The 72,089-nt window shown below is 27.2% G+C and overlaps 1 protein-coding gene and 1 non-coding gene across 2 annotated transcripts; one reads left to right on the top strand and one right to left on the bottom strand.

Annotated features, from left to right (window-relative positions):
- The first annotated feature begins 15,374 nt into the window (after nucleotides 1–15,374).
- Nucleotides 15,375–15,456, top strand: Trnas-aga. The gene has a single exon. It is a non-coding gene; the product is annotated as a tRNA-Ser (tRNA).
- Nucleotides 15,457–49,105: 33,649 nt separating this feature from the next.
- Nucleotides 49,106–50,111, bottom strand: LOC111034060 (zinc finger BED domain-containing protein 4-like). Its single transcript, XM_022315087.1, has 2 exons — nucleotides 50,023–50,111; nucleotides 49,106–49,916 (listed from the first exon to the last, which is right to left on the bottom strand). The coding sequence occupies exons 1-2, from the start codon at nucleotides 50,109–50,111 to the stop codon at nucleotides 49,106–49,108; spliced, it is 900 nt and encodes a 299-aa protein (XP_022170779.1).
- Nucleotides 50,112–72,089: the final 21,978 nt, after the last annotated feature.

The raw sequence follows: 72,089 nt of genomic DNA, 5'->3' as shown, positions 1-72,089 counted from the left end.
ATTTTTTAAGTATTATAGGTACCTACTACATAGTAGATAGGTTATACTATATGTGTTATTATTTTCAAATACCTGTAATGAGTTTATTTTCAAACGAAAAAGTTTATTTATTGTATGGTTATCTAGCAGTTAAGTCAAGTCTTCTGTGGACACATAATCGAATTTTAAATGTGTACTCAAAAGTGAAACAAAGGAATTTGTAGGAATAACGAATTAATGTCTGCAGTTTGGCTTGAATTCAATTCGGGTGGACACTTCAAGGCTCCCGTCATGTTATTTAAGATAACAACTCATCAAGTCGTCGGACGGAGATAACGAGTATTTTATTGTAGATGGTTTGTATGAATATAAGCATGGGTGTGCTTTGTTTATTTGTCGGGAATATTTTGAATCATATCACGTAAATGTACTTGAACGAGATAAATGAATATTGCCACTATGGAACAAATCCACACGTCTGGAAACATGAAACCGAATTAAGGTAGGTATATATATATTATATTATTATACACATGTATATATATATATGTTTTACGTAAACTGGGAGAGCCGTGCGTGGATTGAAACCAATACATCGGAGAAAAGCCGGAATGACATTATCATAATATCAATATCTTCAAAACGCTGCAGAGGCGTGAATCGTTTACGCTCCAAAGAATAATGATATTATATAAAATATAAAGAAAAAACATACCTAGTATAAGAAATATACAAGAACGCATACGCTAGCTACACATAATATGTATATTCTATTTAATATAATATATTGTAAGGCATACATGTATTGCGGTTATTGACAGGAATATAAAATTATGTTTAAAAATAAGTACGTTTGTTTTTTTTTAGTTTATAAACTAGAATGCGACAATTTTATTCAGAACACATAATGTATACTATTGTATATTATTATATACTGTAATATTATACAAGGGTGGATGAAGAGACTTAACGGTATGTGCTGCCGATACATTCCATATAAACTATAATGACGAGGTATAAAGAATTCCGAATGTAGGTATTGAATTTACACGTGTGAACGGAAAATTCAAAATAGTCTGTTGAAAAGCGAATATTTCACGAATTCAATCAATTTTTTAAGTTAATATTACGGCTTTTTAAAGAAAATAGTTATCGAAGATAATGTGAAACTTGAACGTTTTAAAAAAGTGATCAATAAAATAATTCTATAAATATAATTGGCAATGCATAAATACAGTGTAATAACTCAAAAATACGATGGACATCAATGAGGCTCCTGCCTATAGTTATATTAAAATCTGATGTTAACTTTAAGTATCTGTATGATTCTCTACTCTTATAACTTGTAAGTGCTGGAGAATAATACCAGATGCAAATATTAAAATTGCACTATTACCTTCCTCCAGATGTTCGGAGGGCTCTCGAGATCGCGTATTCGAGAATTTGATCAAGCACACCTTACAATATAATTATACATATGTGATATGTGCAAATAATGTAATATACTGAAGGCAATATAATATATTTTGTATTGAATGCCTTTACCTGACTCGCAGCTTCATCTGCCTTATGTTGTAAAAGTTTTAGGCAACACGGATTGGTTACTAAAAATAAACGAATAAAAATAATGACAAACACACTGATTTCGCTCGCTGCAAGGAATCCTGTTGTCTCTCGTAGTATTCGGTATTCGGAGGTTGTTGCTGTTAAGGCTGGTGCTCATGCACTGTTTAAAGGACGATACGGTTATGCTGATCAGAGAGTGGTAGGTGGCTTTATCAAAGGACTGTATTGCTCATCCGAGAGGTAGATTTCTCTTCGGCGACATGGACCTTTCTTTACCATACCATTTTCTCTGGTGGTATGTAAGAAAGCAGCACGCCCTACGCTTTACCGTTGACTGTGACAATTATTGTTTTATTGGGGTCTGGATATTTTCAATTCCTGACAGTCTTATCGTTATTTATTAGTATGTTACATTTGATTTAATTTCTATAATGATGTGTGAACATATCAATAAAATAGTTTGTATAGATATTATATTTAAACAGTTTTGTACAATACTTTTTATTTTAAGTTGAAAAAAAACTGATTAAGTTTCATACACCTTCATTTTATTTTATTATTTTTTTTTATTAACCATCGAATATATTTGTATCTATAGTTGATATTTCAAGGAAGACATTTCTTGATTTTCTGATTAATTTTCCTCTGTGGTTACTCAATACGCTTATTAATATATTAATCATTAACTAGTTGATACACACATTCTCATCAATTATATTTGTAAAGAACTTAAAATATTTAATTCCAGTAAATACTATAGTACTTCACCAAGTGTAATATTTTTTTTTGGATGTGAAAATGTATCGTTGTATATGTAAATCGTAAATGTACCACAACAATGTCCCACGGTATAGCCCGTATTCTTGTAAGTATCTTGTTCAGATTTTGTTTTCCAGCATAGTTGTATTGCTTATTCTATTATTGTTTATTTTTATAGGTTATGAGCTTATGACATTGCATCTAAAATATATAATATGCAATTTTATTAGATACATCTAAACAAATTGGCAGTATAAAATATATGTCTGAAAAAATAAAACAATAACGATAACATTTCTCTGACAATAACAATATAGCAGTCAAATTTGTTAGCCGATAGTGTTATACCATATGAAAGCATTACACAAAAGTTATCATCTGAATAGTTTAGTGAAAATATTTACCAAAATTTTATGACTTTAGGTAATAGTAAATATCATTGTGTCAAAATAAATGGTTGTTAATAACGTATTATATTTTGTGATAAAAATATTATATGATTAATATAGTGAATACATTTGGGAAATATTTGTAAAGTATAAATCGACATCTAAAAAATATTTTATTTAGGTACGTGGTATTTATTTTACAACTATTGAACTACTTGTTCTATAGTCTGTTTAATTATATACAGAGTGATCCAACAAGTATGCTCACCCAGTCACCCCCCCCCTTTTTTCTTTAATAATGAAGTTTATCAAAATATGATTTTTGGAATCTTTAAATATACTCAAAGACCATATTTTCATATTCTTGAGATTTTTTGTACCACTTAAGGAGTGTCATGTGGCGTTCCGAATCTTTGTTTTGTTAAAGAAAACCCCAATTTTTTTCTTTAAATTATTTAGCAGATAATTTTTTTGAGAATTTTGATGTATCATGATCAAAATTCTAACGAGTGGTTTCCTAGTTATTGGACGATTTTTACTAAGGATAATAGTCCATAATATGGATATTCTTATATAGTTCTACACATGGAATAAGAAAAATAACTAAATAAATTAAGAATGATTTTACTTGCTATTTACCTAAGTTTTTGACTAAATGAATATAAAATGACGTATTATTTTATATTATGTTTTTAGACTATAAGACTATAGATAACGACGTATACTGTGTAAGCATAATATCCTTCTTTCCTATTATAAACTATATTATCCTTAGCACAAAATGTGTAACAACTAGAAAACTACTCGTTTGAATTTTGATTTCAATACATCAAAATTCTCAAAAAAATTATTCACTAAATAATTTACAGTAAAAAAGTGGGGTGTCTATTTGGTAATAAAAGTTCGTATCACCGCAGGGCACTCCTTAAGTGGTACAAAAAGTCTCAATAATCTGAAAATATGGTATTTGAGTATATTTAAAGATTCCAAAAATCATATTTTGATTAACTTCATTATTAAAGAAAAAAGGGGGTGAGTATACTTGTTGGATCGCCCTGTATATATATTTAAATATAAATACAAAATTAGCAACAAGTTTATGTGTGATGTATGTTGTATGTACAAGTGTACAAGTATAATGTAGACGTTTTAATATCGAAATAGGTACCTATATCATTTTATCTAATAAGTTATTTGCCAAAATAATTATATGAAATAACTTATTTATTTTCAATAATTATTGTATTTCATAAATGTGATGATATTATACATTATAAAATATGTAGATATATATTAACTATCATCTAAGTGCTAACAAAATTATCTAGACAAATTATGGCCATAAACAATTAAATGTAAGACCTTAAGTACACATTACACACGGAAATAGGAAAAAAATTAGTAATTTTTTAGAATATGCTTCTATATTACTACTATTTCACCAAAAATGAACGTACATTACAAATTATAAAACAGGTACCTCTATAGAAATTTACCATGTCCTCGTCTAGTTGCACTACACCTCATAGAAATATACTAGATTTTAGTTGTGATTCATGAAGTGAAATTGGAATTAAGTAAATATGTTGTACCTACGTCTTCTAAGTGTGTATTAAACACATTAGTTGTAGATACGTTGTATTAAGTTAAGCTTAATATTAAGAGATAGCCGATAGGTATGTTGTAACTTTGTAAGACGTCAACAATGTTAAATTATAAGATCTGGATAAGAAAACATTTTGTTATATTTATGTAAAAATATATATAGTTGATGTTCTTAGTCACTAGTCATTAAATATTAGTGATATTATTAGTCAAAACGATGTACAACTGTGTTAAATTATGATATAATACAAGAGATACAAGAAGTCAGAGAGGGGTGTGAAGTGATCACTATATAGAACAAAATAGTAATAAGGTGTTAACATTTTAATAGTGTGTGTTTTGTTTTATAAGTATACGTTGCAAATAATGTGTGCATTATACAGCAGTATCTAAGTACTACGAAATAATTAATCATATTATATAAAATTTATATTATAATGTTAAAACAATCGTGAAGCACTACCAACGACATAATGTGGATGGACTTTATAATGTCAGGTTGTACAAATGTATTTACAAACTGGAATTATTCAAATTATTTTTTTACAAATTCGTATGGTTAAGAGCTGAGAATTTGAGAAGTTTTTTTTGTTATTGGATCAGGGGAATATTCTCACGTATTATGAAACGTTAAAATATATATATATAGGCACCGCTTTTAATAACGGAACCTATGACTTTTAGAAAGACATTTTTCTTTTTAATAAAACTTCCCTATTGCAGTCGACATATTTTTCCAACCTTATTAAAAACGTTTTAAAGGATGTATTCTCGCATTCAAGAATACAGATCTTAATGTAGTATAAACTTAATTACATTATCATATTTTTGTAAATATATTCTTTATGATGAAACTTTGACATTATCAAATATATCTGAATTATTAATAGCTCTATTTTTATATATTTTTTCAATTACTTATCGTTATATTCAACTTAATATAAACCACTGTGTGGATAAAGTCGTTTTCTCATTATTTTTGATAAATATCTGAATAAAACAAAGAACTAATAAAAGTGTCTATGTACAATGTACATATTATAAATTATTGTTGTTCCTAGCTAGGATATACTGCAATTTATTAAATGCTTAATAAACTGCTGAGAATTGCCTGTTTATGACCGAAAGCACGGATATTTGAATTCACACTCGTATTATTACTATTTTTTTTTATATATAAACGTTTTCATCCTTTGGAATGTTTTTCACTTGGAAAATGTTTGTCCATGAATTGTTTTTTAACCAATACTACTTGACATTGTAAAAGGTTTAAAACTTTAAAATGAAAACCTTGTTGGTCTGGCCCAGTTGTTCCGGTTAAATTCACTTTAGACAATCTCCCAAAGGTCACTCGGTTGAAACTAATACAAAGACCAAAATCTGTTCAAATTATATTGGACATCAGTGTATTAAAATGCAGCCCACTGTTATTTGTTACCTACCATATGTTGTAGCTTTGTAGGTATCTTGTAGCTATTCTGATAAAGTGATTAAAAGTCAGAATCACTTTTTACCTTTTGTTTAATCGGTGTTTAAATAACATTAATTATCAACAATTTATTGCATTATAGTTTACAAAAAAATATATTATTAGGTATATAATTTTATTTAACACATTTCTTTAAATTATCATATTATTGGTACCGTCTATATTCAATTTGTTTTTAACAAAATATTATGAGAACCCACAACTTTTTATAGTTATTGTAATTTATTTATTTGATTTCAAACTTAATAATTGCATTATATACAAATCAATTTCATAACAGCTTGTCTAAGAATTTGAAAATATTTAAGATAAATTATGTTTAAAAGTTTTTTCATCAAACTTTTATTTGAAATAATTTTTTGTCCTTTTGGCTGAAAAGTATATTTTTAATTTTGACTTAAAATAAGCATAATATCCGGCTATAGCATATTTAGTTATCTCAAAGTAGTACAATTTCAATCATAATATGAAATATTATATATATTGCATGGAATGTTTTCAGTGTAGAAATATGTTAGAGAAATGGAATCATGATATTTATTTGAAGGTGAATGCAATCATTTTATATAATATAAATTGTACATATAGTCATATTATATTAACAGTGGTTTAATACCAATTTGTACATTTGCAATTGACACATTCAGTACCCCTCAAGATTCATATTGACTTGTTACATTGTTCACGCAGTATAGTATATATGAAATTTTAAAATGTATTGGTCCAAGTTTTGAGAATTGAAGAATTCCCAAATAAATATTTAAAACCTATTGATATACTAATATTTATTATAATATTATGTTTATTTTATTTAATAAGAAGTAACTAGTATAATGTTACACATTTAATTAAAGCTTTCAATGTACCAATAAAACAGCATGTATTATGTACCTATCTTATGTACACTTTTGAAACAGCTGTTAATATCGTACTTAGTATAACAAAAAATAGTAAAACGGTGTAAATGTTAACAGTGTTATATATTCTAAATTTAAATTTATATTTTAAATAATTTAAGGATCTCAAATGACTAACTTTTAGAGATATATTCACTAATGATGGCGGTGAGAAATCGGCTTGTAGTTATTCGACGTTGTTTTATCGTTACAAGGTTTTTTCTAAAGAATTACAGTTTCTTGCTTAATAGCCAGTGGAAAATAATCAAGAACCTGTGATCAAAAGTAGAGTATAACTAACAATAAGTAGTACGCTTTATTGATACATTTTGTGAAACGAACGATTTGACTATATGTACACTTTTTAAGCATTTTTTGTTATTAAGTATAAACAATTAATTGGTTTTTTAACTGAAAAGTCAAGAATCAAATCTTCCTTTTAAATCACTGTAGGTAAAAATTATAATTTGAAGGTTTGATGAAAAATTCGTTTTAAATATCAATTCCAAAAATTGTTAAACATTCTACACCTGAAATCATCGTTTACGTAGTTTTCAGAATCATATTTTATGCCAAAATTTGGTTAAAACTTCATTAAAAGGTTTTATAAGCTCAAATTACTAAAATAAATGTCTTCAAATATATTATTTCAAAACTATATGGCGAGGATAGTCCGTAGAGCCATTTTCACTTATTTAATCTTTTGCCTTTCGAATTGCATTGTCTGCTAAGTAGGTACGTCTATAGTTTTTTTTTTTATAAAAGCCGCTAGTATAAACTATGATAGCTACGTCTATAGTTATTATTATTGTTTTTTACATATATGATATTTTCAGTTGATCACACATTGAATTATTAAATCTTCATCAATGCAATATATAGGTACTTCTTTACTACTGATAATTTGAAAGCATTTTATACGAATTACCAACGAGTCTCAAATGAAAACATACGAGCTCTTATATAGCTAAATGTATTTTAATTTATAATTAACTATTTAGTGACTATAATAATGAATATAAAAAATATATTTTGTTGTAATATTTTTAAGATGTGGGGTAGGAATTTAGAAAAATCTAATAACCTCCATTTAATTTTTTGGTTGGTAGTGCTCCTTCATCCTCAACAAAAATATAAAATAACAAATTTCATTGACTAGGTAATAACATGATACATCGTGATAATAATCGTAAGAATAAAACTATAACCATGCCACTACCCTGTACTATGTCTGGCTTTTTTCATTTTTTATTTGAATTGATGGAATATATTACTGTTTGACTCGTATTTTGTGAAATGTTAAAATATTAAAAAATAAACAAATTTATGATGAACATTATTTTTGTTTTAAAAATATTGACATTATAGTAAAGTATAATATTTTAAAATTTTATCTTTCGAGAATAGTACAAACCTTATGGTAATGCAGATTATAGATAGTGCGTTACATTATAAAAAAATATTCTGTACGTTCTGCAGTTAGCATTTATTAAAACAAAAACAGTAACACAATATTATATTGTCAGTGAATCTTGAAAAATATTATGAACCATTATATTATGGTTGAAGTAGACATAAACATAATTAGGTAGGTACTTTAATAATAACTACTAACAATAAATTATTGAAACAATTTTTTAATAAAAGTTTTCAACATAGTATATTTAAATTAAATACTCTTATTATCCAACAAATGTTTTAACTTTTTAATTTTAAATGGGATATGAGAAATGTGTTTTCTTATCAATCATCATATATGTTGGGAGAGTTTTTTTAAGCAGATTATTTTTTATCTCAGTAAAAATTTGTGGTTTCAATAAATTATAATTTACTATTTATAAATGTTTATGAATTGAAACAAATTTGGAAAAAAGAAATATAATAAATTTATTTTCCTTCAAAAAAATGTCATTATTATTATTGCGTTGTTATTAGATTTTTACTTTTTTAAATTAGAACACAAAATATGTCTTACTAATGAGTGATAAGTATTTCAAAGCAGAATATGACATTATTTATTATGATAACCTATTCAATGTAATAAAAAGAAATTATAAAAAATGCTTATGTTCTTTCACACATAGGTAATGATTCCAAATTTTATAATAAATCTTTATAAATGTTAAGACTATAGTTTTATGATATTTTTATCTATGGATTTAATATAATTTTTAAATACCTACTTAGTATATATAATTACTTGATGAAAATATAGGTAGGTAATCAATAGGTATAGCTGGTATAGTCATATAATCCGTAATCTGTATGGATATTATATAAACTATGTGGGTATGGTTTCTAAATATTATGATCAGAAATATTTACTTACTGAAGATTGCTTTCTTTTTTGTTGAATACATATCACGTTGTTTTAAAGAAGCAAGACAACGCATATCTATATTTATTTTAGTGATCAACGTCCCCGGGGCACACTAGTTCATATACAATAGCTAAACATTCTTGAAATCTATTTCTCGTGTCCGGAAATACATATTTTTAAGTTGAATTATGTTTCAAAAATGTTATATTTTCCCCAACTACGACTTACACAAATTGTTACGGGGTATTATGATCATTTTTTGGAATTGTGGGATGCTCTTCAATCAGATACACATTCAGAGTAGGTAACTATGGAGCCTTGATCATACCAATACAAACATTCTAAACTTAACTATGTGTTATACGTATATACCTACTATACATAAATATATACATTTTTGAAGTAGAGTACTGATATATATGAAAACAACATAGGTATTATATCAAACTAATATAACATAACGTGAACATATAATAATTAATAATGTAATAAATGCAAAATTAGTTCAATCTAAGGCATAACTAATAGAAAAATAAATTACAAGTATGGCAGTATAAATAGGTATATAATAACATATCCTTAGAAATATTGGATTATATGTACGAGTACACTGTAAATCTATGCTCACAATTGCATTTTTATGCAATGATTTATCATTTAATTAAAATGTAACAATTTCATTGTAGTCACCTACTCAATAACAAGATATATAGTAGGTACACTCCACGTAAGCAAACAGCAGAATTACTTCCAGTTATTTTTTATCATTGTGCTATTATAGGATTTTTGCTTTTTAAATGGAAACCCAAATTCATATATAATAAGAATTTAAAATCAGGATATGACATTTTTCAATTTTTATTGTGTTATTATAAATTATAACTATAAAATGTTTACAATAATATTATTTATTTTAAGAAATTAATCTTATAAGGAATATTAAATAAATACAATTTATAGTCATATAAATTATAAACACTTTAATACAGAATATATATATGTATATTAAAGTATGCGTAACCTAACCAGTAACCATAGTCCGTTATAAGATATTAAGTTCGTGACACGGATTTTTAACCCATCCAAACCATAAATTATGAAAAAAACTTGGAAATACTATATATAATGTAGTTTTTCGCTGTTGGCTGTGTTATTGCGATTCAAAATGTATAGAACAGTGCATTTATAAAATCATTTTAATCGATACTATAACACATAAACACGCCACTACCCTAATTCCCAATAACCACCTATATAAACACGGTGAAGTGATTTTCTGGCCACGGCCGATTGTCGGAAATGAAAACTGACGATGAAAACCGATTTATCGAGGGGTGTGGTCTTACTAAAACTAACAAACATCGATTGCTAAACAAAGTATAATATTATAGTTAATAATATGACAAACGCAGTCCATTAGCATAGATATATAACTATTTTATATCAAAGGATTTTGGTAGTATAGTGTAGCCAAATATATACAATAATGCGTGTACAAGCTACCTAGTCACATATAGGGATAGCCAGATAGGTATGAGTTATGAACATCGTGATTACATTTATTGCGACGATTGTGTACATTCTACATATAATATTATGTCCGTCAGTGACAAAGTAATTTCAATTATCAATGTTTACGAATAAAACGAAATTAACAATAATAATAAGTATTACATATTTGAGCAGGTCATATGTAGTCATAGTATTTATTATAATACACGATACAACGACCGTGTCAATAAGTCGTCTTGTAAATGGTGCTTACGCCCTCAAGAGTGTGGACACAAAAGATGATTCATAAATCAAAGTTAATGACAGTTAGCGTTGTGCAAATAATTGTGAAATAATTAAATTTTTCCCTCTAATGGAAAAGCTCGTTAACGTTAAGTACCAGATACACAATGTTTTACGTCCAATCAACATTGGGGGAAGCGCAAACAAACTTTATTCAAAAGAAATAGTCATTACTTTTTACTAAAACCTAACGTCGAACATGGTTCTTCGGGTTTGGCTGTACAACATAAAAATATAATTAATCGTTTATGTAGGTTAGAATGTGAATTGTTGTGAGTATAGCAACGATTGTCAAAGTAAATACAGTCATTGATGGACAATGTCAAAAAGTTAAAGAAATTATAATATATTAAGTTTTAAGTCACCTATAATTTTAAAAGTCGACGAACGAATAACAATATTGATACAAATACAAAATTCAAAATGCTCATAATTTCCTTAAAATTAAAACATCATTATAAAAAGGTAAGCTGGGCCCTGGGTACAATAATATTTACCATTAAATCGTACCATAGATAAGTTCATTCTCATATTAAGAACACTAAAGTAAAATCTATTCTGAACCTAAAATGTGTTATGTTATGCACATTAGTAAGTTGCATAAAACAAATGTAGGTACGACGAATGCTAAACAATTACAAGTAAACCAACTTAAATTAGTAAAAATCTAAGTATTTTAAACATTATGATTCTTCAATTACACTTAAAAAGTTTAAAAAAATCAGAAATTGGATGATTTTACATATTTGTTAAAGAAATATGGTAAGATGCATGATTGGGCGCTTGGTGAATTATTCTTCTGTACCTATCGTACCTAATATAAACATAATATTATCCAACTTTATTTAATTTTGTTCACAATATATTGATAAAATTAATTTTTGTTTTTTTAAATATATTATTCGTCATTCATGAAATAGTTTTACAATATAAATATGTGATTACAATAAAGTAAATTTATGTAGTGCTAATGACCAAGTCATCAATGAGGAATTAAGATCGATAAAAAAAAATTTTTTTTTAAGTTCTCCATTTATAAATTAATGACTAAAAAGTTTTCAGACGCAACTGTCTTAGGTTTTTTCTTTAAACATTATATCCATTATCAGCCAATGAATAGAGGGTTTAATAATGAATATAATATATGTTAGCAAAAAATATTTAATTTATAATTATGCAGCGGTCAAACAGTAAAATTAAATTTAAGTTTAAAATTGAACGTTTAACTCACTTCAATCGGGTATAGCGTATCTATCCGGTATTAAAGAATAGAATAAAATATTTTATGAAAATAAATGAAAAAACTCAATTTCTTGATTGAAATTTATACTAGAAAATTTTAGAATAAAAGTTTTATGAAGGAATATTATTTTAAAATCTATAAGAAAGTAATTTATGTCATCCAAGTTTATATAAACTTACTGTACCCCTCAAATTATGTTATTGCAAATAATCTAAAAATTACTGCCTTTCATGTGCGTGTTTCTCATTCATTATATGACTTCTTAGGAAAATAAAATATTACATAGTAGTCTAAAACGTTGTTTTTAAAAATTATAAAGTATGACATATAATAAGCTTATAGTCACTATCTTCTTGTATTCCAAATAATACAATTGCAGAATAAAAATGGTTATTATTTAAAAAATTCATAAATAAATATGAATAATTATAATATTATAATATTTATAAAATATACTAAAATTCATAATTATTTATAATTCAAAATACATTCCTATTAAGTACAACATAATATAGAAGGAAGTGTTGATATTTAAATGTATCAAACTCTTATACATTTTATGTGCATTATTAAGTACGTACTAATTAATAATGTATCATATAATATATTAATATCTTGAACATATCTATATTTTGATCTTCTTTAATAAAATAGTAGGTACAACTATGTTCATTTATGGACTCAAAAAATTTAAGATTTATCTATTAAGGAATTTACCACATAATTTCGCCAAATGTTTTATATTGTTTTGTACTTTTTATAATTTTTTTGAACTATATAAGATTTGAATTTTAAATATTCAACACATAGGTAAAAGATGTTATTGTATTTTTACAACGTTATTTTTGGAATATGCTTATGCCAATCATTTTATTATGTAGGTACTAATAGGTTTTATAATTTTATTAAATATTGTAATAAATATATGTATATATAATCATTTTAAAAGTGTATCTACACATCGGATTTTTAGGTACTTACAGTAAAAATATAAAATAGTAGGTAAATATTATAATACATAGATAATATAAGGTCTTAAACCTAATTATTTTAGTTATTAATCTTTTTTTGAGGTAGTTTAATTATAAGTGTTTTATTTTTGTATTATTTTTATTGATCTAAAGCTGGTAACTATGACTATTAAGATTAGCTGTTTGTAGGGGCAAACGATTGATTTGAAACACGTATTTGTATGTGTGGCAAGGATGTGTTTCTAAAAAGTCGGGCGGCCACCCATCTGAGTGATGGATGGCTGGTACGTACGCTCAGAGCGTAGCCGCAGATTGTGCGTACGACATCGCCTGACCAAGCAACAGGATTTATTTTGTAAGCACCAATAAAAAGCTATAAATAATGACCACAAATTTTAAATATACAGTAGGCTGGCTGAACTGTACACAACACCTAAGCAAAAACAACATCATGTACTACAGTTCAAAGGAATTAAAAAATAAGCTGTCCAATTTAATAGACTTCGAAATTGCTTTATCCAGGTGCATAGATGGAATTCGGTAGAAAGAGGATAGAGTCTTCCTCACACAAAATTCTTTCAAGCCCGCATAAAAACAAATCAAAAAGTAATTGTAATATTTGCCTTTATGGACATTGTTAAAATGTCCATAGAAAATATGATAAAAAAATATTTCATATAGAGTACTATATTATGGTATATTTTTTTTAGTAAAAGTGGCATAATATCTGCTTTTTAAATGAAATATTTTCTTAGTGAAAGTGGAAAATAATGTGACTAAAAAAACAATTCTTCATTTTCTACGAGCTGCTTGCCTGAACAGCAGCCATCTGTCATTATTTTAAAAAATAATTATAAAATAAATGTACAGCTATTGCTTTTGATGCATACTACCTAAGTCTAATTAAATCAATTCAATAAACTCAATAAATTATTATGTATTGTATACGAAAAATGATTCCAAGCGAAGTAGCTACACAAATAATAGATTAGGTAGCTAGTGTCTTTATAAATACTCTTAAAAAAAAAAAGATAGATAACTTTTTTAATATTGTAATAATTACTATTTACTATATTATCTACACGATTAGTATATTATACTGCTATGATTTTTTTTAATCTCTTAGAAAATAAAATTCAATGAAATTGTAAATGTTTCTTAACAAAATGTACTACATATTGATATGCTGTTGTTTATGCTGTTAGTAAAGTCTTACTATTTATAAATAAAGATATCATAATCTTAGTTTAAACATCTAATATTCTAATGACTTTGATAGTCAAGAGACTTAATAAATATTGTGTTGATTAATAAATTACCCTTATTAAATAATGTCGTATTCTGAACTACAAAAGAAGCCATAGCAAACACAAGCCAAAACGACATTTGAGCTCCAAGGTTAATATATTATTGTAAGGTATAAAAAAAAACTACCTACCCCGCTTAGAGCCTACAGCCAGATTCATCTAGACCTAGTCTACACACCCAATACCTCCCCTCCCCCCACAGTATTTATCAATTGACATAATCTTAACCTGTGACTGTAAGTATTTAATTTAATTAATTGATATATTTACTAGATACTATATCAGCAGGCAAGTATACATGGGAGGGTTCAAACCCCTCCCGAAAATTAATATAGTTGTGTAATTTATATACCTATATTAATCATCGATAACTACAATAACTGGTCGGTGATAATTTGCTTATGACCCCCCCCCCCGGGAAATTTTTTTTGTGTACGTTCCAGTACTATATGGTAAGAAATTATTAAAACGTAGACGCATTAAATATTTATTAATCGATATACATTCCAAGTTATATTACAGAATTATACATTTTGAATAAACCAACTAGGTAAATGCTAAAGATTATTGTGCTTTAGATTTATACCTAACCTAACGTTCACTAAAAAATTGAAATCGTTCACGTTCAGTACTTAAAAAAGGAACTCGTTCGCGTTCACGTTCCTGTTTTTTCAAACGGACGTGTTCACGTTCACGTTCATTCAAAAAATGAACGCATTTATTGGGCGTTCGTTTAATTTTTTTTTCTCAGTAATTACTAATTAAATTTAAATTCGATATCATAGGAACTATAATGGAAAATATTATTATAATATGATTGATTAAAATATTTTAAAAATATATTTATTAAATGGTAATAAATTAAACTTCTTAATAATCGATTAAGTTCATTAAAAATATAAACGTCGTTTACGTTCACGTTCTATTTTAAAAATACGAGTGACGTTCACGTATCGTTCACTATTTATGAACGTGAACGCGTGAACGTGCGTTCATGAATGACGTTCTTTTCAAACACTGCTTAGATAATGGTATTTTTCCCATCTCACCCATCGGGCAGTCGTGGCCGAGCGGTTAAGGCGTCTGACTAGAAATCAGATTCCCTCTGGGAGCGTAGGTTCGAATCCTACCGACTGCGAATATCTTTTTGTAAAAAAACCTTTCACTTATTTATTCCACTTGTATTTAATTTAAGTATTAATTTTAATTAATTATTATAAACTTCCCTACTGTTCCAGATTAAGAATTAAAATAAATTTAACTAATACCTTGAATTATATAAGATTCATAAGAAGCATTCTTCGGTATTATATTTTATATTTTGGTTACATTATGATTATATTATCATGTATTTCAATTTTCAGATATAAATAATCATAGAAAAAAATATAAATCTGAATATTGTTTGGACTACTTATTAGTGAAAAACGACAAGCATTATTTGTTTGTGATTATTAAAATATTTGTAGGTATGTAAATATATTTGTCTTAATATAATTATTTGTATTATTATTTTATGATCATTATAAATATATGATCAATGCCGGAGGCCTGTGATATTATTTACGAGGCACTGTGAATTTTATAAAATCGAAGTCCGAAGCCCAATAAAAAAGTGCGAGGCCCTTTGTCGTCACACATGCCCTGTGTGGCCACACTTCCTGCACCCCTCTCGTCCTGGCTATTTAAATGATGCTTTAATTTTAAATCAAGAAATAATAAATTTACTGTAAGCTGATAGTATTTGAATAATGTATTTGTTTATATATTTGAAAAGTGTATGTAAATAAAAATGAATTGTAAACATTATTCAAAACTTTGAAGAATCTGAAAACCATAAGCCTTCATATAGGTATTATAATGTATGCGTAAAATGTTTTTATTATTTTATGTCAACAGTCAACACAAAACTTGTTTGAAAAGTTGTCCGGTTATCTGATTGAGTTTCAAAAAAAAAAAAATTTGTATTGAAGTTAAATTCCATTGATTTATGTGTACGCATATTTGTATATTACATAATATAAATGAATATAATACAACCATTTACCTATAAATCGTATGATAATATCATTATACAATAAATATTTAAAATTTCAATCATGCAATAATGAACAAAAGACACGGACGCACGCTGTAGTTAATTATTATGGTTAAATATCTAGATATAATACAAATTCGAATAGACTGCATAGGATGCTTTCCTGTAATATCACAAGTGCATTGACTGATACACATAGTAAATTACGATAGCCGCCACTGATAATTAATTGTAGACAATTGATGATTTTTTGTGATTACCTACCTATGGAATATTATTATATTATATTTCAATAGGATGTACTCTGTACAGTCATCATAAAATGTACATTTATAAATAGTTTTCAAATAAATTACGTCTCATTCTTTAAAGTATAGGTGCCTTTATAATGTTTTAATGTTTATTTATTCGTAATACAAATAATATAGAAGAATTCTTTCGATCAAACTTTAAAAACAAAATTCGTTAGTCATGGTACCAATAAATATTGTACCTACATAGGTACTTCCCTTAAAATGAATGATATTATATTAAAAACCTATTTATGTGTACACCAAATAAAAGGGGTTATATTTTTTCCTTGCAACATTAAATTATAATAATATGTTTAAACATTTTTTTTTTAAATAAAGATACCCTTTCATAAAAAAAAAGTCATGGAAACTCGAATGACAAGCAATAATCCCTCTTCCATTATTTACTGCTATGTATTATAGATAACCAATCCAATAAACTGAATATATATAGGTACCAGCGCGCAATGCACGTGGTGAGTAAATCAACAGATTTCTCTGTAGCTGCCAAATCCATTCTTTCTCAAGAGTTTGTTAGACGAGCAGATAGTTAAGTTGATTGTACAATTTTTGGCACCCATTGTGGTTCGCGCTTTCCCAGGAATCGATTTGCTTGCTCGATCAATAGTTATTTTTTGAATATATTTTGTACATAATACTGTTATAGGCGGTGGCCATCAATTTTGTTTTAACCTTCAATTTAATGTTTTTAAGTCGAAATAGTATACTGAGCAATCTTAGTATACATGTTGTACATTTGATTTTACTCCGTAACTGGTATATATTAAGCCTGTTTATAATTTGATAATTATAAATTATTTAAAATATTGGCCCTGCAGAACCTACAATCACGCATAGAAACACTAAATATTTTATTTAATCATAGTAAGTCCTTATCCAAGTGGTTTAAGCAAAAACAAAAACTAATATTGACAGATGATCAACTCAGATATAAAATGATAACATATCAAAACCTCAATACAGGTATGTGTCTGATAATAGAAGTAAAATGGCTAAACTATCTACTGCAAATTGATAATTAATTCTTAATGTTAAGCCCTTAATACTCGTGTTCATTTGAATAATATAAAAATTCGAACATAATAGTTACTAAAAATAAAACATTTGTTACAAGTTTGTTGTTGTAGAATTTTTATTTTTCCTGAATGTCATTGATAGACTCAATAAACCGTCAAATTATAGTTGAAATGGCGACAGTTCAACCCTCAAATATTTGTGATAGTATTGCAATTATTCATTAATTATTTTATTGTAATAATAGTTTTATATATATTTGTGCCATGGTGTGGCCCGGCCCTTGAAGGTCTTTAGTAACCACCCGGGTCTTTACTTTTTTAGCGATGAAACATGGTACACATGCACAATTGAACGTGTTACAACGCTACCAACTCAAAAGCCTACAAAAATAACCCCCTTCCGTACCACCCCACATTCAATGGCACGTGTTGTCGCGGGTTCCCTCTAATAAAAAAAAGTTACATAATTTATAATTAAAGTAAGTATATTCATTATTGTATACGTTATAATTTTTTTTATATATGTGTCGAAATTGTCTTTTTAGTTTAATTGTCCCTAAAGCCTCTTTAGATACATTTTCCTTATGTGCAATTTAGAACGAGACTATGTGAGAGCTGGAGTCCGAGAGGATAATATAAATTGATATAATAGGCTAATAAGTGGTCTCAAAATTGCACCATGATATAATTCGATTGATGTAATCATTGTTATTATTTTTTGTTACAAACTACTTTCAACAATGAACTTTTAGTTCACATATGACGTGTAAAACATATTTTTCGTGTACATTTTGAAAATAAAGTTTTATTTCTTCTATAACGTGAATGTCATTATACAATGATTTAATTAAAATAGTTTTTTTTGCATTTATATAAAATATAATAAGAAATAAAGAATATACGTATAAATATTAAGTGTATGCTAAAGAATGTATTTTATAGAAGGCTAAAAAAGTATTGTAAATATATTGAAATTAGTTTTAAGTTTTTATTTACCTCTTTTGCAGAAATGATATAATACTGATTTAATACTTAATAATTATCATTTCAAATTCAAACATTTCTCTACGTTGGGTTGAAAAATAATTAAAATTGTATCTTAATTATGTGCGCCTTCGTCCTTTCTGCATACGATTGGGCTACATTTGAATTCAAAATGTACACAACTGATTCATGCACATATAACATATACATATACATGTTCGTTTTCCGTTAATTCCTTTATCTTTCTACATGTTGGTCTCTAAAATTTAAAATCTATTTAATGTTTTAATTTATAAGTTATTGTACATAATTTTATTTTACTTTTTGAATGTATAATACCTAGTTCACAATTTGAATGAACAACCTAAACTTGATTGTATCAAATCTTAACAAATATACTGAATTTGAAAAAACTTAATAGGTAGCTTATATTTTACATAGAAATATAACCTGAATAATACATAGGTAGTAGTTACCTGTATAAGAATATTATACTAAACGAATAAGTCGGAATAACAATTAATTAGATCTTTTAATTAAATATTTTAATAATATTTAGCTTGAACAGAGAACAAAAGTACGATGCACAAAGTAGTTGTTTATGTAGGTAGATTACAACAGAACAAAATATAGAAATCTTATCAGAAAGTTGTCCCATTTCTTTATCACAATAAAATAAAAATATATAAAGTACTAGTAATTTTAATTATAATTACAATTACTACAAATTGTATGACTCGGTATAAATAAAATGAATAAAATTCTAAAATGTGGGTGTTATTATGAGACTAAATATAGCCTTCATATATCATTATAATATGTTGATGGTTGACTACATGAAATATTTTAAACAATTTTAAAATTTCATTAAATGTATTTTGTAAAAAGTACAAATTAAAAATTTGCATTAAGGATTTACATAATTATTATTATTCAGCTGTACCAGTTCCAATAGGTATACACGATTGATGTTTTTAGTAAATATTTTAACGTTGTAAGACTGCGTATAACATATTCATATAAAAAGTAATAGTATTTTTCATACAGCCAACCATATCAATTTTTTATAATTAAAAATAAATAAGTTACAAAAAAAAAGTGTAAGCAGGTATATTCGAGTTAGTGGAAATTCTTACATTTATTTCTTAAAATACTTAATTACAAAATGTATAATCATTTTATTAAATAATAAAAAAACGTTTAAAGAAAACACTAAATAGTATGCCAATGTAGGTAGGTATTATAAATTGTGTTGAAGTTTTTGCTAAAATATCACTTGGAAAATAAGATTTGCTTATCTTAAGTGTTTTATTATACATGTTTTAAACATAATCTTTATATTTTGTCGTTGTATTTGTTGTTTATTGATGATGAATAATATTGAATATTTGAATTTAAAAATGGGTAAAAGTAGTTACTAGTTGTAGCCTCTCCGGTATGTAGTTGAAGTCTTGAGTACCTCTTCATTGAGTATAAACACTGTAACGTGTTAAATTAAAATCCAATAATAAATCATTGTACACAACAAAAAATTATTCTAAGCGAAGACGGTTTAACTTTATAGTAATCAAGGCTACCAAGTATACAAAACAATTATTATATTAATAATGATACAAACATTTTAACAAATAATGGTATTTTTTTTGTGTATTTTCCGGTTGATTGAAAAAACACTGGAAAAAGTTGAATGTTGACCTCCTTAGTACCAACTATATCCAATTTTCTACCAGAAACTCAAACTAGCGCTTTTTGTCTACAAGAAAAAGTGTTTCTAGAGACGAAAGGAAACACAAATCCTTGTAAAATGATCTCTGCCCGCTACGCTCAAAATCTAGAAAATGAAACTTAATAAGACATGTTTCTTTATTTTTAAACGACAATTTGTTTTATAATAAATTAAAGATTTTTAAGCTGGTAGTTGTCATACAACATCGAAATAATCGCTATTTTTTTTCGATAGTAGCTATTATTTTATGCACAATAGATTTTGGTTTTGATTTTTTGAATGACAATGTTATGGTCAAACAAAGAGTTTTTATCCAGTTCTTCTTTAAGTGAACTAACCTCTTCCTATTAATATTTTTGTTCAAAATAATTATAAAGTAATTAAATATATTTAATTTATTAGTCTTTTATTTTGAAGATTTATTTTTCTTTATTTTCTTTTTTTTAGTTTATTTATTATTTATCTTTTAATAAAATATCATACATTTTTATTTTCTTAAACTAAAAATCTAATGAAGGACAAAAAATGTATTTTATTCATTTTTTGAATAGATAGGTACTAAAAAAAAATAGTGGGTGAATATAGTTAGTCATTCTTAATTGTATGATAAAATAATGAAATAATTACTTAGTTTGAAATTGTAATTAATTTATCTGCAGTAACTTTACTTACGTACTGCTTAAGTACTAAAATAGCTGCAATTTTAATACTTAATTAGGTAGGATATTCAATTTGGCTGTTGTAAATATAACTGAAATATTCAATTATTGTTCAATAACATACGATCGTAAGAAACACGTTTTATATAAACATACGTGAACCATTTGGTACTGTAAATATAGTTGAATGAAATTCATAAATACAAAAAAATAACGATTGAGTAAGTTTTAACGATAACACATTATAACAATAACAAAAAGCATCTCAGTCATATTACGAAACCGGAAAAAGAAGGTTAGCAGAAAACTCGATCGGATGTGAACGATGACCAATTATATTTGATCTTTTCAGGGGACTATATGCAGGTGACAGCTACCTTCAGAGGGGTTTCCGCTGACTTTTGAGTGGCTATGATGACTAGGTTAGGATGTCCACCGCTTAGAGTCCGTCGAAGTACCAGTGGTTATCACCGAGACAGCGATCCATCTCACGGACAGTGCGGTTCCAACTACAGTACTCGTCGCCAAACTGCTCTGACTTTTGTTGCACTTCGGCATTGGCCGTCATCGTCAGCAATGGACCGGAGAAAGCGGATCTGTAGACAACATATTGGCAGTCCAGTGACCGGATACGACAGCGAATTATTCTTTTACTCTGGTCACAACCGTCTGCCGGCCACTGTTTGGTATGGTGGAGTACGATTGCGCGAGGTTTACCTCTTTGGTTTCAGGATTAATGATTACTCGCAATACTGGAATGACGAAGGACAAGATTTTTACTCCCCAAAGGTGTACGACCGGCGTATTATTATAATTCAAAGCGACGTTGGCCATTTTTAAAAAAAAAATTACAGTTATTTTACAACTATTTTTGATTCTTAAATACATTTACGAGTATACATCCATCTAGAAAGTAACTAAACAAATCACTCAAATAATTGAAATTTTACAAGAACTTAAAAACCGACTTGTATTGACTTAAAAAAATATTATTGTACCCAACTTAATAATTCACTTACCACAGAAGGAAACCGTGAACAATTAAAAATGAATAGGTACTAAAAAATGTTAAATCCTCTGCAAGTTTGCATATGTTACTCGTACTACATGTGATGCTGCAGTTATTATTGATACTCTGTACTACATATTTTGGATCCGATGAATCTATTAATACACCATCCGAGAATATGAACAACGATTAATGTAAATCAGCTGCAACATTTTTGCTATGTTTTATTTGTGATGCGTTAAAATTATAACTATACAAAATTACAGGCTATACTTTTTTGGTAATGTTTTATTCTTGTATTTATGTCCTATAAAATACTCATTTGATGATGGTTAGAACAAACCTAACAAACCTTGAACTGCATTGGGTAAGCTAGAAAGTTTACGGCATCGGTATAAGTTACTTTAATGCCAATAAAAAGTCGAGAACGTTAGTCTTAACTATGAAAGGAATAGAAAATCGTTTTTAAAGCGACATTTATGTTACTTAGATTCTAAAGGAAAGGAGCGTATTTTGATGTCCAAAACTATGCATTATAATTCATGTAGATAGCAATCTATAGGTACGTTGATGAAAAAAATATTATAAATTGTTGAATTTTTTCGAACTTTGGTGTTTGTAATAATTATTGATGGGCATGTTAATACATATTTTATTTGTTTTTGAATTTTGCGGTGGAAGTATTTTCTAGGGAATTTCAAAACTGAGCTAAAAATTGTAATGCACTAGGTAGGTAGTCCTGTTTCACCACCAATAGTGGTATATCCATATAAAAAAATGTCAATTTTATTAAATCTAACGTTTTCCAATAATAAGTTGATTGGAAGGTCGGATTTTAAATGGATGGCCAATTGTCCATTTTAGATTTTGAGCGTAGAGATAAATTTATTAGTATTATACAATGCCTTTTTTTTTTATTCCTTTTGTTATCAACTTTTGGGATTGTAGGTGCCAGAGTGGGTTAATATAAAAACATATTTTATGAGTATGTGTATTGACTAAAAAAACTAAAACTATTTTTTAAATACACCTTACTAGATATGCATATAAATAATATGTAGTTCAAATATATAAAGTGAGTATTCAAAAAAGAGACATTTCATTTTTAAAACCAGTTTTTAATTTGAAGGAAATTTAACTAAACTAAACTAAAACGATTCTTAAGGATACTAAAATGTTATTCTAATTGCTTCTATAATGACGAAAACAAACATAAATCATGATAACCCTTATTATCACCAAATACAAAATATTGTTTGTTATGACTTCTTCAAAAAATTAAATTAAATGGTAAAAGCATTATTAAATTTAAGAAGACTTACTTTTAAAGTAACAGTAAAAATATAAGAACAAGTAACAATATTCTAAACTATATAAATCATAACTACATAAAAAACTTTAAATTTTAAAAAGCTCATTAAATAAAAATGTACCTATCTACATACATTTTAAAACTCTATTGTTAGTATTTATGAATTTCACTTAAGGAGACCAGAAATACAAACACAATATACGATGTATTATAACTATTTATAAGCTATAACTTGCAATGGTTACAAATTCTTGTTTTATATTATAAACATTAATATAAATAATACTAAAGTGACTTAAGTAAGTTGTATTTATAGTCAATTGTTGTAGCTCGAGTATTATATAAGTAGGTACCATCATTAAGTTGTACAAATTATAACAAGTTAGAACGCCATAACTTCAGTGTATTTACCTATGGCTAAAATATGATTGTTATAGTCAATATGGGCGTTGGTATATAAGTTAATAGTAAAACAAACATAACAATTGTTTTGGCAGTTTGAAGTTTTGAACTAAATATTCATGTGAATTCAAACTATATGGAACAATAAAAATGTACTTGTACCAACATTTTAAAATAATATTTATATATATACATATATATATATAATATATATATTATATAACTTGTGTATACCTACAATTCACTTCAATATCATTATAAATAAAATGCATTCAGTTAAAAAATACACACCAAATACTGAGGAATCATAATATAACGGATTTGTGTGAGGTGCATTTATTGCAGAAACTTAAAATATCATAAACTCAATGTGTATAGTTTTTAATTTATTAATATTGCAATAAATTATGTAATTTTAACTGAATAAATGAAATATAAAATATTGTATACGATTTGTATGTTTAAAACATTAAAATGACAAGTTTAGTACTATATTAATGGGGAAAAAATAGCTCATAAAAGTAATAATAATGTTTTTAAGCTTAAATCAAAGTTACGACATTTATGTATTATTTTTTTAAATCTTAGATTAAAAAAAAATGACCATTAATAAAAATATATAATTATGTAATATAGTGAAATAGAAGGGCCTTGGTGATATATTTTACATAACAGTTATTATCGTTATTAAAATTAATATTGGAATTCACACTATAATTGTATGGATTCCATTAAATATAAACAAAATATTATGATATTATATTCCACTCACACCACTCAGTATATTAGATTTTGTGGTACTAACTGTGTCGTAATTTTGTTTTAATTTGTTCATCATAATATTGTTGTATACATAATTATATCAGGAGATATAATATGATAACTATATTGAAAAGTTACCCTAATATTTTCGTCTGCTGACTCAAAACATTTTTACTCATCGAAGTACGTAGATGGACTATGCCCATTGAACTATTTGGCCAACTATATAATAAACTATTGCTGAATTCATCAACGATCCGGTAAACTCGAACAACGACTCGACAGTAGCCAATTCTACTTACAGTGATGGTATTAAGAAACTACAACCCTTCCCGTTCCCAAGTGTACAATAAACTTGCTGCAGACGCTTTAAAATCCCAAATCTGTCTTAATGCCTCTCCGTGTAGGATTACATCGTCTCCATTTGTGAATAAATCTCAATTTTTATCTATAGAAAAAAAGAAGGTGAATCTTCCCACTCCCCGCTCCGCGTTACCGTGTCCCCTACACCCTAACACCGCTATCACCCGTTTATTCACGCTGGTTCACGTTCCCTGATACCATTTCTTCGTTTTTGTCTATTAATCAACTTCTCCTTAAATACGTCAGTGCCAGAGTTCGGGGTGCAGATTAAAACTGTTTTGCTTTTAATACCCAAGGGTTAAGCTTGTACATTGTACAAGAGTGATAGAATTAATTTGAAAATAATTCAGCACCTTAACTTTGGAAAACGAATCTGATACAGTCCTTTTAAGTTTCAAGCATGGCACCGTATATGATTCGTTATCTATAAATTAAAAAACTACATCCAAAAGTTCAAACACATAATATCATAGGTATTTGGTTAAGTTTTGATAGGTGCCAAATTCCATGCAACAACGTTTAAAATAGTAAAAGCAATATTATAATGTATAATTTAGTTTCGTCGTTTATTACAGACATTCTAATTCGTTATTATAACTTGAAAAAAAATATTTTAATTGTTGATATATTTTCTATTTCTATCCATTGAAAAACAAGAAGACGTTGTAAGTAAATATGCATTGTGTATGTTACAGAAATAAAATCACATAATATTAATAAGTATCATATATTGTATTATTGATTTTATAGCAATTTAAATTTAAATGGCTTAAAAATTATAACACTTTAAGACGTACCTACATTATTTATTTATTATGTATAAAATTAACATATTTATTTAATGTATCGCAAATTGGTAATAATAATATACTATACAGGTAAAATAAAAATAATCATAAAATATTTAATTAATGTCGATAATAAGAAAACTGTAGTAATTAATTAGTATTTGCACAAATTTCGTTGATCAACAATTAATCTACTCCCATCATTAGTCTCTATTAACACAACTACTAATTAAATTCAATGGAAATCCCTGATATCTTGCATAGGTACTTTATACGTTTCGGATTTCCCCAATTAGTTTCACCAAAACGGATTGTCTAAAACACTGATCGAATCTGGTATTCATTTATAATCGTATTGGATATTATTCCTTTACTCAAAAATAACTACCTACTTACGTTTACTGTATATTTTGTACATTAAGTGTATTATATTATACAAATAATTGAATAAGGTTATACGAGTATTAAATACCTATTTAAGTTATCATAATTCTATAACCTTTATAATATGAATAGTTGATTAACTAGTCATTTTAAAGTTAGGGTCATTATTTATTATGATGTTTTTATTTCTAATGAAACACTGAGAATTAAAGATTGTAAAACAGTAATATAACAATAAAATGAAACGAAAACATTGAAGCTTTAACAGTGCGTTTGTCTGTGGTTTTTTTTTAAATGTATTATATTGAAATGCCAGTATTATTTAAAAATCAAAAATGTGATAGGAATATTTTATTATTGGAGTTAAAGTCTCATCAGCTACACTAACACTATAGTAGTTGAACCTTGAAATTAAACATGAATTATATGATATTACGTTACTCTAAATTACTTCAAATACTTCCTAAAATATTACTTCCGTAGTTCCGTTTAAAGCTCAGCGATTATGTAGTTTAGGTTGGTCAGATACAGACGATATAATATATTCACAAATTTCACCGTTAACAAAATATGACGTAATAAATTTGTTTGCTTAATATAAATTAATTCGTTTTCCATCATGCAAAAGGCAATTATTGATGAGTTCTACAATTTATTACGTATATTAACTTTACTATAGATTAGCACGCATACTGAAATTAGTTGATTAAGCTTTTATCTTGATTTTCAAAAAAATGAATATATTAATAGAATTTGTTTTGCTACAGAACGAGATGCATTGTCTTAAAGTTTATCGATTCTTATAACTTCCTTATAATTTCATAAATTATCAGTGCGACACTAAGTAAATTCTTAAATATTTAATTTTAATAACCCTCTTTAGTATTATAAATATTACATAATCATTTTAGTTTTATCAAAATGAAAAATATAAAACAAATGTTAATTTGAAGTCCATAAAAAGTACATGAACTTTGAAAAATAAAATAAAATAGTTACTCACATTTTAAGTATGTTAATATATATTAACCTATATATTATATCTATGTGTACTTATCTTTAAATATACGATTTAATGTTTTAGTTTCACTTTATTATACGCTAAAAGCATTATTTATTGAAAACATGGCCAATTATTATATAACTTCTCAGCTTAGAAATTTTCTTTGTTTAACAGCTTAGGTTATAACAGTGGTTATTTTTTGAAAATAGTGCTAAACGCAAAAAGGAAAAAGTAAATATGTTTTTCAGTATGCTATAGAGAAATAAAATACGTTTGTTTGGTAATCCGATTATTATATATTTTCTTTTCACATTCCCACTTCTATAGTAATCGGATTTTCCAGGAAATACTTTGGTGTACTCGACGGGTATTTTTCGATTTATAAACAAAAAAAAAATTATTGAATGATTTCACGCAATGGAAATACAATTCCACCAGAATACAGTATTGTATGGAAGTTCGTCAATGAGAAGAGAAACGTATTGTTTTCATTATAAATCTTCGTAATTGTCAGAAATTTTTGTTTTGCTTTTTGGATCATCTTTGATATCTAGTTGTAGCTTATACAAATAATTACAAAAATATATGATAATATCATAGTTTTATATTTATTTGATTAATAATTCACTTCAAACTTTTAAATGTTATCTTATAAATATTCTTCAATTCAGGGTAAATTTGAAGTTTAAAAGCTCGAGGAGTTCAATTCTAATTTTTATAATACCTATTGATATAAGTAAATAAGTTGTACGAAAAAAAAAATTGGAAGTGAATATTATGTTAAGTTAATAGTTTTGAACTTTGTAATAAATTATTTAACTCAGAAAACTCGATTGTACACAAATCGCACATTCTTTATGTTATACTATAATACTGTAGACAACCACTTATCTAACAAATTGACAGACATGTTTCAAGCTATTTTCCATTATTTCTTCTCAAGCTTACTAAAAAAATACGATGATTAATGGATTAAATTCGATTTAAACTCGATAAGATTAAAATTCAATTCATATTCCTTCAGTATCTCTGTTCTTTATACTATATTGATAAACAGCTAACTGTGATACGATTTATGTATTTATTCCATCTAAGATACATTATAGCTACCTATCTGCATTAAATTTAATTACTGGTCACTCCAAATCCAAATGGTAAATTCTGTGTATAAGTTTCATTATTAATAATAATTCAATTTATTAATGTTACTATAAGTGATATTAATAACGGTAAATCATTATATTATTGTATACAATTGACAAATAATTGTAAGTTTTTTTTTAGTGTTACGTATTCAATACGAGTATATTGAGATTTTATGAAATATTATGTAACTATTGTTGGTAGATGAGTATAACTAGTATTTATAATTTGCTTCTAGGTTAGTTGACCATTTTATATAATTTTTAGATTTAACACTGTCTTGTAGGATCAATTTTTATTGTTTTTAGTTGTTTTTTTGTGAACATTTTTCTGATGTTACTGTTGGAAACAGTTTTAAAAACTTTTGCTTGTTATTCATTTTAATAGTTTTGTACATACATAATTATACACACCTACCAATAATGACAAAAGTAATTGATTTTTTTCCTACAGAATATGTATTTTATCAATCACTTTTTTTAACTCAAGTATTGTCATTATTCAGTATGTTGTCACACAAAAAACACCGAAGATTTCATTTGTTGGTACTTTTTTAAAGTTTTGTCTATACTGACACATTTTAAGAAGAAAACATTAATATATAGATTGACTGCAGGTTATTGTTGTTGACATTAGCTAAAATATAGACAAGTTCTATTCTATTAATTAAACAATATATACAAATTTACAATATATTATTATATTCGATAATTTGATTTGATAATATAATAATATATAAGTCTTATTTTCACATTTAGATTTTTGAATTTCAATATTTTGAATTACAAAGTTTTAAATGTATAATAGGTATTATTTGTAAGTACATTCGATTGCAAAAATAATCTCCCTGTATGTGAATATAATAATAAGGGTGCAGGTACATCTCACTATTATGTGTGTAGGTATATAATAATTAATAAAATACAACTCTTTAAATTCATATCATTTGCGTGTTTTATTGAGACGTATACGTTGTTAATAGGTTATTTATGGTAAAATCCTATTGACCATTTGTTAATATTGATAAATATCTGAACATTTTATTTAATTATATATAAACCATTAATACTTACGTGCTAGATATAGGTATTCTGTATACCCCTCTTTTTTATAATTTTTTGTTTGATTTTTTTTTAATACTAGAATTTAAATAAGAGAATATAATACATAATATATTCAATATTCATATTGCATTATATTCTCATATTTGTCCTAAATCAGACTGCTATAATAGATACAGTATTTCCTATCCGTTTAGCAAAATATTTTTTTAATGATATGTTGTACTCGTGATTAAATGCTTGCCAATGGTAATTTATTATTTTTACAAGACTACCTATACCTAATATATTTAACCATATAATATGAGCATACCAACTCCTAACTTACATCGTTTTATTAAAACATTTAATTAAGAGATAAATAGAAAATGTACGTGTATACTTAGTAGGACTTACCTATACGTTTTTAAAATTAGTTCAATTAATTCTCAAATGTACTAAATGTATACCTAGTTAAAAAGACTTAAGACTCTTTTCGTAAAAAGTTTCATTAATTCGTACAACCTTTTAAAATTAAAACGCATAGTTCGGTAGCAGGCCAAAACCAACAGTGTAAAGTTGAACGAAAAGTTTTGATTATACTTGCGGGAATTAACTTAGTCGTTTACTCGAAATGTAATCCTGCGTGTTGCTTGAACTGTAGTTACTCGTATGTAACATGGTTAAGATATCTATTTTTAATTTGATTGCAGTGTACGACCGACGAACCCGTTCCCAAGACACTCGGGAGAATTTTAATCAATTACATTCCATCATGAATCGTGATATCGTAAAAACGGGGTGTACCTACTCACGTGTAGGAAAAATTGACGAAAAGCCCTGGAGAACATAAATGATCATAATATATGCACAGCCCAACGCTCCAATAATAACAATGATATTATTGTCAATCGGCTCCGGAGTATGATGGATTTCTTTTCAACAATTCAAAAAAATTTGATAACAGTTTTCTCGACTTAACTATTCGGTGTTGTACAAACATCGCGATGATCCGTCGATGTGAACGGTTTTGGATTCATAAGTGCAGTATACACATCAGGCGAAGGACTTTCCCGGCCCCCACAAACTGCCAACTCGTAAAGCCTAACATCAATAATTTAATAGTGGAGATTTGTGAAAGAATTTCAGGGAAACCGGATGTGCTTAATTCACTTATCAATTTTCACCTATTTCCGCATCTACCCGAATTATCATAATTCGTTTTGTATAGCCTATAGGTACACTTGTTGTATGCACACAAACCACATAAGTGTGTAAACGGGCGCCGCCGAGTGGAGTGAAATCGAAAACGAAAAACACGGGAAAAATCCTCGTGTGCGAGCGTATGTGCTCCACAGTATTGTTGTCGGCACGCCGTGAATAATAAAGGAGTGTTTACGGGCCACGGGAAAGGGCTATATATGTGCAAAAGACATCGTGGACAGAAACACCGTTGCTGCTGCTGCTGCAGTATTATGAAATATGGGACAATTTTCCACGGGTAAAACGTGACCGGAATATTTTACGAGCGCGTGGCGATAAAGCAACGCACGAAGATTCTTGGATTTTTTGTTATTTCTTTTTACTTATATATTTATACGCTATTCTCTCGCCCTCATCTCCTCCTAACATGCACTAACCTATACATACATTATACACCTACTACTATGCCGTAGACTGTATAATAATATAATACGCTACTTTTGTGGTGTGTGTGTGTGTGTGCATATCATAATATTATATATAGGCACCCGGCGGGACAGCTTTCTCCACCACAACAACCCCCGTCCCGCACTCGCCGAAAGGTCTATATTATTATATTACGGAATGATAAAAGACATGGATAAAAAGAATATGATATGTGGTTGGACCGCTTCCAGGGGGCTCTCTCCGAGCTAGGGGCGGTACTGTATGGTATTGAAATATTGAATGTGCATGCAGGTAGGTGCGACAGCGAGTGCATATATTGGTCGACGATAAATACCAACAATTTTTATTTATTTTAAAGGGTTTGCTTTATCGACTCGTGAAGAGAGCGTATATACGATGACTTCATGTGTATAATGCAGTGACAAAAATACACGTAGGTACGTATAATATTATGGGTGGGAAGGTAGGAGCAGTATTATGTTGTGTATTATATTTGAGTGCGACAGTTTGAGTGACAATTGTCGACGGGGGACAGATGACAATTATTCGTCGGATCCCCCGCAAAGTCCAACAAGGGAATTACGCCAACGACCAAGGTGCACACGTATGGCCGTGTTTCAATAAAGGCTGAAGTAGAGTTTATGCCAAGAAAGGGGGTTAAACGTGTAAAACGTTTGAAAATCGACGTTTGAATAAACATTTTCAACCTTTTTCCCCTCCGTCTCATTTCCGAATTCAATGTAGTTGAATGATTTCCAAAAACGGGGTTTTCCTTTTTTTTTTGCGCTCTCCAACCTTTTAGGATTTTTTTTTTCGTAATCGGTCGGTATTCCACGTGTCTTTTGCACTTTGTTCATAAATCTTTAACACTATATTATAATATTCACATAGCATTTTAATCAATACATATACGCCATTCGTAAATATGTTTGTTAAAAATATTTCCAAAGTTGACCAGACTGTCAACACGAACTACCAATCTTTTATTCATAATTAACTGTGTCGTACAATTTAACAACACTAAATGTTTCGGATCAATAGTTCTATAAATGTTTAAACACAATGGGGAGAAAGGATGAGCGCATTTACTTAAGCTTAAGTACTTATACCTACTAATATTCGTAATTAGGTACCTGTACATTTTGAATGTTTTTAGTACACTTAATACAATTTATGTAATGTAGGTACCTACCGAACATGGATTGTTTTGATGTTCGTAAATTGATAAAGTATATATGTACTAATTTAAATCGTATCAAACGAAAACCAATGATTTTTACTTTATGTTTATTTAAAATTATATATTTAAAATAATAGTAAATAATCAAATCAAAATTGACATGCAAGTAAAGAAGTAAACAATAAATATCTAGTTAATGCAGGCTAAAAATCTTTGTCGTTGAAGCCTTACTAAATTATTAAATAAATAAATATCTCAATTAAGTGTTGAATACTTAAATTTATTGTATTTATCAATAAACTATGGCAGCAGAGAAGTAGTTCAAACAGGGCATCCTCTGCTGACGGTAGAAAAACGGAAAAAAGTAGCCTAAAATTTAAAAAAAATATGGATAATATAATTAAAGAACAATATTGTTGAGACTGGTAAATGTGATAGGTAGATATGAGAATATTATTCATGCCATTGTATATCGATATAAGTGTAATGTGTATAATATTTATAGTATATTATGTATCATATACAATATAATATTATAATATAACATTGACTCAGTTGAACAATAGCTCCCTGACAACATTCTAAAAGCCAACACGACCGCCATTAAGAGAGTGAGAACAATATCTATCCCATTGGCCATTGTCGCCAGCGACTATGACAGTCAACAGCTAAAATGCTTACTGTGCGTTTGTATATATAATTAATTGCGACGAGTTTCCTTCGAAATAGTTCACCTTACATAAACGACAAGTGGGGTGTGAACGATTAGACAATAATATTATAATCACGTCATTCGTTGAATATATCACGTGTTATTCTATAACTAAAAACTTGACCACGTGGTCCATAAGTTAGATACAAACCGTTTACTATGATAATTAACAGGGGACGTGGCATATAATTGTGCTCGACGGTCACGGTTATATCAGCGATGTTAATAAAAGCATGTCCGTATATAATTTTTGAGTTTTTCGCCCTCGACCAACATCAAAAACGGGAAAGTTGACTACAATTTTTTGCCTACACAACAGTATAGTTTTTCTTTTGACTAATGGTGGATATTTATTAAAATAATTTTGTTTATTTCAAACTGAAGCACTGCGACACGTCGTGTTATTAATCGCATCTATTTATTACTTTATTCAATGCATTTAGTATATGTATTATGTATAATAATATTCCCGTTTGCTGAACGTGAATTATTTATAAATCGTTACTGGTTATTTTGGACTTATTGACTTTGACAAATTCGTCGGAGGTGCAACGCGAACTTGATACATTATACACATAGTTCCTAATGCCTTTAATATAATATTCAAAAACATGTATATTGTACATACTATAAGCGTATACCATATGATTTAATATTATCCAATATATTAATGTAGTGTGATCAGTTACGAACAGGTCGCAGTCCGCAGATACAGAATATTACCTATAGGTGTGGTGTGTTTAAAATGAACATTTACCTAGTCGTTGGCACTTAATCCAAAACACGAGCATATCACACATAATATCATGATATACGAATTACGACTTAAGTTGCATTCACGAATCCATAACATTACAAGTCAACAAATATATATATAAGTGTTAAATGTACGCATCGATACTACATAATATAGATTATAGACTGGCTAATGTGGAGAACAATCGTTAAGCAGTAAGCACGAAAAAAACAAATGACATATAAGTAAAATAAAAAATGTCATAAATTGCTGATATTAGAGTTTTCATCCCCGATGTTGATATCGATGGAGGCAACAAGGGTGATCTTTTATCATTATGTATTTGTTTTATCTGTTTATTGATGTCTAAAGTCCCAAATCAGCCAACCAGTCTCTGCATGTTACCGGCATCACATTATATACTATAGTCTTTAAAAAAATATATACTGCAATGGAAGCTGTTGCGTGTTCTGCATTAAAAATTCGTGGTAGGCGTTTAACGCGTTAGATGCAATTCTATATAAGTAAATATTTGTTAAGCTTATCGCTCTCGTCACACTCATTAATCATTAAGTATCGTATTATGTACTGTAATAACTAATAATAACACGATCATAAAATGTGGACGTTATTGAATCAACCGCGCACCCGCCCGGACACGGCCTTGTCGACCGCAACAATATTTAAGTCCAATAACACAATGTTGTATAAGTATAGAACACACTACAGTGCGGTCTTTTGGTGCGATCGTGGTTTCCGGTCACATCTGAAAACGCTAATTGAGCGTGTTATTTCTACACGTGGGTACCGTGTAGTAGCGACTTATATAAGGTAGAAGTAGTGGTCTATTACTAATAGGAGTAATAGTAGTATTACAGTGATAATAATATTTCCACAGGCCACAGTTATATGCACCCCGTCCTTACCCTGCAGGAGTTCGAGTCACTGAGAACTGTTTGACTCAGGCCGCCGCTCCCCGTGTTTGGCAATTAACGTTTTGTCCCTACGCCACCGCCGAATATATAACTATCCCGGGAACTTGGTTAATAAACAATGTTAACGCGGTATGCGGTCCTCGGGATAGCGCGTAAGTATGCGAGGACCGGTCGGAAAACGAAACCCGTGACATTTTGCACCGGACCGATTTAGTTTCGCCATACTTTTCCGTGCGGAGTTTGAACGGCACGGCGGTCACCAAACTATTCGACAACATTATACATTATTGCGGGATTGTATATATGTACCGCGTGCGATGGACCTTCGCCGCCTACTTACCACCCGATTTACCTTACAGCCTTCAACCGGAGAATGATCATCTGTAAATGATAACACTATGATAGGAATATAAAAACCTACACGTGCACAGTGAAATAGTAATCTATTATAACATACATTGCACTCGTCAACTGTTATATTATGATGGTAGCAATAAATAAAAATTATGATTCGATTTTGAGTACTCATAACACATAAAAAAAAATTGTATCCTGAATTCATGACAAAGATTTATACTTGCACCCAAATACCATCGTCCGACGTATGCATTATATTAAATTACCAGAAAATACTTTGAGATGATGCGCTTGCTTGTGATGGCCAAATTTATATGATTTGGACTTTGACAATAAGTGAAAGTTGGATCGTCGTTGGTGAAGTGCGTTCACAAAGTAGACGAACATGACTTTTTATTATTGTTACACTTTTAGAGGACGGAAAGAGAACACAAAAAGTAGCATTGGTCATTGAATGATGAGCAGAAACTTTAAAGATCATATTCACCGACACAGAATTTTTTTTTAAAGTTTGCTACCTACTTATAAAGCTATATTCAATATATTTGAGAGGAAAATGTTATTAGTATAGTCTGCAATTTTTTCATCTGCTCAAATAAAAAACTTAGTTAAGAAGAGAGTTCAATGTTGATGTTAAGAACACACTTAATAAGATAAATACAGGAAAAACTTTTCAACACGATCGAAAGAATAAAAAGAAATGTTTTACTGATCCATAATATGACTGCAAGCAGGGAATCTTATATAACATATATATATATACGTCTATCAATGTAAGAACGCAGTATATAACCGTATAAGGTTTTCTGAGTTTAAACTCTAGGAGACCCTCTGCAATGCGACTCCGGGAAGTTTAAGCGGCTTAAAACAGATATGTTCAACGCGAAACGAGTACACAAGACATTACGATATAGAAACACTAAATAGGAGCCCGAAAACATGACGTAGACGAATAGCAGCGCTCACGATTCCAATATGAAAATCCTGAACTTACAACACTACACCGTGTGAAACGCGTGACCCGAAATTTGGATACAGTAAATTGAAGGCTCTGTCCTCCGCCTGAGCAAATCAAAAAGGTCGAGGATGCTTGAAATATCTCACAGTCAATATTATATTCAACACGTATGGAAGGATATAGTGGTATATGTACCAATGAAAAAAAGATTGATAGTCACAATGTACGTAACTACTAAACATAATATTAATTTCTACGTATAACGCTATTATGTAGGGTAGGGACATAAACACATTTTTATTTATTTACTAAAAATAAGTCGCAATATTATTATTGTTTTTATACTCGCATATACAGAAGTATATGCATAATTTTAATCCTCTTACTTAAAAAAAAAAAATATATAATATGATCAGATAAACGTCATTATTTGTTAGTTGTTATACTGAATTATACGTTCTTAGAATGTGTTAGTGAATCCGAGAACGTGTTTGATTATTATAAACATCTAAAATTCAAATGTTTTCTGCGTTCAAATTAATATGATCTGTAGAATTAGTCAGAATATATTATGTTTATAAAATGCATACATATTTAGTAAATAATAATATTTAAAAATAACTATTCACTATAAATGTAGATACTTTCATGTTTATGGCTTAAAAAAAAAATATTGAAATACAGAAACGAGTGAAATGTGGAAAATAATTAACACTCAAATTATTATACTTCTAAATTTGTATTGCGAACAACCATAATAATGGCTGTTGAAGTCACAGTTTCGTAACGTAGATATGTATCAAAGAAATAAAACTGGTCTGTGTATTTGAGTTTGACATGTTTCAATATTTGATTCTACGATCGTGTATGAACATATTTATTAATTATAATTTGAGCATTTTAAATTAATTAAAACAGAATTATAAAGGGCTTTGCAGTGTTGTTTTATAATTAAACATTGTTCAATAATCTATAAAATATACCCTCTTCTGCTTTGTGTTTACAAATATTGTTAAGACAAAAGAAAATATCAATTAACTAAATCACTATTATGAAAACATTTAATTTTCAGTACCAAACAGAGGGACAATTATTTATTGTATTAAACGTTAATGTTTTATTTAAATAAATTCAATACTCAACACTCGACACATATTTTATAAATTTATAATATTTGTTAAATAAGTAAGCAGTTTCAATAAAAACATTTTATGAATAAATTAAATAAAAATATAAACCAACAAATTATTTTGAAACTAAGCTTAGTTTAAGACATGTCGGAAGACAGGAGTGGATGATCACCAGTTGCTACTTATCAAGCTCGTTAAATCGTTTCACTGGCTGCTTATCTTCAGATAGGTCACCCGACCACTGACCACCCAAATATTCATCAATGATTGATTCAATAAGGTGCATTATTCCTAATATTACTTATAATTTAAAAATATATTTTCTTTTAATATAGAATCGTTGATATCTCACAAATTTGAATCGAAGTAAATAGAATATTAAAATAGAAGTTTTTTTTAAATAATTGAGAAAAAAAATTATTCAAAAAATAACAATTTTAAAGAAAACAAGTTTTTATTATTATTCGAAAATGAATTTAATATGTGGTGAAGACTATATATTAAACCAATATTTAGATTAACATTTTCTGGATATAAAATATTTTGGATATTTATACATATTAAATATTTAAAAAGTGTAGTTTCAAGTTATATTTATTTTAGCTTTTTAAGTTCAAATTTAACTGACATTGTTATTATGTACATTTTTTTTAAGTTTCTTATTTTTTTTTAAATTGTTTGTGTATAAATCAAAACTATACATTTAAATTATAAATATCCAATGTCTTCAAAATTTTGAATCAAAATTAATATATAAGTAGCCGACTGTATCACCCAGTAGGTATTTTGCATTTTTGCAAGTACCAACGACTTCGTCAATATTTGCGCCTCGTGGTTTAAACTATTTAATTCATTTGAGAGACTTACTTAAACTTTCAAATGTGAAAAAATATTTCAGGAATATTTACAAACGTGTCTCCATTTATGAAAATTAAAAAAGAATGTGGGGAACTTGGAAGTCTGGGACACGTACGTGAAATACGTTGAGTCGTTGTATAATAGTTACTTCTGTTACATTAGAATTTTAAAAGAATCGGTAAAAAGTTTTAAGGTTCTTGGTTTACGATGTGAATTTTACAAGATTTCAAAATAAATTACCCATTACGGAGGAACAGCATTATAAAAGTATATTTTTTTTATTATGTCATTTCAACAAATAAAAAAAACTAACTAGCATGTAAAAAATTATAAAATATACTTAAATTATTATTATGATACCTCAGAGAAGATTTATAGCTTATACTTAATAAAATTATATCAACTCATAAGCAGTTACTAGAATAATTTAAAATGTTTAATACTATAAAATATAGTATTTGATCATGCAAGATGAGCAATTTAAAATTAATATCACAAGTAATCAGATCGATAAAAGCAAATACTATATTATATTTTATGATTTTTAAATTATCTGGGATTACAAAAAAATTAAATTTGTTTAAAAAAAAAGGGTGAAAGAAGATACGAAATAAACTTCTTTATATTATTATTAGGTTTTTAAATATTGTTTATTTTAATGTAAATGTACATGCAATGAGTATTAAAGATACATAATTATTAAGTTCTTTTAACAAATTATCTTTAATAAAAGGTAGGTAATTGTACATTATTATAATACTTAATTTATAGTAAATACCTAATAAACTATACTAAACATATGAATAACACACAAATATAGTATTTATTGCATTATAATAAAAAGGTTAAATAAATATAGATTTTCGTTTTATTTCTAAAAATAATTATTTTAATAATTTCTGAGTATAGAGATATACCTAGTTATACTTATTTATTGTAATTGAAGTTTTTGAATAAAAACAAAATCCAAATAGTGAAGTTGGATGTTTTATACTTCGAACATACTACTAGGTACATTATAATATCCAAATTCATTTTAAACACCAATAAAGTCGTATTATGCAATATTTGAAACACAAGATACAGAACGGTAACTATGTATATTATTTACACAATAACTTTTATACAATATTATAAGAACATAAAATGTATATTGAACGACATTAATGTTACATTATACTTAGAATATTTAAGGTTTACACTTTTACTTGGATGTAATTAAAAAGATTGTTTATTTTTATTCAACTGACCTGATATAAAAACATACATTTATTTTTAAATATAAAAAGAAAATATATTTTTCAAGGAAAGTAAATTTTTAAAAAAGATCAAAAGAAACAATAACGATTAAATTTTTTGTAAAAACTAAAAAGTATATTAAGCTGTAGGTTATTCGAGCTACTAGAATAAATTTTGTTGTAAGCGAAAAAATATTATTTATTAGGTTGTGAGTAGGGCACGGATTTTAATGCAAATTGCATTTTTTTGGGGAAGCTCTAAATCAATGCTTTTAGAGTACAAAATTCATTTCACGCGTCGTAGTACTAAAATATAAAAATTTTATTCCGCATGTTTGGCCTTATTTGTTTTTATAAATGCATTTTAGTCATTTTCAGTATAATTACAGATATTTTATTATTAATTATTATTATTTTTTTTATTATTTTATACCAAAATAAATTGTTTTAAAATTCTCAAAACGAAATATTCTTTTTTAATCGAAATACATTTTTAAATGATTAAATAACTGGAAACAATAAACATTGTATTTTATATTATGCATATAGTTATCGATGATGGTATAGACTACTACGTATAATACGCAAAATTTAATTATACTAATATATATAATTAATGATATACTCGTACAATAATAGTATACTACATAACCAAATTTTATTTTATTTACATCTCAAGGAAAATCTCATCAAACGTAGTTTTTTCATCTATACAAATATATTGGCAGATTTACTATGCGATAACCGAAGTACATTGTTATTGAACATATTAAAACTTTATTGTGCAGTGCTATAATCATATACAAACCAAAGGTTAAAAATGAAAATATACAGGTGAGTAGGTGACTATATTTTTAAACTTAGATTTCATGTTTTAAAATATTCAGAGTAATTTTAAGCTATTTATAGGCATATAATTATATGCATTTGTAATTTCTAAGTTATTTTAAAGTATTAATCATCATTTATAGGCTCGGTAAAAAGGCTTAAACGTTTAACACAATATTCCACATAAGTTGATTTTATAATCCATTTAAAGATATTAAAAATCATCAATTTTTTCCTGTAATATAAGTGTTTAAAGTTCAACATTTGTCAAAATCGTTATAATTTTAAATCCATTTTGTTGTTGAACATTTATAAAATGTAAATAGCCTAGACTCAAAAATGTAATACCATGTTACATAAAGGCTAAAATTTAAAAAAATTTATAATATTTCAACATTTATATTTTAACACATCTGAAGATCATAATACTTTTACAACATTCGTTGTGTAAATAAAAAATAAAAATTTAAGGTTTTATTTCATGTTTTTGTAATTCAAAAATATTTGTGAGGATTTGAAACTTTTGCATTTCTTATTATTTATTATACTTTGCACTAAGCATAATAGAGTCTTCAAAATGCTTAGATTCATTTTAAGGTTAAAATCTGTATTTATACCACTAACCTATTCTCAACGTTAAATTGAATACCTAACATTACAGTTTGAATATAGTTAAACTATTAGAATAATTGCCGATATAATAAATAGAATGTTTAGAATAATTCAATTTATTGTATTTCTATAATACGAGTAGTAAAATAAGTTACTGATAGCAGTTTAAATATATGAGAAAATATCCTTACCAATTTAAGGTGACCACCGTCACCTAAAATATCTATTACAGTAGATACTTAATTACGAGATACACTCGACACCCACTGCACAGCAGAGTAGCTCATTATTTTATTATTTTTTTGTTTTAAAATATTTAATATCGATGATGGAAATTTTAGTTAAATTAATATTTTTTAAATTTTTTTTTGATATAAAACTGAAAGGTTTTTATTTTTTATAATCTTTTTAATCTATTTTCTCTATTTTCACAAATGTTGAGCATTATTAATAAAACCCGAAAAATATTCTCTCTATAATAATTTCTGCTTATATTCAAAATTGAGTACTCCCTGATTATTATTTTATTAAATCTAAACAGTTTAGAAATGTATCCATATAATATGTACTATAATTGTATAATGTATTCATCTATAATTTAAAATTACTATTAATTTTGTTAGTATTATTTTTTTCTTTCACTATATAGTTAAATAGTGTGACAATGTATTCCTTAATGTAATAATTATGTTGAATTTCTTGTAGCCAATATCCCTAGTCACCGAGGCAGTTATTAACATTAAGAAAAAAAATCCAAACAAATGGCTTATCAATCGTTGGTAAGGTTTTGATTAATAATCAATCAATTTTGTACGTCATGCAATTGGGAGTAAATAATATAATATTTGACTCAAACTGCGTGCGTACAATATTATACGACACTTACAAATATTACATTATGGTTTAATGCGGTAGATAGGTAGGTACTTACATAATATAACGTCCGTGCGCTTAAAATACGTTCAGCGGGGGGCTTTGACCGATGGTGTAAAAAAAAAGATTAAATAGTTTATATTGTAGGTATATGCTGAGCGCATATTATGTTCTAAGGTCGCGGCCATTAGTAGACCTTGTGTGAGTTTTTCGTGTGGTTTTGCAGTCAAAGCTATTTTCCAGAAAACGAATAATTTATGGAGGTTGTTTGGAATTTTGTACTCGTATAGTTAAAAAAAAAAAAATAACAATAAATAAATAACATCGAAACCACTTGGTCATATTTTAATTTTAACGAACCACCGCCAAAGGACGGAGACGTGCGAGTTGTTTTACACAGGAAAAGGAACACGCGCATTCGAATCCATGTTCCAGAAGAGCTCGGCCGATCCTTATGTAATTCAATAACAACGTTACGGACAAAACAAACAAACGCGACCCGAATTAGTTTGTTTCAATCAGTCGGGAAACACCGAATCCCTCCTCCCAACCTGTAAAATTAATTCGTACAATCGTCATCGTATGCATCGGAAAGTTGTGCATACGATTGAGCGCCACTAGAAAATCCCTCGTTTTTCATCTCTCGAACACCGTAGGTACCTACCTAACCGAAATTTTACGACCGTGTTCGTATTGTTCTACCAGCGGTGTGCAACCTGAATTATTTTTTTTCCACCCACACCATACAAAATCATAAATACTTCATTAAAAAAAAAAAAATTAATAATAATAAAACGTCTATTTCAGAATTCAATTTTTTTTTTCAATCGCAATCCAATTGTCTTTTACCGTTGTATTTTTGAAACGATGACATGCTCACATGATCACGTTATAATATTATACCATTTGTCAAATTCACGTGTGTGTTGATAAGTGTGTATTCCTACTATTTAATCGAACAATTATTAATATTATTATTATTATTATTATTGTGCTATTCGTCGTGAATATTAATTCCATTCGGTTCAATGTTATGTAAATTTTATGTTATTTTCGTATTTGCTGGTTTTTGTTTTCTGTTATATAATATATTCTTCTTTTTTTGTCGCTTTACCTACCGAAAGCTCAAGAATACACAATGCTGTTTGTTAACATGGATAATACAATTATTTTGCAATAATATAATCACTAATCAATAATGCTAATAATATTTATCAATTTCGTTAGCGGTATAAAAGTTTGTGATTATTATTGAATGTTGGTAGTGTTGCCCCTACACAAGAAAAATAATGAACAGACTGCGCACGTCTCAGCTAATTGAATTTCATTATTGTGGATTTATATTGCAATATTATATAATTTAAATTATTGGAAGAAGGTATGTAGGTATGCGCCTACATTGAATGTAAGGTAAAAAAGGAAATAATGAAATATTATTTGTTTCTATATATTAAAATTACCTACATACCTATTATACACCTATGTTTTATTTTAAACAAACTTATCTTCACTTTTAAGCTAAATTTTTATGATGGAAAGTATTCCACTTGTACAATTATTTCAGTATTTTATCACCTTAGTTTGATTAATTTTGCTGATTGTTGAATGTGAAATTTATGGATATATATCTCATTTTCAAACAAAGTTTTAACTCGGTCAGGTAAAGGAAATTTTCTTCAATTACGGGAAATTTTTTAAACTCTATTATTTTAAAATGTTTTTACTTAGATATTTATTAATTCATTATATATTTTGAATCAATGCCCCCATAAATATAAGTTATCGATCATTAATTATTATCTATATTAATAGATAAAGATATAGGAAAATATGGGTATCTATATTTAATATTGTAGTAGGTTTAATAATATCGTAAAATGAAAATATCGGAAAAAACCTGTATTTGTGATTAATACAATTAAAATGAAGAATTAACTGTTCCGCGTGGAGTGATAAATATAGGTACCTATATAACTATAATAATTTCAACTTGTCGTTGTGAACATAAATGTGACTAGTGTAGAGAGGGTTATAATATTATTATAGGTACCTACTTATTATAATAATGTCTTGATAGAATGATGGATCAGTCTCATTCCTTACGTGTTTTAGTTTGTATGCACGCATAATGCATGTATTTAATATTTTAATAATAATAATTAAAATGTTTTTTTTAACCATTCGAATCATTTTAACTATGCATTGTATCATAAAAATAGTACTTATAATGTGTGTGCAGACATGAATATTATAATTTATGAGTTGTTATTGATGAAAGCCCCAACACATTATTTTATATTTTGTTATTTTCATATCCTATGACAATAATATTATTATTTTGTAATATATTCAGAACGTTTACTAGTTAATAAAATGATACTTTTTACTATACTGAAAAGTAAACAGTAAACTCGAAATCTTGATTGTTCATTCATTAAGTTTTTATTTTCATAATTTATCTTTAAAACAAATAAACAAAACCAATACATTTGACTACAACGAAAGACACATTTTTAGTGGGGGGTAAAATATGTATACAATTATTGCATTTTGTTTTTATATTAAGTACGTTTATTTAATTAGTAAGGTTTCAGTATGACGTAGAGTAATTCAGTTTAATATATATGTAATATGTATAAACAAGAAGTAATAGGATTCAAAATTATACATGATATATTAATATATAGTAATATAAATTATAAGTTTTAAGCTATTCATTGAAAACTTGAATGGTTAAATAAAAACTTGAAAAATATTTATGTTCATAAAATCATGAGAACAAAAATGTTACCTATATCATAATATTTATGATGTTAAATGTTTTTATATAATTTAAAAATATTATACATAAATAATGCATCTATTTTTTTAGAGTTTAAAATCTAAACAAAATTAGATAGCTTTTGTTTTATGACGACGACATACTTGACTTTTTACTTTCGAAAGATTGGGTCTTATGAGAGCAGATTAAAAAAAAATTATCCTAAACAAATGAACGAAAGTAAAATATAATTTATTAAAATAAGTTTATTCTAATTAAACGATTACAATTTTGCCCAAGGTTATTTCTTATCATTTTATATTGAAATTAATTTATCTGATCTACATTTTCATGTTTTGTACCACATTTATAAATGCATTATTAAAACAAGTTATTATTTTTTTTTGATCTGATGCAAATGATAACATTTTACTTAACTATGTTATTGAAATTTCAAGATAAGGACATTTTTAAACTGTTGTTTGAATTTATAAGAATATTGGTTTTTTTTTTTTTATTGGTCGTAAATAAATATTGGCAACACAGGCCATTAGTTACGTAGTATAAGAATATTTTTTATTATTTCTTTAAATTTAATACAATTTAATTTTTAAACTAACAATAACCAATTAATCAGTTTTCTTTCAATAATAAAATATTATAATTTGATAGCATTCTCATTGTCTGGTGGCTGTGAGAGCTTTTTTATTTTTCGACTTATAAATGTTATTAATCTAATAAATTATAAATTATTTATTATTCATCATACCATTTTAGGTTTAAAGATCGTAAGTATATTTTAATTTCATAAAAAAAACCATTCTGTTTTTACATAACATGTGTTTTTTCTTAACTTGTGAAAGTGTGTTTCAATTAATTGGTTAATTGCAAGTTATTTTTATTTAAGTATTTCAAATCGTTGAAATAGATTACCTATTTTGTCATTATACCTATAATTACATTTTATATTTTATATACTGAGCTAGTGCGATGAAGAAGTAGTTTTACAGGATTTTTTTCTTTTGACACTTTTATGGACACTATGGCAATATCTCTATAGTTCCAAATACCTCTATTGGTCCGAAATCTCATATCATTGACACTTAAAAGAAGTCATTATCCAATATTCTCGATAAGTTCTTTAAACGGAAAGATAAACTACAGAAATATATATACTACGCAACATTGTGGTTGATAAAATAGATTTAGCGTGTTAAGCTTCACTCAGAAACAATTTGCGAATGCGATGATTTATCATTGCTTTCAAACTCAATATCGCCCCACACATGTAACACACCAGCTCAATTACATATCCAATTCTCATGTATCTCAGAAATTACCTGTACATCGTACACGTAGCGTATATAATAGTAATAGTCGACGCATTAATTGATAGAAAGAAAAATATTATATATGTCATCATTATATATTAAATTGTACATGGGTTTAGAGCTATTTTTCAGTTTCCCGTTAAATAATTTAATACTTGAACAATTTAACGAGTACATTGGTCTTGAAATATACGGTGGACGCCGCTTATAATACTCACATTGGGACCAGCACAAAGTGAGTCTTATAACAGAATGAATCTTATAGGCGAAGTGGGAAAAAAAATTAATTACATATTTATGAATTTTATTTTATTACATATTTTTCTTTAATTTTAATACTCTAATACATATTACATATTATGACATACGAATTATTGAATAAATTAAAAAAATTCTGATAAAAAAATTAAAAGTATGTATAATTGTATAATGTACCTATTTATTATTTATGAAAAAAAATTGTGATTTTGTTTTTTTTTAGTTATAAACTAATATTCCGGAAGTATATTGGAAAATGTGAAAGATGATACAATTTTACAATTTGTTGTACATACACGCATAATGAAGCAAAAAACATTAATTTACTTCTAAATGTTGACCAAAAATGTTTGTTTTTTACCATTTTTTTTTTTACAAAATTTGAGTCTTATAAACGAACTGTTGAGTCTTATAACCGAATTTTTTATAACGTATTTGGGTACGTCCGGACCGTTTCAGACAATTTTGAGTCTAATAAGCGACTGAACCTTATATCCGTGAGTCTTATAAGCGGCGTCCACTGTATTTACAATTTAAAAACATACAAATGTCAAGTAGTAGGTATGAATACAAATTGTAGACATTGAATATAAAAACACAACTAGCCAAATTTTATTTTAATCATAATCTTCCCACCCCCGTTGCAACATTTACAATAGTAGTAATTTATCTTACTGTCAGGCAGAATTTATACACAGTATAATTATTTACAAATTCAATTAATTTTTGTACCTTCATATGATATGTATCAATATTTGACATTTGTACCTGAATATGAATATATGATGTAGACATATGGTTACATAGAAAATACAGACACATACTGCACATAAATAATTATAGATAGAGGTGCATTACACATCTCAACGAAGAAACTGCTATTAAATGAAAAATTTAAAAAACATTATTTAAAATATAGGAATAAAGTAACTAGCACTATAAAAATGGCAAAAAACAGCTATTATACATATTTGAACTCGATAAATCCGAAAATTAATCCATTATAAAAGTAATTAGAAAATAATTTGAAACACCACTAACTGTTATAAGACTAAATTACCAATTAAAAATATTAATAATAAATATAGGGAAAAAACTTCACACTTCAGATAAATAAAAAAAATATCCATGATTTAACTTTAACTTTAAAAAAACACATCACAAAACATATGTAGGTATCTATAACGATAATATAAAATATAAGAAACAATTTTGAGCCAAATTGAAAATTCAAATACCATCGTTGTATTATTTGATAAATTAAATTAAATTATTGTTGAAGAAATTATAAAAACAATAAAAGCTCTTATAGATTACTAATAAACTAAAAAAGTTAAGAATATTATCTGTTTTTGTAGTTTGGACGTCCAGGTTTTTACAATATTTAACTTTAACTCAATATTTGACAATTTTGAAATACTCATAACTTGCATATAAATCGAAATATCTTAAAATAGCCAACATAAATGTATAGAAATGTTATTAACTTGTAATTACATACAAAGTAATTTCACTTTAATTAGGTAAAACAAATTGTTTTCTGACATATTATATTAAGCCATTATCATTGATCACTCATTTTTAATAATTTAGAAATATTGTCTATTATACCAGAATTCTTTAAAATTTCAGTTACAATATCAATGCACTAAAAAGGGAGCTAGTTGAACAATGCTAAACAAATTACCACCCAATCTAACAAATATTTAAATATTAACTAAATTATTTGAAAAATGATTAAAACATAAATATATACCCAGTCAAATTGAATTATCTTGTTAATAATGATATAGACTTAATAAAACCACAGACTAAGCTACTGCAACAGTACCATTGATAAAGTATTAAGGTATATTTATAATTCTTTCCGAACTCAAAAAATGTGTTACTGTTTATTTGGATCTATATTTATTTGGTATTATAAAGTAGAGACCACATAATATTAGTGAAAAATTTTAACAAATTCGGTATTAAAAAAAAATTGTTGATTAAATGAGACCTATATCATCCTACATGACCTACATATTTCAGTTGCCTAAATAATAATTTTGAGAAACATCTGAGGTAAATAATTATAAAACCTGAATTGTAAAATGTATATAAAAATTTATTTTGACTGTATTTTTTTAATTAAAAAATGGATTTAGTTAGTAAATATAAAACAATAACTATTTACCTGCAACATAACTGTTGCTTAAATAGAAGATAGATAATCCAGTTGTTTATTGATTACTTGTATTGTTTAGTAAATAGTTACCTACCTATAATTTATAAGTAAATAACAAGGAACAGTATGCAATTTATGAAGTTCATTTTTTAAAATAACAAACAACGAGTTCAAATAAACAGTGATTTAAGTCAAGAAACTTCAATATTATGAGGTCTACCTCAAGGGATTAAGGGATTACTCTATCACCTACGCTTTTTAATACCTATTAAATTAATTATACATATAAGCCAAATATATGATTTTGAGAAACACGGTAAACTATCATGTTACGTAGTACTTTTTGTTAGGATGAGGACATATGCATATATAATATAAAACCACCATAATCTAGTGTACAAAATTACTTACAAAAAATCCTAAGATGACTATGTGAAAATAACTAGTTCCTTAACACAGCAAAAAAACTTAAATTTTACCCTTTATAGGTTAACTCTAAAAAACAATAAGATAAATATAATATATCATAAATAATCCATGTTTAAATTAAAAAATATGTAGGTATTTAAACTGTAAACTTTTGCACAACTCGTCGAAACCTGTCCATAAATCGGAAAATAAAATATATGGCATAACTTTAAATTGAATAACCGTATATAGAATCCGTAACAAATAAATTAAGAAAAATAATGTACCTAGCCACCTACGTATATGCTTTCCAAATTCTAACCGATATCTTAGAAATTCAGAAAATTATAGTTGTGCATGTTATTATCATGGTATTTTTATAGACTATATGAAGAGGTACTTATTGCTATAATACCTACAATCTACATATAGCAATAAAGATAGGTACTAGAATAGATATTATGTTTTTAAAATAATGATATTATTATGTTTTACTGTGGCTACGTGGCTACATAAATATTTTACTAAGCACGTAAAAACATAGATCACTATTTATATAACATAGGTACACTATAAATATTATGTATTATATTAATATGCTATATAAAGTAGTGATGTCAAAAATCCGGATTTTTGGATATCCGGATTATCCGGATATCCGAATCCAAAATTTAATAACCGAATAATCCGAATAATCCGAATAATTCGAATAATTTAAATGTTTATATAAATATCTAATCTAATTATTATAAAGGAAGGTTTCAAAAATATGTTGACGGTTGATGCAGTTGGTAGTAGTTATAATAATGTTTTATTTCATATTATAGAATATAGATCATGTCTTAGCAAATATTAAATATTTAAATAATAACAATAATTTTGATTATGTAGTGTACTGATTTTGTTTTCTAAAGCATTTGTTCGTTTTGGAGAGTGCCTAAAAGCAGCAACTATGTCTGAGGCTAATTTTAATAAATGGCTACACATTCTATTCTCAAGACCTTTATTAATAGATAATTGCAATGTATGGGCGGCACACGGACTTGAATAAATATCACGTTCTTGTAATTTTCGTACAGCATTAGTTACATTTGCAGCATTATCGTGACTTATCCCTATGACTTTACCGGTTAAATTCCATGTTTCAATAATATTAATTAAACTGTCTTGTATATTATCTGCCGTATGGTTTTCTCGCATTTCTTCAAACCCTAATACTTGAGTACATAGTTCCCAATTTTCATTAAAGTAGTGACATGTGATTGTTATATAAGAATCTACAGCCAAAGACGTCCAGCCATCCGTATTTAATGCTACACCTTTTATATTTTCTAGATTACGCTTTAGTTCCATCATTTTATCATCATACATTTTTTCAATACGAACGATGATTGTATTTCTACATGGTACTTTATAGTCTGGTTCAATAACTGACATCAATTTTCGAAATCCTTTGTTTTCTACCGTACTAAATGGTAGCATATCCATTGTAATCATTTGACAAATACTCTGAGTAATCAGTTCGGCACGACTTTTATCTACAGGTCTAAATTTAATTGCAGTTGAAACATGAGATCTCTTTAAACGTTTTTGGGGTGGTTGTGATACTACTGTTGGTAATTGGTATTGATGTCGAAGATGACATATCTGAAGATGTCGAAATCTGTTCTGTTTCGCTACTTAAGTTTAAAATTTAGAAATTTTAAAAAGAATATTATATAATAGTTGTATTACCTATTTTTAACATAAAATAATTAATGATGGCTTACCTCTCCTCAGTTAATTGTACTGCATCGATTCCATTATTAGTATTATGCCACGATTTGTAGTGATACCACAAAGAAGAAGTAGACCCCATATTTTTCAAAATTTGACTACATATTTTACACGTCGCTGTTTCATTTGTTTCACCGTGATTAAAATATTTCCAAACGTTACTACGATTCATAGTTATTGTTCAAACGATATTAATATAAAATAAAATAATTAAGCAAATATTTATATTAATATTGTCTTATGATGTTGATAGTTGACGAATAAAATACAGACAGAACGAAAATTAACATTAAATGCCATTACGACTAAAACGATCATAAAATCGACAGTTGAAATAATTTTATCTAATCAAAATATAATCTAGCACTAATATCCACAATAAGATAAAACTTACATTGCAAAAACGTATTAAAGCCTAATATGTTTGAGATAATTTAATACTCTCAACGATAAATAATTCCATAACATATTATGATAAAATGATATAACTTTACTAACATTTTTGAGTCAATGAGTCAAACTATTATTTTTTAATTTTAATTTTTACCGTCTTAAATGAAACAGTCTAATACTTATAAATTAAATAACAAATAATTAATCAACAAGTTTAAAATATCCGGATTATTCGGATTATTCGGATAATTCGGATTTTATCCGTTTATTATTTGGATTTGAATATCCGGATTATCCGAATAGTATTGGAATCCGGATATTAGTGACACCACTAATATAAAGGTATACGGAGTGGCACAAAATATTTTAGAGGGATTTTCCCCGTAGCTATATTGTCATATAGGCTCTAGTAGGTGGGCTTAGCCCCTAGTTGAAACTTAGACTCCAAAAATATTATTGTTTGAATTCCATTAAATAATATAATATATTATATTTTATATCGTATATAGATTGTTTACAGTGAGTTTTAATCATTTATTCTCAAATTTAAGATTATACTTCACATCACTGGTACTTCGCAGGAATTTGGATGGCTATAGTTTCTAAAATCGATTTCGAGTAGTAGTACAAAGTCAAGATAAATACTATATTCACGTACTAGTGTAGGAAGGAACAACAAGATTTTAGCGATGACGCAGCATCGTTTGAAATCGATGTTCAATACTGAATCACGTATCCCGTAAATTAAATATGATACTAACTGAGATGTCGACGTTTAGTTCTAAATAAAATTGTCAGTACTATGACATAATCAAGGTACTGTACAACTGTTATATTCTGTGTCACACCTCGCCGGCCGCATTATAGACAAGGACGAAGAGGCGAAAACGGTTTGATCGATAATCTAACGACTCGAAGGAAGTGGTGAATAAACATGCCCGAAACGAAAGCTATTTCATCAGAAAAATTTACTGACAATAGAAATTATTATCACATTTAACATTTAAGCCAGGTTTACGGCAACGTTGTCTGTCTTGTCGAGTAGTGTCGCGTCCAAAAATCAAGCTCGGCAGCAAAACTCTGAAAATGTCCTGGCAGATCATGGTTAGTAAATGATACCACGATTATAAAAACCAATCAGAATACGATAAAGGCACACGACACGACACGACCAACGAAGTAACTGGGAACTCGGGCTTATCCGTTTGCGAACATATACCGTGTATACAATGTGTACCATGTTCGATGGCTAGGAGAATCCGCCATAAATATTATAGTTTACCTACCGTCTTTCTCGATGAGCCATGCCTCGACAGATTCTCAATGAATAAAGTTTCGTTTTCAGTGAGAGGTGTTTTTATACTGCCCCCATTCCTTGTAGTTTCCATGGTTAACCTTTAACCACAATATACCAAATGGTTGGAAATATCAAACTACTGTTCCGCCTTCGGTTAGATGGTTATTCAAATGCGACTATTAATGAATTATAACTAGACAGTGAAATCGTATAACCTAAGCAATATTATTTAGTTTGGTGAACAACAATAGGAATTCCTAACACGGACCACACGACCCCGCCGAATAGGAATTTACGATAACAGTGTATAATAATAGTATGTTAAAGATGGGAATTATTTTGCTGTATACGATGATAATATAGAGAGCTGGTAACCATGATGATTTTCACGACGTCTGTAAGTCAGACTGAGGAAAACGGTGTCGTACGTCAACCACGTGCCTTTCGATTTATTATCAAACCGTTGCGAGTGAGTAAAATGCTGCGCAGTGCAATGACATGAGTCTATACACTTCATTTCGGGTATTCACGACCATCATCACATCCGGTCCACCTCACCCGTTTCCTAAGGAAATTCCTAGCTTAGACTCACATTAGTAATTTAAGTAGGTAGGTATATTAAATTATTCGAAATTTACTTGTACATTCTGCCTACTAGCCGGACGCCTCCACGGCCTATGTTTACAATGTATAAATTTATAAATGTATATTTCCAAAGGTGTTTAACCTTGATGAAATAGCAACGTGATCGCCAAATCTTAAAATGTGTCAAATAAAAAACAATTTTGAAAAATGATTTCGATAGTGCTCTTAAAAATTCCGATACCTAATCAGAATTTGAATTAATGAATAACAATGGATAACCATCAAGTGTATACATTCTATCGCCGGAAACTTTTTTATGTATGGGCATATTTGCGTTTGTAATTTTTAGGCACCTAAAAATATTTCAATCTTGCTAGGAAACTTTTCGTAATAAATCTCGTTATTATACCTACAAGTTATGAGGCCTGAATTCTTAAATCGCTAGTCTTGATAGTAAAATGTTAACGTTTGAAATATTTTTATATTTTTATAGGAGAAGGCTAAGTATCAAAATACCGGACTACAAATATTTTTTACTACGTCTTTGGAGTACAGTTAAATATGTTCATTGTTCAAGTTTATAATTGTCTGTCAAAATTTTAAATATTAGACAATTTAATGAAATATGTTATTACCGACTATTTTAACGTAATGCCGTATTCAAGCGGTCTTGCGAAATTGAAATATAACAATATTTTTGAAATTTTCGGGATTTTGTAGGAGCTCTATTAATCGTAATCCACACTTCTGAGCGACAGCTGCAGTGGACAGCATTACGATCACACCAAATGTTTAATTGTGTTAAACTTTTAAGTATATTTTGACTTAAATTGGGTTAGGTAAGGGTATTGGGTGGGAACAGCGATTCTTCTGTTCTGTATAGTCGTATAAAAATAGAATTTTATTATACTTGCATACAAGTAAAATTTAACAATATAGGTGTAGGAATGTTTGAAAACTATTTATTTCTAAATACATAGTATTTTTTTTTTTAATGACATAATAAATCTTCTAAATCTAAGCCCATCAGGCGGTGCTTTTGAACTACGGTAGTTGCGGAACTGTGTATATGAAAATTATATATAATATGCAAGGTGTATTTATGAAATAATGTGATTAATAGCGAATTATATAACTGTGACTCGGAAGTCATTTTTCAAAAACCTTGAAAATATGAACGCGATAAACACCTAAAATCATTGAAATAGCAAAATATATTTCATACAATTACTTTGCAACTTTTTTTTGTATAGGATATAATAGTTTGTGCCACCTTGTGAGAAGTAAATTTATAAGAATAAATAAATTGTGTGCGGTCATTTTATAATTAATTATAAATAATTTAATACATCCAAATATAAATAATAGGTAGGTACCTAAATTAAAATATTCTTTAAGCATAATGTTATTGTGTTTTATTATTCTAGATGTGCCTACATAGTACTATGCTATGATGCAAAAAATAATAACGGAACATACGAACACGTATATTTTTTCAGCAGCTAATTTTTAAGCAATGAGATTGTGACCGCTTAAAATATTCTATAGCGATCTATGGTGGGCTGTCCAAAACTGGTTTACTAAATATTCTAGTCGTTGCTATTTATTTATATCGTTTAAATACATTTTACATTTAGATTATTAATTTAAATTAAGCAATGTCAATGTTTTTTTATAACTATAATTCTACTCAAACATTTGCAAAACGTATAAAATATTAAAATTAAAAACCTATTCCCTCAAACATTTAAAATAAAATCATGTATTAAAAGCTATGCTATCTTTATCTAATAAAACACAATTCAGTCTTATGGTGTGTTTACCAAGCTAATAATATGCAAAACAGATTACCATATTTAAAGGCCTATTCACTAACACTTTGGATGTGTTATAGGTATAAACGAAGCTTTATCGCCTAAAATTAATGTAATTCTAAATTTCATTTTTGTACTGGTCAAAGTTTAATTTATTGTACAAAATAAATTATACTATATTTTTGTTCAATTTATTTATATAATTGGAATATAGTTAATACATTATAAATATACAAAATAATGTGTAAAAACATTTAAAAATCGTGTAAATATATATTATTTATAATTGTATTAAAATAATAATTTGAACATTCGTATTTACGTTACTACTATAGCTAAAAATTAAAAAATCAATACTTTCATCGCTTCGCTTACAATCTTTAAAATTGATACGAAACATAAACTTCCAATAACTGTACTGGGAATACATAGAACAAAGGTATATACGTACATATATTTGAATAACTGACTTAAAATGTTTTTTTAAACCTTGAAAAGTTAACTAATCTTAACTCCATTTAATACTTGTATAAAATATAAATCGGGTTTCTTTCGCTTCGATGAACGTTGGTGGATTTAAAATAGAGCTTAATAAAAACCGCACTTAAAAATAAATAATCAACAGTTGCCAGCTAATTAATAGTTCAATAGTGAAAAAAAATCAATGAACTCTATATTTTAAACATCATCTGTGAACAATTCTGATATAAAAAGTGTTATATGCAGTTTTCTTTTTGCATCATTTGATCATTATAATTTATACCACCATTCTGTACTGGTATCTTCGGATCCGGCTTCATCGTTCCAATATTTATTTTATACTATTAATATTTGTGTTTAGAATTGTTGAAACTAAAGAAATAAAAATGGTCTAATTTATTCCAATCATCTTATGCAATTTAAATGTTATTATCAAAATTTATTAAAGATTTGTTAAATTAAATTATTATAGGATTTATCTATAGTATGTTTATTGTTTTATTTTTTCGTATAATTTAATAAAAAAAATAGATAACTATAACTAGAGCAGTAGACTTCACCGATGTAGCATCGATTTTGTCAGGTGTGGTACACATATATAAATTCAAATTATAATCAAAGTATAATTTTTAATTGAAATTTAGCAGAAAAATAGAATATTGAAAATAAATACATCATTATTCAGCATTATGATCCGTATATTATAATAATTTATTCCCGTTGCTTCTTAATGATTCCCGAAAATTCCCAATAAGGCACATTATTGCTGTAAAGAAGATTATTTGAACTATTAGCGAAAATGTGTGTCGGTGATATAGCTATACTATGTTGATAATATAAATAATTTAATGGGTAATTAATTTCAAATCATCTATGGATGATTGTTTTCCTGACGTGTCTATTGTGTATATCCTTGACGTAAATTTTGAACACCAAATTATGATATAATTAGGTAATTACGTACCAGTACAACAAAGGTACCATCAGGTGTCTCACTAGCATTCTGCATATTGGCTGTTTGCACGTACAGATTATATAAGTACAACGTACCTACACAATTAGAGTTATAGGTGTGAGACGTCCTGAAAATGTATTGACCATGATTGTAAGCTAATTTTTACCAATAGGTACCTATTATTCTATTTGAAACTTCCTGCTGCCATTTTTTATTATTATCATTATTATTATAACTCAGACGTCTTGCAGTTTGTAGGACGCGTTATAGAGAATAACATGAATTTATTTCAGTATAAAACCTTATTTTATTAGATATACTATGCATATAGTTTGTAACGTTATCCAACATATTATAACTCGATAATTTGGTCTGTTCAGCTTAATGTAATAGCGTTGATTAAAGTATGTGGCGAATCACCAGGTTATATAAGTATGATCAAATAATTACAAATTTGTATAAATAACAGTCTTTTTAGGATCAACATCAGCATCACTAAGCATCAGTATCACTGAGTGTTTGTCTTACTTAGATAGGTTCGTTACAAAATTGTTTACACGGGGCATTAACGTTTAATTGTATTTTTTAAATTATTTTTATAAGAAATATATCTATATAATTTAATACAATAAAAAAGTAATAAATATTGCATGGTTAACATTTTTTGATATTGATGAACTTTTTCCACCCATTGATAACACTTCCTATAATTACTGAATTTAAAAAATATTTTTACTAATTTATATAGAACTTAATTTGTATTTTTTAAACACTTCTAACTTATAATCAACATGCCTCTCATGTTTGTACAACTCATTGATAAAACCTAATTGTATGGTGGATTATTTTTGTCACAAAAAAACAAATTTTTATTTAAAAAAATTTAATTAATTTTAAACAAAAGGAAAACTGTCAAATTTGATAAGAATTTAATGGCATGGCAGTATTTTTTTAAAATTATCAAATCAAGAAATAAGAATGGCAGAGAAAAATATGACCTTAATTACATTTCATATTTTAAATATGACGGGAATATATAATTAAAATATAATTGGGAGTTAACTATTAAAACACAAATTGAATATTTAGATGAGATTTGGTTGATTCCAGTGTGTATAATTTATATACAAAAAACAATGTTTTAGAAATAAGAATTTAAAAATGGTATGGTATAAAAATAATTTTACAAAAATATGATTATTCAAATTGTTATACAATATTAATTTATTTTTTAAGTGAAGTGACTTAATAGATTTTATGAAAAACACAAAATACATACATTAGGTACATTACATATATTCATGCACCTAAGGCTTTTTAATATCATTGAAGTGGATCAAATTTCACTTTTGTTACATTATTACTACTTTTATAAATTTAAATTTTTAACCTAAATCGTTTAAATTTCATATTTATTATGATGCTAGAACTCATTTTCTAGTAATATTCTTGAATATTAAATATTTTCTTTATTATAATATTCTTTCTTTTTCTCAAATATTAGGGAAGGATTTTTTTTATTTATTGTATTATGTTAATATTTAAAAGTATGACACATCTATTTCATGACAATTACTATTGTTTTTTTTTGTATTCTTATTAAAAAGATCACAAAATATGGTTTGATTTTTATTATATTAAAATACTATACAATTTTCAACGATTAATCATTCACTAAATACCATTTCAAAACAACGAAGAATACAATTAAAACAGATTGTTAAATCGCAATATTCAAATTTTCAAAGCATTATTTTACTTCTGACACAATTAATGGTCCATAATCAATTTATGAGTTTATGGTCAAATTAATTTTCTGATTTCGTAATAAATATGACATATTTTCTGAAACTCATCAAATTAAATTAGTTTCCTTTGAACCTTTTCAGACGTACCATCATACATTAGTTATTTTATTCAATAACATTAACATAATCTAAGTTATACTTGTGAAAGTTGAAACATAAAATTATTTTTTTCTTGTTAAAAAGTTTGAACCATTATATTATTACATTCAATATTTTACCACAATTGTACTGCATGTAGTAGTGTAGTACCTAAGTATTAAAGTACAAACTTTAAATTTATAAACAATAACTCTTATATAGTATTTTGACTTTTAGTTTTACATACCATAATTCAATATTGTTGAAACAAACGATTATGACTAATAATTGTCAAAAGACTCAAATTAGTAAATTATTATGCGTGGATAAAATTGTATTATATGCCATTTTTGTTTCAGTTATAGAGAATGTTAAAGTAAAATCAACAGAGAAAATTATTATTTTACTGCTATCAAACGAGCGGTGAAATTCCGAATAAATACTGAAGCTCTTTGAAAAAATTCCGATTATAGTTGTTGATTCAACGTATACACAAAGTTGCGTTCTATACGGATATCGGGTATATTAAAAAATCAAATGTTTTTTTTTTCTTCGAGTATTAGGAATTGGTATAAGATTACTTATTAAGTTAAATCGCTCCTGTATAACCTTCCTATAATAATAAAAGTGTTATTTCAACTATTGGTGTAGTCCCTGCGGCCGTTTTGCCTTCTGTAGTACGTTCGCACAATTAGCCCAGATGGCATTTTACGGGTTATTTTATTTTCAAACTAAAATTAGTCGTTGTTGAGGCTCTGAGGGGTTCCACTCCAAAAGTATCATTGCAGGAATTTGTCCATCATTTCTTAAACTTCATGGTTCAACTACATCTGTCCTATTATGTCTGGTGTCCTCTCTTATATGCTTCTAACTAAAACTACATTGGCCAATATTCCCCATTTAACCACAAATCATTTGAAACACTTGTCTGAACTCTGTTTGCACAACCCGCGACCACTGTTTGATGACGAGCGATATGGTTATCGATCTGGTAAATTAACAAACACACCTGTAACTTAGTCCTTTAGTCTTGTATTCTTTAAAGTTTTCAGCTAAATAAACAATAGTGGATTTTATTTACGGATTTTATTTACGGATTTTATTTACGGGTTTTATTTACGGATTTTGTTAAGGTTAAAATTCGAATTTTTTTTTGTGGTAAGTATAATGTTCGCTTCCTTCTCACTTAGTAAAATTAATAAAGGTTGAAGTGTGTAAAATTTGTATTTATAAAATACTTTTTAGTAAATTGTAATAAAGCATACAGTTACTATATTAGATTATTTTAAGTCTATATTTTGATAAACATTCATGGCTCTACAGTACAGTCATCATTTATTATTTTACAATATAAAAAAATTATTAAACTGATGACTTTATTTTAATCTTACGAAATTATTTTTAAATTTTAAAATAATTATAATGCATTATTATAATTGAGAGGCGTTCGAGTAAGAATGCTTAAGTGCGAAAAGCTGTTACTACTGTTCCGAGTTTTAAAACAACATTATTGAGTATTTAAGTTGATATATATTATACACTTTATATAGACCCAATTAGCCATTTAAAGTTTATAAGACTCCAAAAACTTCCACTCTTATTAAAGTTTATTATTTTACAACATTGAATATTAGATTCTTAATATATATATTAAACAATTTGGTTTCTTCGTTAAAAAAAAAAAATACTTTCATTAAAAAATATGTACTCAATCGTTAAAACTTTATATTTATTATTATAGATAATATTATTATTATAATACTGTAATAAAGTGAAATTATTTTGGGCTATCGATAATTCACTATTTGGGAAGGTAATTGTTTTTAGAATTATAATGGTTGTAATGAATTTCAAATGAAATATTCGTTAAAATAATCTATATACAAATAATTTATATATTATATATACAAATAATTTATATATTATATATACAAATAATTTATATATTATATATATATAATAAATATATATATTATAAAAAATTAATATTATTTATTTTGTTTATCATTATAATATAGCATTACCTATGTAAACATTTAATTTTAATTTAATTTTACATAAACAATCTATATAAATTAGCACAATTAGTTTATATGATAAGATTAATGTATAACATAAAAGGTATGATAGAGTAGCCACAAATTGGTAAGTCTTGGCTAAATATGAATTGAGTATTACTTAGCATTTTACTTATATGTGATACTTATGTCTTATAGTTATATCAATTTACTTTGAAAACAATAGCTTAGATATCCTACTAAATTTATGACTCTCTTGAAATAATATGGTTCATCACTCTTTGCTTTCAGCAATATTGTCACAATACGATATATTATGAACAATCTAAAGAACTAATTCAGATTTGGAAAATTGTTAAAACCATCATAATTTTTATGTTACCTGTATAATACATTTAATAATGCATTTAATGTATTATGGTTAATATATCAGTATTCATTACTTATTGTGTATTAATATTAAATAAATAAATAAGTGGTGAAAGTAGGTAACAGCTTTGTAGTACAGTCATTGATTAGGACTCTGTAATGGATATGATGAATTTATTTCATTATTTGCATTCGATGATGCCATATTGCATATGAAAAACAAATATAGCTAAGTATATTTTATGATACATTAATATTGCAATTATTGTCGTTTATTTTACAATTAATACTGTGGTAGGTCAAATTAATTTTTATCGAGAAAATTGCATTTGAAAATGTCATTATGTCCATTGTGTATACAATATTATAATACACGTTAGGTACATAGTTTCAAGTGTGTAATATTTTTAAATTAGAACAAAATATAAATGTAATACATATCGTTATTTTCATTTAAATATCTTATTTATTAAATACCTATAAAAAAATTGTAAACATGTTTTTTTTTAATTTTTTGGTTTCAGTATAACTTACGAATTTAATTTTTGTCAATACTAAGATATAAAAATAAAATATTTTATACATTTTCAGTTAATGAAGTTGATAATCTAAGCATTTTATACTATAAATCGTGTATATACACATACAAAAAACAAACGTCATTGTAAAATCGATTAATCTAAAATATATACCAATATAAACAAATCTGATTTGTAAAATGTAGTTGTTTGAAAAAAAATTTGAAGAATGACTAATGTTTTATCGATTAAATGGTCAGGTTTTAAATTAAGTACTAATTATTCATATTTATACAAGATAAATTACTAAAAAATATATTTGTGTTATTAGTGCTAACTTGTAAAAAAAAATTATCCAATGTAGTATTTCATTCATGAAAAAGTGAATTAATATTTGTGTGGTCTAAGTGGTTATTGTATAAGACTCCTGAACATAAAATAATACATTTGCTGACAGAAGAAGTATACACAACTACTCTATGAATAAGTTTAATTATTTTTTTTAATTTTCTTATTTTATCACTGAGTAAACAAATAACTTGCTATGTAGCTAAAATACAACTACGCCAATGTGTTTGCAAACGAGTATTATACTTGTATTTATAATGTTTTTCTTTTGCGGTTTGCATTGAAAAGTATGTAGTAGTTGTTTATATTACCTTATGTTAAACTCTAATAAAATCATAAATTTTAAATTTTAAATTAGGTTTACCTATTACGAGTATTAATGTAGTTTTAGCATTATGATTATAATAATATTTAATAGATTTCGATGCTTACTTATATTTATTATTATTTATTATAATTTATAACCTATAGTAGTTAAACTAGCATTATAATAAATCAGTATAGGTAATTATTGTAACATTGAACTAAGGTGTATTAATTACATATATATTTTTGTGAATTTTGTGAAGCACCCTGTCAGAAGGAATATACATCGTAAGTACAACCTAAAAGTTGGTATTAACTATTAACAGCTCTTTTTTTTACAGTAGTGGCATTTGAGAAGGAATTATCAAATTATAGGAGCTGGAAAAATCACAAATGCTGACCTTAACTAGAAATTACGGCAGATCATCAGTGGACATCGAACGGTTTGAAAATTTAATCGGATGTATAATTTTCCTAAAATTGTATATTAGGGCAATTATTATTAGATTTCTAACTATACAACCAATATAATATATATTTTGGGTTAATTCTTACGAATTATTAAATAATAAATGTAATCTGAATAGTTATATTATTATATTACTGTCTTTGACTGAAATAATGAAAAGTGTTGGCTAAAGAACATATTTTGTAAAGATTAAACCTCAAAACCTTCAACCTCTGAATCTACAAGGGAGTACTCAGATATTATGTAATTTGTAAATGTTATGTTGATAAATATTCTATATTTTTGACAAATATATTTTATTAGAAACGTCACTTCCATTTCTATGTTGTTCAAGGATCAATTCATAATTCCAAATGACAAAGTCACTATGGCTCGTATTCACGCAAACTACTAATACAAAACACGATATTTCAAAAACACGCAATACAACAACATGTTGTAATTACAGATATCCGGCTTCCTCTAATCTTATTTTAATCCATCCAAAATATTGAAACTATATAAATGATATCGACTACCAGTGACAGTTTATACATAAACGTACGTTTACGTTTGAAGTAGCAACATTTCACTCTCTACCCATAAACCATACCTATATAATATCATCTGAATAAATTAACAATTTTGGTTGATACAATAGTTTGATACAAAATGCGTGCGTGACAGAAAAAACAGCTGTCAAATTTAATTCATTCTACAATAGAATCATCTGCATTAATGAGCTTAAAGTTCGATGTTAATAAATTACAACAAGAGATGATTTGTTTTCCTATATAGCAATACATTTATCGTGCAGGAATGACTTTAGTATTACGCATAGCCGCTTAGATATCTATGTTATTTGACCAATTGTGTGTTACGTTTTTTTAACTCATATCATGTTTTACAAATAGATGTACGGCTCTTGTGAAAAACTATCTTTGCAATTTCAAGAGCTCAAACACGAGATAATATTAAAATATTGTAATCTGTATGCAGATTTTATTTATTAAAAAAAATATTCAAAACAGCGTTTTACAATCAAACCAGCCCAGCTGCAGCTCATCGCGTTTCAACAGGTCTCCGTAAAATTACAATATTGGACTAGTAAAATGTATATGATATAAGCACATCAACTGCATAAATTAATTTACCAACTATAAATTTAGCACATTAACAACGCGTCTTGACATCTCACGGCGAGTAAAACCATCGACATTGCTAGGATTTAACCACACCACCGCTTAATTCTCCAGATGAATCGCATCCACGTGTACTTGACACAAACGAGTAGCTTCGATAATGGTTGAATCCCACAACAACAATATATACAAAGCATTGTGTTGGCACACATTTAGTATACCAATCATAAGAGTTCAAAGGTGACGACGTTTCTAAATCCTTTCATGAATTTGTTTCGCACAGCGCAACAATCACTTTGATTTTTTTTTAACGACTCTTCTCGTATATTAATCTTTACAAGTAATTAAAAAAAAATACACATAATCTAAATGAAGGGAGAAAGAAAAAAACGTTTAAAAGACATTTTCTATTGGGATATAAATAATATCTATTTATAGATATATGGTAATACATTTTGTAAATTGTGTCGAGTTCAACATAAAATCATAAGTTTTAAAGCGTCGAGTTTTATGATCGTCATTTATCATAACGAAAACTTTTTGATATTTTATGTACAACATTATTGCGAGAAAAATACATTCGAATACTTATGAAATATATTTGTCATACGTAGGTACAATAAAACAATGTTTTAAGTGCAACACAAAAAACTTCGTGTTAAACTTAACATGGCACGTGTTATATAATATTTCGTATACAATATATTATTAAAATAAACGTAAACTGATAAATATTACGAAGAATTAATTTTCATAATACCAATGTCAAAAACTCAAAACGTATACCTATATAGAAACCACCCGTATTGGAGTGATTAAGAAGGTTTACATTGCTCACTATAGTTATAACTATAGGTGCTTTTGAATAAAAATTTAAAAAAACCATAAGTAAATACATTTCGGTTGTAAAATAATGAATTTTTTGGCGTCACGTTTATAATACATCCAATATTATTTTAGTATACACATAAAGATTAACACTTCTTTGGAACTAAAGTAAACATTTTAAACAAATATTTTAAAGTGTGTTCTTTTTTTACTTTGCGAATTACATAATTATTTACATTTCAATGCGATTTATCCTTATCAATATGTTTTCATTTACTATTAAATTATAATATTTAAGTGGAGTTTCCGTTTCGTGGATATCACTTCATCTGATAATGACAGACGCACATAGACACATAGCTACACAGTACATAGCCTAATCACACTATTATTAAAACAATGTTCAAAGAAAAAAGCGTATTTGAACTATCGGATTTTCTTAAGATCATGTTGACAAATTGGAAATTATATATAAGGTATTAAAATATATTCCTAACAAACTATCTGGTAACGTAAAATAGTGAATAATAATGTAAATTATTTTTTTTGTTCCCTTTAAAAGCTTTATATTAATTCACTATACAGTATAAATTAATTACAACAAAGAAGGTCGCAGCATAAAATAGCCCACTCGATGATAATTGGGAAATTAAAACCAAAAATAATGGTGACAAATTGCTTTTAGTTATTTTTTTGTTACTAAAAATATATTATTCGTTGGCACTTAACTTTTCACTGCCTACTAAAACCACATATATTATTATTTACTATACAATGAAATTTTCAAAATATTTAGATTACTTTTAAGTTATTTATACCATAAATCTATTCATCCAGTTCTACGTCTGCACTGACTTAACTTATACGATAACAATAGCCATTTTATAATATTATGATGCATGCGATTTGTTGTTGACAAAAAATAGTTCCACTCCACCGTAATATTCGAATAGAAAAATTAATTATTATAATATAGTAATATAAATAAATAAAAAATAATATTAGAAATATATGATGCCAGATTGTCTTCGTTCTAAATCGTATATTTTCATTTATAAAGAATTATCATTGAATTCCAATTTAACTTATTTATTACGGTGGCCGTCGAGAATACAATGTGAAGAATACTCAACACCAACTATACAGCATATCAACTTTCCTGGTTTGATTTAATTATAAATTTAAGCTGCATCATCTCAGTCACTATTTTAGTTTCAAGAAGCGCGTAATATACATTATTACAACAACAAAATATTTGGTCGGGTCAAAAGAATCTACTTCTAATTGATAGCGAAATTAATAATGATTCCAGTGTGACGCCACAGTTAATGGACCTAATTACGATGGCAATGACATTGAACACTTACAAAATATAAATAAATAGATACGTTTCACTATTTTAGATAATAAAATATTTATAAATAATTACAATTGTGTAATCATTAAATTAACAGCGTAATAAATTATTATTTATAATTTAATAAAATAAACAAATAGCAATTAACGATATTTTCATGAATCAATATTAAAAAAAATCGATTTTTGTTTTCTTCTCAAAGTATTACACTCATAATATGTGAATTCTGAACACTTGTGTTTCGATACTTTACCATTCACTGCCATTTAACGGTTGAAAGACCCTCTTCGGCTTATAGTTGAAATTAATTCAAATACTTTTAGTATTTTTAAATGAAAAAACTGGGTCAAAAATATTTATTTATTAAACATATTAAATTTCTTATATAGCTGAGTAAGTAAAATAAAACAAAAATAAAAAAATAAGAGCACTGGAGTATTTTTGTAAAATCGTTTGGCAATATATTTTTTTAGACTATTTTTTTCTTTGATATTTTTAAAGAAACGCAGAAAAAAATACAGCCAAATTATAAATTGTTCAATGTGCTGAAAAAAATACACACGGACAAAACTTTTTTTTAGTAAATCGGCGGAATTGAAAAAGAAAATATTTTCGTGTAAAGCATGAAAAAATGATAGTATAGCAGCAAGATTTTTATTTTTAATCACTCATCATAATAACGGCTTAGTGTACATTCTTTACCATTATTGAATAAACTTTATTACATTTCACTAAAGCAATATTTTGATTGTTTTTATACTCTCGATGCTTTATATAGTGCAATATGACCAGAAATGTATTTATTGTTTATATTAGGTACCTAAGTACCAGGTACCTATATTAAAATATAATATTATTATTTTATAAGGTAAGTTATTAACTCAGGTAGAAACCGATCAATTTTTTTAACGAACTATGTGAAATAAACTAAAAAGTCTAGATAGATATACTAATATATTGAAACATACGAGGTTTAATACAATTCGGCTTCTCGTGCAACTGATGGATCAATTTTTTTTTAATTCAAAAAGCGAAGTAAATAATGATTGATGATGAAAACGAAAATATGATAAAACATCAGTCTCAGTTCGTTATTAGTTATTACTATACGTGTTATTATGTAGGTACTTAATTTTGTTTTCATATTATGATAATAATTTAATTCAATCAGAATAAATAAGCTGTAAATCATAAAAAAAAAACTGTTTATGTACGTACATAAAACGCGTGGAGACTATTTATCATTAAACGCGTATCAAATGTTATGCTGTAGTTATCTCCCCCCTACCCATCGTTTCATTGCAAATAAAGAAAACACCGAAGTGATACATCACAATAAGGCTGCACACTTTGGTTCACATAAGACAATGATATACATATACGAATAAATGTAATATGTGTGATATATTAAATCAAACATCTACTTTAAAATGTGACGTAAAAAACCTTTTATACATTTTGGTAAGCACCCATGTACCGTAAAATGAAATATTGTTTTATTTTTTTGTACGGGTACACAGTACACACGCAATATAGCTTCTGCGTAGACTTTATCAAGCGACCATCGATCGTGTGGTGTCCGGTGGAAATAACGCTCATCTATAATATTACTACCGACTACCGAGGAAGTGGTTTCGTATTATAATATTCGGTTGAAATCTCAGGTGGACATTTAGGAGCTGTTTGATACTTCACTGAGCGATCAGGTTCATGTTGTGGTGTAAACCACCTGTCAAAGTACATAATATTATGTCCGCACCTGTAGTATAGATCAAACTGTAAAAGTATAGTTATACCACAGCTCGTATATCAATTGTTCGTGGTCCGCTCGAAAAACGCAGAACGCCACTACGGTCCCACACCAGTGGTAGCAAAATAATATATTCACGAATGCCACTCACGTGTGTTTGCGTTTAAGTGCACACACGAGAACAAAACGTTTGATTGCATATTATATGGACGAAATGGCGGAAAGCAAATATAGTTTCCACATAGAACAGTTAACATCCAGTCCCGCAGAAGTCTGGTTCGATATTTTATAATGTTAAAATTACGTTCCTATCAGAACGGTATTATTTTAATGTCACATAATGTCCTGATTTCGTATATTGTTGGTAGAATATCAGTTGATAGGCAGAAATGTAGGGGAGGGGTGCTTCGGAGCTTAATCTCCCTTACGGGAACATTTTGGATATAAATGAAAGAGGTACAAATACTAATATCCTACAGGTACCCATTATAGAAATTATTTTAGCTATTAGAAAAAGTATTTGTTAGTTCTTCTTACATTTATGACATGTAATTAGTCTAAACTCACAATTTCTCTCTTTCAAAATTTGAAACACACGATGGTCATAATAAATTAAAAATCTTCAATATTAATTTCAAATCACAGAGCGCGTGGAACGTTGTCTAGACTAAGCTATTGTGGGTTTAGCTTGTAGTCCTGCATCATGAACTTAGTTTTAAACCAAAAGTTGCAAGAAATAATTAACTCAAAATTCGTTCTTAACTACAGCACGTTGCGTTTCATAAAATATAGTAAATATAGTAAATAAATATATTTTAATGTCGACACAGTGAGATACTGCCAAAGTTTCAGAAGATATAGTGATATTTTAACGAATTTACGTGGCCTTTTATCTATGTAGTGGTTTTGAGTTTTGTAGGCAGGTATAAACTATATGATATAATTTGAGGAGCGTAATTCGTTCATTATCTTATAATAGTCTGTAGTATAATATGGAAATTGCAAATGTATAGAAATAAGCTTATCAAACGCTACCACTTTCTGTTTATTGTATATCTGTTTGCGACTTGACCTAAAGAAATCATATCATCAAAGATATCGTTTATTTTTGATACAAATACTGAAATATTATAATGTTTCGAGAATATTTAGTTTCAAGAGATATGAATACAATACTGCACCAACTTGTAGTTCTATATATTCCGGTTTTATGAATCTTTACAACTTGTATGGCAAGACCGTCGAATGCAATGATACAATTATTGATGTGAACAGTGATAAAAGTTTTTTTTTTATCATTCCGCGGAGTATCTCGCACTATATCTGTGAAAGTATTCTAAAGGCTACTTGGTTGTCATTTTCCACCAATAAATATATATTATAGTCCTATTCTTAACAAATATTTAAACATTTTAACTTTTTCTTACTTATTTATAACTTTCAAAATTATAATTCGCTACCGTCGAATGTCGATAAGCAATACATTACTGTACTTTATAAGTGTACTTACAGCCTTTGGATTTGAAGTATAATACTAAAGTGTTGCCCAAAACTCATAGGTTGTTTATAAATGACACGTATAAATATGTATCATAATATGTATATTAATACAAATTCAAAATAATAACTTACTGGAAGTAGAAAAGTTAATGAGTATATAATAGTGCCTAAATATAATTCAAGTGGAATTCAAAACAATTCGGAAACTTATTAGTTATTAATATTAATAATAACAATAACATATAGGTACCTAATGTAAATATTAATTGTTGTGTACTAGACAGATTAATAACAAACACATTAAATACAATTTTAGGCTGCCAATATTGCAAAACTCCGGGGTTTGGAGAATCTAGTGGCTCCTTAAACCGGCTTGGACTCTCTCCGCAAAAACATAGAATATGTTAAATAATTTCGCACGCATGACCTCCTGGTCTAAAGGGACTTTCGATGTTTTATGGTTGGAGGACATGAGAAAATAGGAACATTTCCAAAACGTATTGCCATTACTTATTTCGGGCATATACACTTGGGCGGAATTGGCTAAACGTCGCACGGCCGATGTTTAGGATGGAAAGTGGTGTGGTGGTGGCGACACACCGCGTGTAGGTTATTCCGCCTTTCCGCGATTAAACGATTTATATTTTCTTTCATGTGGTTTCGTCGCTCTACCTACGAGTGTTAAAATAACGAACGGAGAGACCGATATAAAGCGGGCGTAAGCCTGATTCCGATTTTCGAACCTTATAAATGTTTGTGTATTCCTTTTTGCTGTTATAATTATAGACTTCACGATAAATGCACGTTTCGGTAGTCGTTTATAATGTAGTATATTTGAAATGGCGCATCAAGCAATATGAAAAAAAATACAACAAGTCTTTTTTTAAATCGATTGTTAATTTGTTTGTTTGTTTGTTTTTTTTGTTTTTTTTTTTTTTGTAATATACATTAGTTTGGTAAGTGGTTACTATGGACAGACACTCACACTGCAGTCAATATTATTGCTGTACAGTGGTACAATGTCCCTTAGGTTTATTTCCCCAGTAACATTTATCAATTACAGAAATATCGAATACGGTTAATCTAACCTAACGCTGGATGTTGAAAAAGTGCATATTATAATATATATTACCTAAATAAAAATATAACATATGATGTTTAAAATTACACTACTTAGATACTAGTTTAGAAATACCTGTTAAGAAATTATTAAAAAAAATATTAGTTACTCAAGTTATTGAATTTCCACAAAACAGCCGATAGGAACTCGACAATGGTGCATTTGCACTGTCATTCTATGGTCAGCGCATGTGACGTGTTCAGTAGTGAAGCGATATCGTAAACAACCAGACCTAAAGTGCCATGTCTTGCGAGAAACGACTGGCTTTATTTTTGCAATCATTAAAAATGATTTATTTATAGGTATAGATCATATTATTAACAATTCGGGTATTTTTTTAATCACACAGGTAGTGTATTAGTGAGTAAGACACACTATTATTTAAAAGTAACAGAAACAAAAACAAAAACGATCTGTACATTCACAATCATTTTGACATCTCGAGAACATGACGTTATGGACAGTTCATTGTATATTATGACAGCTACATCTCAACACAACATCATTGAACACACTATCTTTGGACTTCTGTACGACTTTAACACCCATAAATAATATCAGCTGTTGGATTTACAACCACAATATAAGTGATTATATTGTATCTCTAAAGACTTAAACCATGTTTCAGAACTTATGTACAAGAATACTACCCATGACGAATGCATGAAGTTATGCGATATTTGCAATAAGATTATCAAACCTTTGTTAATGTTCGTATGAGACAAGATTGAAGATTTTGATTTTACTCAACGCTACATAATATTTAATTAATATTACAGTTAAAGAATAAATATTATTAAGTCACTAAATATTACTGTTCATACAAATGAAAAAGCTTATAGTAAATATATTCAATCAAACATAATACCACCCGGTTCAAAAATAACCTATTGATCTGTATTAGTCAGTGTTGTAAAGTAGCAATTAATTTTGAGTGAAGTAAAGAAAATGTATTTATAGTTGATAATTTAATGCGTAATAACGTTAGTTATTCATAATTATACGAAATGGGTAATTTATTTTGTAGAAACTAATATTCAAAAATATTGAACATAAGCAATTTAAATTATTAATTTCGTATAAAATCAATAATTTTGTTTTTTTCATGACTTAATAAAAAATATTTTTAATGCACTAGGGAAAGTATATGTCTAAAAGACTTCTGAAAATTGTAATCAGACATCATGTTTATTGGGTCTTAATCTTAAAAGAACCTGAAATTATTGTAATCGTTTATTTTTAAATTAAAATACTTAAAACATTTCATTTAATTGAATGTTAATGAAAATAAATACATCCATTAAAAATCTTTTTAGGATTTATAGTTTCTTGTTTTAAATGCATAGACTGTATTCGTTGTAGCATAATTCAGTTTTTATATTTTTATAATTAAATTACCTATATACTCCAAGTTTTAATTTCGGTAAAACGATAATTGACTTATTGCTATAATAGATATCATTTTATTTATACGAAAAATATATACAAGTACTTTAAGCACTTTCAAAAATGTAATTTAGTTAGATATCGAGGTAACATAATGAATAGAAAATGGTTTCCGTGAAATAAAATTGTAAAATAAAAAATAAATATAAATTATTCACAGCAAAATATACATTTAACATTTTTTTACAAGACGTAAAAAAATTTTATAATCCTAAAATCATGTCTTATTATCTCGTATTCTTATGAAAGAAATCTAATGTTTTTTTTAAGTTTGTAAAATCAAATTAATTGTATTCATAATCTAAAATTTATTTTGTTCCTAATAATAAATAGTGTTACATAAACACTTTTTTTTTTCATTAAAAGTGTCAAGTTCAATAAATGGGTAATTTCTCGGTCATATTTTTCATTGTATTTTTGTTCTGTTTACACATACACACGTATTGTGCTAAAAATTACAGATTGTGCAAAATCTTAAAAAAAAAAAAATATTTTTGTTTTAAAAAAGCGTTACTATATAAATTCTTTAAGTAACAATTTTAATTTAAAAATATTATACAAGTTATTTGAATTATAACTCCACGAGGAATTGACGATTCGAACTGTTCTGATTTTAATCAAATACTGTGCACAACTGTGCAAATAAAGATATAATTATAAACATACTCATCTGTTGTTTATTATCTGCATTTGAGATTTGTGCTATTTGTTAGTTATTCATTTTCTGTTTGTTTAAATTAAAAAAGTATTTTTAACAAATCAAAAATATTTGACTATTTACATTTACTGCGCCCTTCGTTTAATTTTATTTTTAATCCATTATATTACCTACCTATTTAATTAAAAATTATTAAAAATTGTATTCACAAATATCTGTTTGAATTTTATTGTATTTCCTTTAAGGCTCAGTCTCTGTTTACATAAAGATATGTTTATCCTCAAATTTTAAATCATTGTATGTTTAACTTTCAATTTTTCAACGTGATGTTTGATAACAATATTATAAAATATAATTAGACTTATAGACTATTCTTTGTACTTTCAATGGGAAATCTCTAAAACTATCTCATTAGCTATCTAAAAACTGTAGTATGAATAGATAAATGTAGACGATTACGAATGCATATTTTGTATTAATTTTCTTCTAAAATACCTATTAGATTTAGTAGCGATTAAAGCCTATTTCTTAATAGTTACAAGTAACTTACTATTTCAATAATATTATTACCTACTTAAAATAATAAAAATTATGATTACATATTAATCTGTATCGTATCTTAGTTACTATTTTATTCTAAAATCTCAAGAATAAGTTTAAGATAATTGTTAACTTATCCGACTATTTAGTCATAATATTATTATTTTCTCTCTTAAATTTTAATTTTAGTTTGTATTACATACAATCTGTAAATTTATTTGTAATAACTGTGTTATCTAATTTTATAAAATATGGTTTGCATTATAAAATATTTGAATGGGAATATAAAAATGTAAACTTAG

Source organism: Myzus persicae, unplaced genomic scaffold (genome assembly GCF_001856785.1).
Source record: "Myzus persicae strain clone G006 unplaced genomic scaffold, MPER_G0061.0, whole genome shotgun sequence".
Taxonomy (NCBI): domain Eukaryota; kingdom Metazoa; phylum Arthropoda; class Insecta; order Hemiptera; family Aphididae; genus Myzus; species Myzus persicae.
Note: the sequence above shows the minus strand (reverse complement) of the source record. Positions and strands in the feature narration are given on the sequence as shown.

Coding starts and splice junctions, on each gene's coding strand:
- LOC111034060 (XM_022315087.1), bottom strand. CDS start 50,111: ATGGGGTCTACTTCTTCTTTGTGGTATCACTACAAATCGTGGCATAAT. Junction 49,917..50,022: donor GTACAATTAACTGAGGAGAG/GTAAGCCATCAT, acceptor GAAACAGAACAG/ATTTCGACATCTTCAGATAT.